Below are 72,089 nucleotides of genomic sequence, written 5' to 3'. Positions count from 1 at the left end.
GCTCAAGCTTTGCAACACTTGCTCGATCGGAGTCTGATAACTCTACTGCCTCCATACTCAGCTCCTGCTAATCCCGTCCCTGGGTACAAACATCATGCAAGATGTGCTTACCATTCAAATAGTCCTGGTCACGATACAGAAGAGTGTGGGCCTTTGAAACATAAAATTCAAGACTTGATTGAAGAAGGGATCGTTGAATTTGGGCAACCAGAGAAGCCACACAAAGTCTAAAGGATGGCTATTTAGATCATTAATTTACTCGCATTCGCAATCTCTTTCCTGTTTGTTTAAACATTCGGCTTATGTCAGACTCTATTTATTTTATCATAATCATTAATGCATTGCATACGTTTGTCTTGATCTATTTCTCTTCCTATTTCTATATTAAACTTTGTTTTTACTTGGTTTTCTTTATGATATTTAACTCTCGCTAAAGCTGTAAACCTTTTGGGGGAGGATGACGAAAATGATACCGCAACCTCATACAGTATGCTTTTGAACAGACTATGCTGACGATGTACAGGCATTGTTTCAATTCCTAAACAGTGGAGATATAAGGATGTTAATCCCTCGTCAACCCCGTTTGAGCCTAAGAAGTAGAAGTTTTCTTTCTCATACAGATTAAAACCCTTACTCAGAACCTGGGGCAGGGTAGTTACTCAGGTAACTCGGTTATACTAGCTGATGTTTATACAAATAATGATGGGTTCCCGTGACCATTAAGTCAGGCAGTCAACATTTATCAAAAGAAAAAAGGCTATTAAGTCAAAACCTATGAAGGAGACTTATCGAAAATCAAAACATCCCGCTGACTGTAATCTCAAAATAAACAGTTCAGGCAAAAGTTAGGGATAACAAAGTCAAAAAAGAGGTCGCTAAAGAATCCTCGACAAAAGAAAAAGAATTACAAAAAAGGATGACTGCCTTTTTAAATAAACTTTCGGTGCTTCAACCATCATCAAATGTCAACATTACGACTTCAAGACCTGCTAGAACTTAAATGCAAAGTTAACTGAGCATAAGATCGAAGAACACCACGAAGATTGGGATGGGTACAAATAAACTTTGAGCCTTTATCCTTTGTTTCTTAAACCGTGAACCAAGCCACGTTACAACCCTTGAAAGTCCTAACTGAAGCATGGTTAGTTCGAAAGCGCACTGTCACAAAAGGGTATCCTGACTCCTTAAAGTTTACCAAAAATCCTGAGTTGATATCATATTTTTACAAATATCACTTTCTTATGTATTTTGTTTTACTAAAATTATTTTTAAACTCCAAGACAGACATATGCATTGCATTTTAATGAGTGTCATTATAAAACAATTTTGTCTACGTAATTTTAAATGTTTGGCATCAGGAAGAATCCGCATGGGGCATAATTACTGACTAAAAGTCCTCCCGACAAATAAATTTGCAGAGAAGTCTCGTATACATGACTCGACCAGCTAAAAGCTTGTTTACACAAGGGGCACGACATATTATTATCCCATCTACTAGGGGAAAACTAGTCATGATTCATAGAACCTCTCAGAGGTACTGAAAAAACAAAGAAGTTAGCCCATCATTATGGCATGTCACATCAGTCACAAATCTCAACAAATGCTATTTAGCTACTAGCATCAGATGATGACAATATCTGTCTCTTCTTTGAAGTTCTAAATTCAGGTGTCGAGCATACCAGGCTATTGATTCCAGGGGCAGGTATACTCTCGCAAGTGTTTTTCAACAGCAAGTACTCAAAGACAAGGGGCAATGAAGAATTGAAAATCTCTGGGAACCCTCCCCACAGAGCAGTTGTCATAATATATCCCCACATAGCATTCCTTAAGAAGTTATCTTCAAGCGATCTCTTCCTAACAGGGACTTGGTTCCCCCAACGGATTTTATACCTCCGACATTGCCGGTTTTCCGACACAATCTTCTTCTCTAGCATGGTTTATTCAAACTCGCTATTTCCATTAAAACGGTCGCTCAGAAATCGGGTCGGATATTATGCTCATTTCTCTTGTCCCCAAGATACATCAGGATCAGATCACTCAAGTCAATCTCATCCCAAGCGAAGATCAAAAATCCCCAACTGGATATAATCGAACGAAAGACAGGAATTTTCTTGTCATTATCTCCGACAGCATGCAGGGATTTATTTTCTCAATCAGCAGTTGCTATACAAGAAGCATCAATATGATCCGACTATATAGTCCATCCCTGCATCATTCATAAATACATGCATAACATACAGTACTCTCGTTTATTTCGAGAATCTCAATACCTGCATCATGATATTGCATAAAACTAATCTTTCTCTTTTCAGGTCACTTCATAATTAAAAGAACATTATCATCCAAGTACGGTGCAAATACAATCGTATCAACGATTCAATCTCGTCCAAGACGAATACTATTCTGATGCTTCACTCTGGCCTTTCTTCAAAGATAATTCAGAAACAATCAAAGAATTTCTCATCCTTTCTAGGAACCTTTCTAGGTTAGTCTTCCCTAAGACGTCTACCAGCCTTTCTAGGTAATCTTTTCTAAGATGATGTCATATCCTTTCTAGGAGCCTTTCTAGGTAATCTTTTCTAAGATGATATCATATCCTTTCTAGGAGCCTTTAGGTAATCTTTTCTAAGATGATATCATATCCGTTCTAGGAGCCTTTCTAGGTAGTCTTGTTTAAGACGTATTATATCCTTTCTAGGAGCCTTTCTAGGTAATCTTTTCCAAGATGACTCATAACCTTTCTAGGTAGTCTTGTTTAAGACGTATCACTTCCTTTCTAGGTAGTCTTGTTTAAGACATATTATATCCTTCCTAAGAGCCTTTCTAGGTTAGTCTTGTTTAAGACTTATCTCAAACTCTTTAGGTAATCCTCCTTTAATATTTACCCGACATTTTCTAAGACATCTACTACCTATTCAAGAACCTCTTCAGGTAGTCTTCTGTAAGACATTACTTCATTTTAATGAATCTCTCCTTCAATCAATGCATATGATCCCGTCGGAAAAGCATCTGCTTTAGAACAACAATTCTTCAAACATCTGATGGCATCTTCAAGCCCATCTCCGACAAAAGTCCCTACTTCAGCTAGGGCAAATTTCTTGGTATTCTAGTGTTCAATCATCTTCCACCTTCAGATACCGACTGGCATACCAACCACTCTACATCTTCAGGTTTAAGAAGATTGAACAGGGGCAGCTGTCATACCCCAAAATTTGCCCACACTGTTTAGTGACAAAAAATTTTGAAATTATTTTTAAAAATTGGATTTTATAAAATCTCGGGTTCATTTACATTGATATCCTGAATTTTATATATATTCGGTTTAAAGTCTATGTTAAAATATAATAGTTTACTCTTAAATTGCTTCTATTTTAATAAATAGAAAATGTTGGCTGGTGCTTCATACACTTTCAATTGGTTTTTTATTTCAAATAAATAACACAGCACAATTGGTAAGGATGAAAGGCTTGCAAACAAAAGGTCACGGGTTCAATTCCCGCTTGGTGCATTTCTATGTTTTTAAACTATTTTTTAATCTTTTTTTTTGCACCTGAACGCACCTGGACACATGTATGTCCAGGTTCTTAATCTTGGTCATCAAGAAAGATCCATGGGCCTTTGGGTTGGATCATTTCCTTTTTAGGATTGGTTTTGACCTAATTCCACTCTATAAATAGAGCCCTCCACATTCACAGTTTTCACTAACAATTCTCACAACTTTCTAACAACACTCACAATTTCATTCACATATTTTCTCAAAACTCTTTTAACACTTCTACGTTTTTTTATTTAACAATTTTGGCCGATGATTTCAATATGAGGCCCCCTCTTTTATTTACAATTTTTTAACCAATTTGAACCATATGATGAATATATCCTTATGGTTGTTTTTTTAATCTTATATTCATGTAAATAACTTCCTTTTAATCCTTAGTTGGTCTTGTTTATAAACCACACGTGAGTAGATTTATGGCTTAATTTTTTTCATTCATAAATAGTCCCTGTGCACATATTCTTTACTCACTCACAATAAACCTTGTTTTCTAGTGATTTTCACATAGCTGTACATATATCATATAATGGTACATTATTCCTTAAAAAAAACGCCTGGTTAATTACAAACCCAAGAGTTCCTTTTATTTGTTTCGGGTGTCTAACTTTTTCTTTATATTAGTCATTCAAACTATTCACCTTCATACAATAAACAACACCATGAACCACCAACATCTAGTAATTATCATGATTACTAAACAACTTGTAAATATAAAACAATAAAATAAAATTTAGCAACATTTAAAAACTAACAGAAAGAACAAGAACATCAACACAACTTGTAACTGCTAAACAATTTCTATCGCTATACCAAATCCTGTTTTTGTTTGTTATTTATTTACAGGAAAGTCAAAGGAAAGACAACCTTCGACGAACAACCACTCTCAGCCGTGACCTCCATCACCAATCAACTTCGACCTGCGATAACCAGATTCAACCATCACTCTAAACCATGTTAAATCTAACAATTTTTTTTTCTTTTCACTTTCATGGATCTTAATAACTTGTATGAATTTGTGTTGCAGGATGAAAAGGATAACAGGCACATCGCAATCGGGAACGTTCTCCTATCACGTAAAGCTGAAACGAAGCCCGGGAGCACACCATGGTCAATTCACTCCAACAACCGCACTATGTCCGCCGTCGGTGCCTACTTTGACCGGCCCTCATCACCTCCACCGTTGTTCATCTCTCCAATCGATCTTCCAATGGAAACCCCTGCCACGACCGCCGCCGCCACAAGCACCACAAGCCCATACGAAATCGGACCTTCCTCCGACGAACACAACCATGCAACGGCTCCGCCTGCCGCTCGTGACGCAGCTCCACAACAAGAATCTCACCATCGGTTCCGGATCCATGGTCTCCGCAAAAATTGCTTCCGTCAGCTTATTATGGGTAATCCTCTTTGTCTTTTTGAATTCATGAGTTTGTTTGCTGGTCCAATTTTGGTTTGGTGTCATGGTTATGGAAAGGAAGACTCAAAATTGAAAATAAAGGTATGGTTCTTTAACCCTTTCTCTGTAACTATGTAACCCTCATATTGTACTGAGAGAGAAAGAACCGTAGGTCCCAATGTGTGGGTGTATGTTAATTACTTTCATTTGTTTTTGTTTTGTTATTATGAAATCTTATGCCACGTGTTGCGATCCGATTGGCTTCACGCAAGAGTTGAAAAGTCATAAACATGAAGAAGAAGAGTGTACCGCCCCTTATGGTTTCTAATGTGGTGTTTATTTGTTTCTATTTATTTATTATTTGCATTGTTAGTTTTAATTTACTCATTAGAGCATAAAAAAATACATATATAAAAAAATACTAAAAAGAAATTTAATATAATTAATTAATTAGGTTTTATTTTTTCGTATTAAAAAACACAAAAAGATGTCATTCATTTCTTAATCTCTTTTTTTTTTAGAATTAATATGCTTAGCGTTCTATTTTCTTAATTAATTTTAATTAACAATTGTTAGTATTTTATTTTTATTTTTTTTATCACGCGTGACTAACACTTTCTTAATTTCTTTTTACGAGGTACAATTTGAGCAATCGAACTATTATTTATTCTATTTTCGTATTTCTACCAATTTTTGTATCTACTTATGGGATGTAATAGTAGCTTAGGATCTTTGTTTTACCGCGTTTTACTTTCCCGCACTTCCCCATTTTTAATTATGTACTCCCCATCCCGAAGCCATGTAATAGCGTAAGATTTATCTTTCTGCTTTTTACTTTCCGCACCATATAACTGTGATATACTGCTTAGATGTATGGCTAATAGGATTGTATGGTAAGAATAAAATTAACCGTTAGATCACTAACTAAAAAGATAAAATACTCTGAAACAACTCACGTGATTGCTCACACACTCACTCCTAGGGTACGCCCCTCTTGGTTGCCTTCGATTATAAGGTCGTGTCCCTCGAATGTAGAGGTACCAATTAGCAAGGTCCCTCAATTAAAAATCATTGTAAAGATCATAAGTCCCTCGATGACCCGCGATGTTGCCTCGGTAATATGATCTAGTCTCTCGAATGGTTGCCTACGAATACATGATCTAGTCCCTCGATGACCCTCAAATTGTTGCCTTCGAATATTGCTAAAGGTACCTCTACCTGTTGCCTTCAAACGACCTCGATGACCCGCACGTCCAATATAACAAGGACTACCTACTCCTATATAGTATGGATAGTCCTGGGAACTTTAAAATTTACAGAAAAAGACTAGTTAAATAGGGTAGTGCTCTTAAACTGCCTAGCTCAATAAAAATATCTTTTCAATATCATTTCAAAAAAACTAAGGCTACGCATTTACGCTAAAGTCCTTATGCTCCTTTCAAAACAAAGAAACAAACAAACATGAGCTAAGCAAATTAAGAGCCCGTAGATAACTACGGATGAAAAGGGTGCTTACACCTTCCCTTTTCATAACTTACCCCCCGAGCCCGTTTTCTTTCAAAAAGGTCTTTTTCTGTACTTTTTACCTTTCCTAACGTTGGACAAAATAAAAGTCGGTGGCGACTCATGCTCACCGCAACATTGTTGCCTTTTAAAAAGTAAAAGTCAGTTCACCGAGTTACAGGGTACTTCGCCCTTTCATCTTCTCTTGACTCAAAGATAGAAGTCTTCAGATTCTCAAACAGAATATGGGAGATGTTGATCTCAGTCTTTTTGCCAATGCAGAAAAGAGTATACTTGTGATCCGGACTGATGTAGGAGGAGGAGAGCATCCTCTTTCTATGGTGAAGGGAACCCAGAATAATCTCAGCCCATACTTTATAAAACGGCCTTAAGGTGCCTGTGTTATTAGAGTCAATTCCAAAAGTCTGAGAGATTTGATGTTCAACTTTAGACCAATCAACTGATGCATGTCGAAAACCAGACCAACCTTCTTCATCATTCAGATTGTATAGCTTCCTGATGAGCTTTTCAGAGATAACCACTTCATGCCCTAGCACGAATGAAATGATGGCAGTTGGGGTAACCGTTGCATGTACCCAGAAATCCTTCACAAGTTCAGGATAAATTGGACCAACCAATCTATCAAGATACTTAGACCATCCTTGCTCAAAGATTCTTGCATCACATTTAAAGCCATTTGCTTTTAAGTTGTTGATGTCCACAGCAGATTCACATAGAACTTCCAGTTCTTTTGTGGGTATTAAGCATGTTTTCAATGGAGCATACTCATATTTGCGTAGAAGGATCTAGGTCGGCGTCTTTTCAACTACACGCTTTGTACTAACCGTACATACACGTGTTCACCATTAGCTAATAGATGACAGCTGTAATTTTCTTGAATAGACTGTACGCCTTCTGATTCTGATCACTGCTTCTGATTGTCATTCTTTATAGGATCATCTTTCTTCCCAAGAATCACATCTTCTGAATGAGCTGATGCAAGTCTAGGTGATCTTCTGACTGTTGGCTATTCAGAAATCCTGAGATTCTCTAAAGATGCAGCAACTTGATCTTCTGATCCATTGCTTCTGAGACTGCCAGCTTCTGCAGCTTTGCTTCTTGGTTCTTCAACTTCTGAGATATCAATATCAAAATCTGCAAAATTCTCAAACTGCTTTGGTTTTTCAAGACCAAGCTTATCATCAAACCTGATATTGATTGATTCTTCTACAATCAATGTTTCAGTATTGTATACTCTGTAGCCTTTAGAGCGTTCAGAATATCCAAGAAGGAAACACTTTTGTGCTTTAGAATCAAACTTACCAAGATGATCTTTAGTATTCAGAATAAAACATACACATCCAAAAGGATGGAAATATGAAATGTTGGGCTTTCTGTTCTTCCACAATTCATAAGGAGTCTTATTTAGAATAGGTCTGATAGAGATTCTATTCTGAATATAGCATGCAGTGTTAATTGCTTCTGCCCAGAAATGCTTAGCCATATTGGTTTCATTGATCATGGTTCTGGCCATTTCTTGTAGAGTCCTATTCTTTTGCTCTACAACTCCATTTTGCTGTGGAGTTCTGGGGCAAGAGAAATCATGGGCAATACCATTTTCTTTGAAGAACTCCTCAAAGAGTCTGTTCTCAAATTCGCCACCATGATCACTTCTGACCTTTATGATTTTACACTCCTTCTCAGATTGGATCTGAGTGCAGAATTCAAAGAACACTGAATGAGACTCATCCTTGTGTTTCAAGAACTTTACCCATGTCCAGCGGCTATAATCATCAACGATGACTAATCCATATTTCTTCCCTCTGACAGATGCTGTTTTGACTGGGCCAAACAGATCAATGTGCAAGAGTTCTAACGGCCTTGAGGTAGAAACAACATTCTTAGACTTGAATGCAGGTCTGGAGAACTTGCCCTTCTGACATGCTTCACAAAGAGCATCTGATTTGTATTTCAGATTTGGGAGTCCTCTGACCAGATTTAGTTTGTTAATCTGAGAAATCTTTCTCAAACTAGCATGTCCTAATCTTCTGTGCCAGATCCATTGCTCTTCAGAAACAGACATAAGACAAGTCACCTTCTGCTTCTCAAGATCAGAAAGATCAATCTTATAAATGTTGTTCTTCCTCTTGCCTGTAAATAGGATTGAGCCATCCTTCTGACTTACAGCCTTGCAAGACTTTTGATTGAAGATTATATCATAACCATTGTCACTTAATTGACTTATGGACAATAAGTTATGCGTTAATCCTTCTACAAGAAGTACATTAGTTATGGAAGGAGAGTTACCAAGACTTATGGTTCCAGAGCCAATGATTTTGCCCTTCTGATCTCCTCCAAACTTGACTTCTCCACCTGGTTCAAGCACCAGGTCTTGGAATGTAGACCTTCTTCCCGTCATGTGTCGCGAGCACCCAGAGTCCAGGTACCATGACATTTTGCTTTATGTCCTCTTTGCCGCCAAGGATATCTGCAACAGAAATTATCTTCTCCTTAGGTACCCACAATTTCTTGGGTCCTTTCTTGTTAGTTCTCCTCAAGTTCTGATTGAACTTGGGTTTAGCAAAATATTTAGCAGGAGGAACAGTATGATACTTCTTATTCTGAGTTCCATGATATTTCTTAGGTTGTGTCACATGCTTCTTGGTGTGTGTTATGTGAAAACTTTGTGCATGTGATGTGTGCTTAATATCATGGGAGTGGCCAAATTTAAATTGGTTATACAAAGGCTTGTATGATATTTTCATATCATCCACAGATTCAAGCTTGTATGGGATTTCACCCTTATAACCAATGCCAACTCTCTTGTTCCCAGACACAGCATATATTATAGAAGCTAGCTGACTTCTGCCAATACTTCTAGATAAGAACTTCCTGAAACTTAAATCATATTCTTTCAGAATATGATTCAGACTGGGAGTGGATTTTTCTGAATCAGAAGAAGATCCAACATTATTGGATAATTTTAAAACTTTTTCTTTTAATTCAGAATTTTCCAACTCAAGCTTCTTAGTTTCAAATTCAAATTGCTTTTTCAGCTTTTTGTATTTGATGCTAAGATGAGCTTTTAATTCAAGAAGCTCTGTTAGACTGGAAACTAACTCTTCTCTAGATAGTTCAGAAAATACCTCTTCAGAATCTAATTCTGATGTAGATTCTGATCCATCATCTTCTGTCGCCATCAGCGCAAAGTTTGCCTGCTCTCCTTCAGAGTCTGATCCTGAATCTGATTCAGAATCATCCCATGTTGCCATAAGACCTTTCTTCTTATGAAAATTCTTCTTGGTATTCTCCTTCTGAAGTTTTGGACACTCGTTCTTGTAATGTCCAGGCTCATTGCACTCATAGCAGACAGCCTTCTTCTTGTCAGATCTTCCGTCACCAGAAGATTCTCCATGTTCAAATCTCTTTGAACTTCTGAAGCCTCTGAACTTCCTTTGCTTGCTCTTCCAGAGTTGGTTCACCCTTCTGGAGATCATGGACAGTTCATCTTCTTCTTCAGATTCTGATTCTTCAGGATCTTCTTCTCTAGCCTGAAAAACGTTAGTGCATTTTTTAATATTAGATTTTAATGCAATAGACTTACCTTTCTTCTGAGGTTCATTAGCGTCAAGTTCAATCTCATGACTCCTCAGGGCACTGATCAGCTCTTCCAAAGAAACTTCATTCAGATTCTTCGCAATCTTGAATGCAGTCACCATTGGGCCCCATCTTCTGGGCAAACTTCCGATGATCTTCTTTACATGATCAGCCTTGGTGTAGCCTTTATCCAGAACTCTCAATCCAGCAGTTAGAGTTTGAAATCTTGAGAACATCTTCTCAATATCTTCATCATCCTCCATCTTGAAGGCTTCATATTTCTGGATTAGAGCAAGAGCTTTAGTCTCCTTGACTTGAGCATTTCCTTGATGAGTCATCTTCAAGGACTCATATATGTCATGGGCCGTTTCCCTGTTAGATATCTTCTCATACTCAGCATGAGAGATAGCATTCAGCAAAACAGTCCTGCATTTGTGATGATTCTTGAAATCTTTCTTTTGATCATCATTCATTTCGCTTCTCGTGAGCCTTACACCAGTAGCTTTAACAGGATGTTTGTAACCATCCAACAGAAGATCCCATAGATCAGCATCTAGACCAAGAAAGTAACTTTCCAGTTTATCTTTCCAGTATTCAAAGTTTTCACCATCAAATACTGGTGGTCTAGTATAACCATTGTTACCATTGTATTGCTCAGCAGAGCCAGATGTAGATGCAGCTGGATTTGTTGGAATTTCACCAGCCATCTTTTACTGAAGCGTTTTTCTCTTCCTGAATCTTTTCTAAACACGGTTAAGTGCTTGCACCTTAGAACCGGCGCTCTGATGCCAATTAAAGGATAAAAAAACACTTAGAAAGGGGGGGTTTGAATAAGTGTAGTCTAAAAACTTGAACGATAAAAACAATATGCACAGTTATTTTTATCCTGGTTCGTTGTTAACTAAACTACTCCAGTCCACCCCCACGGAGTGATTTACCTCACCTGAGGATTTAATCCACTAATCGCAACATATTACAATGGTTTTCCACTTAGTCCGCGACTAAGTCTTCTAGAGTATCCTGATCACAACCTGATCACTCCAGGAACAACTGCTTAGACACAAGCTAAGACTTTCTTAGAGTATCCTGACCACCACGTGATCACTCTAATTACAACTGCTTAGACACAAGCTAAGACTTCCTAGAGTATCTTGATCAACACTTGATCACTCTAGTTACTTACAAATTAATGTAATCAATTCTAAGAGTATTACAAATGCTTCTGAAAAGCTATAATCACAACACTGATATTTCTCTTAACGTTTAAGCTTAATCTCACTAATATATTACAACAGCAATGTAGTGAGCTTTGATGAAGATGAAGTTTCTGAGCTTTTAATTTGAACAGCGTTTCAGCAAGTTAATATTCACAGAATTTGGTTCAGAGTTGTTGTTCACCTTGCTTCTCATCAGAACTTCATTTAAATAGGCGTTTGAGAAGATGACCGTTGGGCGCATTTAATGCTTTGCGTATTCCGTACAGCATTGCATTTAATGTTTCACGCTTTTGTCAACTACCTCGAGCCTTGTTCACGCTGTGTCTACTGACGTTGCCTTTAATAGCTTCCAACGTTCCTTTTGTCAGTCAGCGTAGCCTGCCACTTGTACTTTCTTCTGATCTGATGTTTGTGAATAAAATATTTGAATATCATCAGAGTCAAACAGCTTGGTGCAAAGCATCTTCTTGTCTTCTGACCTTGAAGTGCTTCTGAGCGTGATACCATGAGAACTTCAGTGCTTCTGCTTCTGATCTCAAGTTCTTCCGATGCTTTCATAGACCCATGTTCTGATTCTGCCTTGACCATCTTCTGATGTCTTGCCAGACCATGTTCTGATGTTGCATGCTGAACCTTCTGAGACAAAGCTTCTGAGCGCTGATTTGTGCATACTCTTTATATATTTCCTGAAAGGGAAATTGCAATGTATTAGAGTACCACATTATCTCACACAAAATTCATATCCTTGTTATCATCAAAACTAAGAATATTGATTAGAACAAATCTTGTTCTAACAAAAACCTTTGGTCTTCCAACCTGAATCCTAAGTCCTTAGGAACCTAAATTGAAACCAAGCTTTTGTATAATCAAGATTATGTGGTAATTATAGGGTATCCCTAGTCCTAGGTGATATCTACTATAATCAAATTATGCACAAACCCTAACAACTACAGTCCTGTATTTGTTAGCCATGGATTAATCCTTATTTGACCGATAAAGAAAACATGAAGAACATAGCATAATTTAACTGAATAATATAAACCAATGTATTGACGAAATCACAAATTCATCGTTATTACAAAACCAAATCAGGACCACCCCCTAGCATTGGGGGGTTTAGCCTCTCATAATATTCAAGAAATACAAAATAAAGAATTTAGACATTACAAAGATAATTGGGAACTTTGATCTTCAATGGTGTCCACCATTGAATCTCTCTGTCTCCGAAACCCTTGAAGAAGCTATCTTCCCTCTCTGTGATTTTCTATCGTATGATCCCCCGTCAAAAAGGTCCCTCTGGCGATTTTAGAAATTAACTTAAATAGTCTAGGTCAATTACAGCCAAGTCAAATGCCAAAAATGCCCTTCCGGATGAGTGTACTTGAAAATTCCAAAAAATAGAAATTCTGTCTGCGCAACCTGCACGGGCCGTGCAGGTCTGCACGGGCCGTGCAACTCCCAGACTTTGCCAATAAAATCTTCAAGCTTCAGACCTTCTTGCACGGGCCGTGCCAAGCTGCACGGGCGCCCGTGCAAACTCTCTGGTTTTTGTATGGGAGATGACATTTTATTCTGCACAGGCCGTGCAGATCTGCACAGGCCGTGCAGCCTTCAGAACTCCACTTTTCTTCCTTATTTCCCGATTTATTCATATGATCCTGAAAACATTAAAACCTACAACCAAAGCATAAAATGACGAATAATGAAATAAAACACTAACTAACATAACTTAAAAATACTTAAAAACAATGGTAAATATATGTGTGAAAACCACTGATCAAACTCCCCCAAACTTAAACCGTTGTTAGACCTCAAGCGACAATTACAAGAGTTAATGGCCTTCAGAGCATACTGGTGTTCATACGTGAGATATCCGTTTGTATTACTCAAGAGACAGTTGGTTCGGCATTCACATGACGTGACGTGTTCCTGTTACAACATTAAACCTCAAGCTCCCCTTTCGGATACCTCTCCAACTATGCTTTGCACTTAAGTCTCTTTCCGATTTTCCTCCTCTTTCATTCAGACAATCCTATTAAGGCACTGCATTTCTTAGAATAATCATCACCTGCATGAGACGAATCAAGGCTTCTTATTTTCTTTTCCTGGCACCAAACTAGCAGTATTTGCTACTTTTAATTTCCGATGAAATTTTCAAACTTTGCAGTTATATATTGTCCTTTTGGATGACGTTCGGGGATCAATCTCCTTTGGGCTGAATAACCGGGTGAGGGTTACCCAACTTAGCGAGCCGATTGCCTTTTACCGCCTTTTCATCATTTGGTGCCAACTTTATATCTTTATTTTATTTTATTTTTTCAACCCGTCATCATGCAAGTGAATCTGAATTATGCCAGACTGTATCAATAAACTACTCAAGGAGTACTTCTCAGGAGACAAGTACTATGGTGCAAATCTACACGTTAGACTCGTATTTCTTTTAGGGAACCAAGGGTGTTTATACAAACATCTTCTTGTCACATTATTCCGAACTTCCTGTCCTTAAACAATCCTCCCTTCATCTCTATATACTATTCCCGATCGCTCTTTAGGATCAACACTTCTTCAACAAAAATTTAAAATTTCGGTCAAAATTTGGGCAGCAGAATTCACTTCATGGTTTCACATCATACCCATAACATAAAAATATAAAATGCAAAGAGAAGAGCCTCCCCCAAACTTGAACTAAACATTGGCCTCAATGTTTCAGAACGAGCCTGAGAGAGGTGACTCACAGAGGGTATCGTACTCCAATAATCACTTCCGAGATTTCACCAGAGACGTCCTCTTTTATTTCCTGAAAATAACATAAACAAACAGAGAAATTAATTATTAAAACAGTGGGTTGCCTCCCACGAAGCGCTTCGTTTAACGTCGCTTGGCTCGACGGTCCATTACCCTTTATTATGGAGGGTATTTCCTTTTCCAAACCTTGTTGCTTGTCACTTCTGCAACCACGAACTCATGAAGATGAAAAGCATGGATAACTTTTCTCTTCAATTTGCTTCCCACATTCTTCTTGACTTCCTTAGCTTTCTTAGGACTTTTGCTAGCTACATAAGTTGTTTCCACCCGAGAGGCTATGCTTGAAACGTCTTCTTGGAGCTGTTTAGGCTTTTTGTATTTTTCCTCACCTTCTGTCATACCACCAGAAGTTTGATCATTTACAACCGCCCTATGTTTCTTAACTCCTAACATCTTCAAGGTTACTTCTTCATCAAAAGATCTCAGTGTTAGTGTCCCTTTTTCAATGTCGAGGTTGCAGCGGCCTGTCGACAAAAATGGTCTCCCAAGAAGGATAGGAGTTTATTCATCTTCCGGAATGTCCATGATGTGGAAGTCAACAGGGAATACAAACTTATCAATTTCCACTAGTACATCTTCAGCTACCCCATATGATTTCTTAACGGTGTGGTCGGCGAACCTTAATTGTGTCTTACTTTCACTAATCTTTTCCAATTCAAGCTTTTTGAAAATGGACAACGTCATTAGACTCACAGTAGAACCAGAATCGAGGAGTACCTTTTTAAATGTTATATTCTTGATAGTGCATGGTATCGCCACCGCTCCAGGATCTTTCCTCTTTATTGGGATCTTTCTTGCTGACGAGACTATTCCACACTTCTCAGTTTCAATTTTTGATTCTCCTCCCAGTGATCTCTTTTTCGCCAACACCTCCTTCATAAATTTCTTATACAAGGGCATGTGCTCAAGTGCTTCAAAGAATGGTAGATTTACCTCTAGCTTTTTGAACAATTTAGTAAACTTCTCAAAGTCTTTCTCTTTTGAATTCTTCTTTGTCACTCTGGAAGGGAAGGGTAGTTTGATCACCGGTTCAGCATCTTTCTTATTATTTTTTTCTTCAACTGGTTTAACCGGTGGTATCACAACTTCTGGCTCTTTCGGATTCTCTCTTATTTCCAGATCCACCTCTATTACCATAGGGTCATCTATTTCCTCTTTTTCTTTTTCCGATTCTAAAACCTTTTTACTCCTTGTTGTAACAGCATTAATCTTCTCTTGATCTTTCGGATTTTTCACAGTTGCGCTTGGAAAGTTACCTTGTGCCTGTAGAGTGAGATGTTGTGCTATTTGACCCACTTGAACTTCTAAATATTTGATCGACGCTGTGGTGTTCCTATGGTTGTTTCTGGTTTCTTCTTGAAACAGAGAGCATTGTCCAGCCAATCTCTCAACAGCTACCTCCCACTCCGCCTTTTGAGGACTTTGTTGTTGATCTTTCCAAGCAAAGTTGGGATGATTCTTCCACCCTGGATTATAGGTGTTAGAATATGGGTTGTTTTGCCTCAAGAATTTGATTTCTTCAATTTGCTTGGGGGTAGCAACACAGTATACAGTTTGGTGAGGACCTTGGCAAATTTCACAACTTACAGGTTGAGCTTGTTGAACTTGAGCCACCTGTTGTGTACCTATGTTCATAGCCTTCAGTCTCTTTTCAACCTCTGCAGCTATAGCATCTTCAACCCGGATTTTTGAAGTTTCCAATTTAAGGTCAATGATTCCTTCCGGTTTGCTAGCACACCTGTCATACAACTCCAAATGCTCATTTGCAGCTATTGCTTCAATGATTTTGATGATGCCGGAGGCTGTTGTGAAATTTGTTGAGCCTCCAGCTGCTGTATCAATCAACTGCTTTGTTTTCATTCTGAGCCCATTGACAAATACTTGCATTTGTTCAGTCTTGTCCATATTATGAGTGGGACATGCTACTAGAATTCTTTTGAATCTTTTGTAGGCATCTCCTAAGGGTTCACCCTCTTTCTGCTTGAAGTTCAAGATATCATACCTCTTCCTTATAAATACAGATGCGGGAAAATACTCATTCAAGAAAGCTTTCTCCATCTCTTCCCATGATGTGATACTACCTGCTGGAAGAGAATAGAACCACTCTCCTGCTTCCTCGGCTAATGTGAACGGGAACATTCTCAGCTTCTTTGCCTCTTCTGTATGCCCTTCAATTTTTAGAGTTGTACTCATGGTCAGAAATCTCTGTAGGTGCTCGTTTGCATCTTCATTAACCTTTCGGGTGAAATGTTTTTGTTCCAGCTGATTTATTGTACTCGGATGCAATTGAAAATTTGCCGCATTTACCGGTTGGTTGACAATTGTTAGTCTACCACCCGGTGTGTTCGTAGCACCATAGTCCCCGAGAAGCCTCTCAGGTGGAGGTGGATTCTCGCCCATAACTTCTTCTACACTTTCAGAATCTGAACCAGAATGAACTGAAGTAATCTCTTCTTCAGATTCCAGTTTTTCTTGACGAGCTTGTCTGCGCCTTGCGTGCAAAGTTCTTTTGATTTCTGCGTCAAAAAGAAATTCAGCTGAGGCCTTACCTCGCATAAACAGATTAGACAATTATTAGGGAAAAAAATAATAATAAATAAAATAAAAAAAATGCAGAAAATAAAATTTTAGTCGCAGAGCAACAAAATTTCAATTGAACTTAAGTTAAAAATCTGTATTTTGGCAGTCCCCGGCAACGGCGCCAAAAACTTGATCGGAAAAATAGCAAGTGTACTATTTTTGCCTCTGTAGTAATAATAGGGGAAATTCCCCGAATGTCGATCTCAAGGACTGCGTAGGAAATACAGATTCGTAAAATATGATTCAATTAAACAAAAATTAATGTTTTGGTTTTGGGGGTTTAAATCCTTGCAAAGAAAAAATAATGAGAAAATAAATTGATTTTTGTTATCAAATATATGAGATGCTAGGGTGAATGGTTGATTTGGCATGCAACACTCAGAATTAAGATCTCTTCAACAAGTTCATAACATTCAGTTACCACATCCTTATGGTGTTTCCTCCTAAGTCCTTAGTGAGAAAACCTTTGGTCTTCCAACCTGAATCCTAAGTCCTTAGGAACCTACATTGAAACCAAGCTTTTGTATAATCAAGATTATGTGGTAATTATAGGGTATCCCTAGTCCTAGGTGATATCTACTATAATCAAATTATGCACAAACCCTAACAACTACAGTCCTGTATTTGTTAGCCATGGATTAATCCTTATTTGACCGATAAAGAAAACATGAAGAACATAGCATAATTTAACTGAATAATATAAACCAATGTATTGACGAAATCACAAATTCATCGTTATTACAAAACCAAATCAGGACCACCCCCTAGCATTGGGGGGTTTAGCCTCTCATAATATTCAAGAAATACAAAATAAAGAATTTAGACATTACAAAGATAATTGGGAACTTTGATCTTCAATGGTGTCCACCGTTGAATCTCTCTGTCTCCGAAACCCTTGATGAAGCTATCTTCCCTCTCTGTGATTTTCTATCGTATGATCCCCCGTCAAAAAGGTCCCTCTGGCGATTTTAGAAATTAACTTAAATAGTCTAGGTCAATTACAGCCAAGTCAAATGCCAAAAATGCCCTTCCGGATGAGTGTACTTGAAAATTCCAAAAAATAGAAATTTTGTCCGCGCAACCTGCACGGGCCGTGCAGGTCTGCACGGGCCGTGCAACTCCCAGACTTTGCCAATAAAATCTTCAAGCTTCAGACCTTCTTGCACGGGCCGTGCCAAGCTGCACGGGCGCCCGTGCAAACTCTCTGGTTTTTGTATGGGAGATGACATTTGATTCTGCACGGGCCGTGCAGATCTGCACAGGCCGTGCAGCCTTCAGAACTCCACTTTTCTTCCTTATTTCCCGATTTATTCATATGATCCTGAAAACATTAAAACCTACAACCAAAGCATAAAATGACGAATAATGAAATAAAACACTAACTAACATAACTTAAAAATACTTAAAAACAATGGTAAATATATGTGTGAAAACCACTGATCACTTTTTCAGCTTTTAATCGTTCTATCTGGAGAACCCTATCAGCTAACTGCGCCATATCTCTCAAGTATTGAGTATCTAACAATAGTCTAAACCTCCAGCGGCCATTTCGACTAACTCATGTTCCGGGACCTGTGTAAAACATCTAGCCTTTAGTAACCTAAATCGGTTTAAATAATCATCTATCAACTCAGATGTCTTTCGTCTTACACCGGCTAACTCTTTCAAACTAATTTTAGACTGCCCCATATAAAACTTATCATGAAACAATCTTTCCAACTGGTTCCGCGAAAACAGTGATTGAGGCGGCAAAGTGGTGAACCAAGTGAAAGCATTCTTTGTTAAAGAACTGGGGAAGTATTTTATTTTTAGGTTTTCATTATTAGCAAGATCACCTACTTCCGTTTGAAATCTAGCAACGTGTTCGACTGTAGACTCACTAGTCTCGCCAGCAAACTTTGTAAATTTTGGAACTTTCCACCCTCTAGGTAACTCAGTTTATCTAATGTACTCCGACAAAAGAGACACAAAATTGGGTCTATGCAAACCCATATTTATACCATTTTGGACTAAAATTTGTTCTACTACATTTGAAATATTATTATGACCCATAAAATTATTTTGCTGAACATTTCTTAAAACTTGTTCTGCATCTTGATTTCTTTGTACTACCCAGGGTACATTCTGTTCCAAATGTTCCTCTTCATCTTGCTTCGTAGCTTGACGTTGAGTACCTTGATCAAACCCATTTCCTGGTGTTTCGACTACCCTTACGTTCGACACTTGGGACGTATTCCTAGGTTGAACCGGTGGTGTCCCAAAGAAGTATGCTATTCTAGACATTTGATTGGCTAACATTTCATAACTATGGTTTGTGTTATTTATCATGGGAGTGAATATAGTCTCAATTTTTTGAGTCAAAGCATTAACCATATCATGATTACTTTCATCCATCTGCTGTCTAATTGAAATCATGGAAGACGTATTTAACGTCGGTGGCGGTGGTGGCAAATACCCTACTCCTGGGATTCGTCCTCCTGGATTATAAGAAGTGCCTGTAGCCATCATGTTTTCAGAATAAGTGGCAGGATTAGTATGTAATCCCATCATCATTGATGTAGGCATTCCATATTGGGGAAATCCAGGTGGAGGAATTCCTCCTTGAAATAATGGAGGTCTCGTCACTTGGAATGGCGAACGTACTGGAGACGATACGTTGGCTGCCACTGTCCCAGTATTATTAGCATTTCGTGTTAGCGACATAAGCACCGTATTTTGTGGTAACGTTCCAGTTGAAACCACATCTATATTATTTCTAGGTGGATCGACATTATTTGAAGTGTTGTTGTTCGACATCTCACTCAATTGCCTACCACTTCGTAATCTCATACATACTTTCGATTCGTTTTGAAATAAATGATAATATTTAGCACAAACGTCCCACCAGGTGTGCCAATTTGTTTACCCGGAAAAATGGTAAACAATCGCTAGTTTCCTTTTTAAAAGTTACTCTTGCGGAATCAACTAGAATATTCCAGACCAAAGTGCTAATTTATGATTTGCTGTGGATTATCAACTAGAATATTCCTAAACAACTCCATTTACAAACAAAATATATTAGAGATCTCCTCTCAAGGGTAAATATGGAAGAAGCAAATGGAGTTTATTCCCCTATGTTAAGTCACAGTAAACCCAACCAATTTGGCATTGATCTTATGCAAGACCCTACACTATACATGTCTGTTGTGGGAGCCTTACACTATGTAACACTAACAAGACCAGAAATAGCTTTTTGTGTTAACAAAGTCTGCCAGTTTATGGCCAGTCCCCTTGATAGTCACTGGTGCCTAGTAATTAGGATTCTCAGATACCTAAGTGGCACATCCACACATGGTCTACTGCTATCTCCAGCAAATCCTAGTCAAGTTTTGTTTCTAAGAGCCTATAGTGATTCTGATTAGGCTAATGACCCAGATGATAGAAGATCCACATCTGGAACATGTATTTTTATAGGTCTTAACTTGATATCATGGAGCTCCAAGAAATAGTCACTGGTAGCAAGATCAAATGTTGAGGCTGAGTACAGGACCCTTGCTCACACCACTTCTGAACTTTTGTGGTTAGAATCTCTTCTCACTGAATTAAAAGTCAAATATATGTCTCCTACTCTGCTTTGTGATAATCTGAGTGCAGTTCTTCTATCCCATATTCCTATTCTGCATGCAAGAACAAAACATGTGGAGCTCGACATACACTTTGTAAGAGAAAGGGTAATGGCCAACAAACTGAAAATTCAACATGTTTCAGCTACCTTTCAGGATCTCAGAAACAAACTCAAAGTTGTGTTAGTCTCACCACTGTGATCTTATAGGGGAGTATTAGAATTATTGTAGCTTTTTGTATATGTTGACTTAGTCAACTCTCTCTTTTGTATAATAGGCTGTTAGAGTTTGTTATTAGTTGTTACAAGTAGTTATGCTGAGCTGGATTGTAACTGAACTAAGAGCCACTTATATAATATAATCAATTCACATAATATAAAACACATTGTGTAGTATAGTGCAGAGCACACACATTGTGTAGTATAGTGCAGAGCACTTTCAAGTTTAATATAGTGATCGAACTATGATGCTTCCTACTAAATTCAGTATCAATCACCACTAAACTAATTTAAATACTAACTATTAATATAGAAAAAATGATAATTTTTTATAGTGGACAAAAATAGACTGATACAAAGTAAATGCGACTCATCCTAATTGGCAATGTAACGGAAACCTACCCAAAGAAAAATATCATAGGTGTACGATGTTGGAATGGAACCAACGAGGAGTTGCTAAAGACTCAATAGATGTTAGCCGGTTAAAGTTGAAGTTTAAAGAACATGGACACCACACAACCTTCCAAAGGTTCACAAAGGGACCTTGTTTGTTGGTAATTTAGGATACAACACGAACAAGCAAATGCATTATGGAACAATTATAAAAGAAAATTCCAAAAAGAAGGATTAAAATGAAAACGATGTTGTCTATGTGGTAGTCGTTTTCCCAAGTAAAGTTTGTCTCCCAAAAGCAACTAGTCCAGATCTTGACTTTCAAATTGAACTTTAGTAAACCAGAAATTCTCTCATCAATTAACGAGAGTATTTGATTTGCATTGAGCAAGAGAAAAGAGTTTATGGGAGTTTCAAAAAGGGATATTTCGTTCTTGTGTATTTTCCAGTCTTTATTTTGTAAGGAGAATTACTCCATTCCATTGCTATTTTGAATTTTTTTAGTTTCTTGGAATTATACGGTATTCAAGAATGTCCTCAGATTGATAGTTTATTTATAGATGTTGTTATTTTCTTTTATTATGCACACAATATTATGGTATTGAGATCACACTAATATTCCCTCTCGTCCTATTTATAAAAAAAAAATCACTTTTTAGATATATTTAGTAACTAATAGATCTAAACAATATATTGGTCATATATATTGTCTTTTCAATTAATTTAAAAAGTAAAGTTTTTTTATAAATAGGACCGGATGAAGTATATTTAATGGATCCATAATATTACTAGGGGTGGCAAAAGGGCGGTCCGCCCCGTCTTAAGCCCGGTAAAAAAGAGCGGGGCATATAAGTCTGTTAAGTGGAAATGAGCATAAAAATCTAGCCCGTCCTGCCAAAGTGGTTGGTTGGTGGCCGGCGGGCTTGCCCGCCTATTTTTTTATTTTTTTGTTTTTATTTTTTATTAGATTGATAGACTTTCTTTTTACCTTTCAATTAGATTTTTCACTTATTTTTTAGAACAAATTTTTATAAAGCATCTTTTAAACAAATTTTACTTAAAAACATATTGCACATATACACAAATAAATGTATAAAATAAAACCACCAATAATTAGAATTACCATAATTAACTAAAAAAGACGGGTGAGACGAGTTAAACGAATAGGCGGGACAGATTAAACGAATAGGTGGAGCGGACTTTGGCTAAGCGAGCTTTGACGGTCGGCGGACTTTGACGGGACGGACTTTGGTGGGCGGCGGGCCGAAAATCCCAATCATGCCCGTCATTTTGTCAACCCCTAAGTATTACTGTGATAACGAGAGCTGTGAAGAATAAATAAAACTATGAGAAAGATAAAAGAAGAAGAAGAAGAAGAAGAAGAAGAAATCAGGATTAACTATAATTGTTTTAATATTCATTTTCTCAATTAGGGTTAAAAGATTACAAGTTAATAATAACAACCAATGCACTCTCAACAACATGAAAAAATCAGTCATTCATAGACTATTAAGCTAACTTAAGCAACAAGTTAACTTAAGTAACAAGCTAACTTAAATAATTTGGCTAACAAACTGGTCCAATTCGACATGCTAACAACATAACATATTTCGACAACTGCATGTTTGAACGGACATCAACTACATTATGCAAGACTTCGACTTCTGTCAAATCAACCCTTATCGATACTAGAGTTCAATCCATTTACCACAATTACATTTCTTAATTTTCCACTTCCAAATCTAACACTATTCTAGCACAAACAATAATTATTCTTATTAGACTCTGACTTTTAAACTATGTTGATTAATCAATCTATTGTCGATATCATTTCTTTTAAGATTTCAAGCTTTGCAACATACTCCCTCCGTTCCTTTTTAAGTGTCGTTTTAGAAGAATTTTTTTGTTCCTATTTAAGTGTCGTTTTATAATTTAATGTTATAATTTGTCTTTTATACCCTTATTTTCTCAATAACTCCACCTCGAATTTTTCAATTAATTATTAGAAAAAGAGAGTGTATGATTGAATTTATTTGGAGAGAGAAAAATAAATAAGGATATAATAGGAAAAGTAACTCTAATAATTCATTATCTTGGTTGAAGAGTTTTTTGCTAGAACGACATTTAAAAAGGAATGGAGGAAGTAATCTTTAAAAGAAGAGGTAGGTTTTTTTTGGAACTTCGAGTTAAGAATGAAGTGGATTAGCGAATTGAATTAATGAATCGGTCAGTATTTCAAAGGTTGATTCATTCTCAAAATTTGAACTACTCGAACAAATAAGTACGACAGCGGCTAGAATTGACTGCATGTGATATTCATTAACTATGAAGAACGGATACCGAAACATGACATTGGTACTTATACGTCAACAATTTTGTTAATTATTTCATTATAATTATATTTCTATCAATGTTTTAAGCCACTTTATGTTGTTTTCTGACTGCTACATTGCTTATTGATGCAGGGTCCTTTACAATACAAAATGGAAAATAGATCATCGCAAAAATACAAATAGGTTTTTTAGAACAATTTTATTAATTACTTTTGTTTTGGATTGCTTTTCATATATAGTGTTAATATATAGAAACTATACTGAGACATATGTGTTCTTTCTAATGATATTTCTTATTCAAATGAAAGGAAAAATTATTAAATTCATTTGAATTGTTTCGTGTTAATAAACACTTATAAATTGTGTCTTAAAAATAGTTGTTTTTTTTTAAATATAAATTATTTTACTCATATAAATATTTAGATTTTTAACTAGTATATTGTAAAATGAACAGAGCAAAATGGAACAAGATGAAATGAAATATAATGAAATAAATATGTCATTTTACAAAAGAATAGATTAATTTTGTCATTCTATACAAATTATAGAATATAAAAATAATACAAAGTGATAGAATAAAATAAAATGCATTTTATAAGGTTCCACTTTATTTCATCATTTTTTTTAATTAATCCAAACAATAAAGTATAACTTTAATCATTTCATTTAATTCAATTTCATTTCATTTTAATTTTCTCCATTCGATTTCATAAATTGAAACATAAGCTAAAATTTACTATAAATAAGATTGGGTGTGCATGTGGAATCATGTGGACTATGGGCTTCGACTAGAAGTAGATTAATTGAATAATGATCTATGGAGTATCTAGTTTTTTATTTGCGGGAGGGGGTTTTTTGTTAAATAATATGTAAAATGTCTTTTTTAATTAAAAAAAGGGTCGTGCTAACCTATGCCCTTAAGACACATGTTAAAAATTAAATTTAAAAATTTTTTCATAAAAATTGTGCATTGTTTTCACAAAAAATTTATAATTAATGTGTTTATTATATTTTCTAATACTAATTTACTATATTTAGATTTCTTAACATGTGCCCTAAGGATATATGTTAGCTTTATCCTTAAAAAAAATGTATATATTAGTTAATGTAATAAGCTACAATTTATTCTTTGGGTCTGTCTATGTGTTTCTTTGATCCAAATTTGATATGGATTATTTACAATAATCGTTGATTACATTTTAAATATTTCTCTTAAATTTTATAGATGTCTGTTAATATGTATTTTTTGAAAGTTAACTTTTAGATGCGTTTTGTATCATGTTATTCGTATGATTTTATTCAAAAGATAACTTAAGAAATTTGTTCGAAAGTTGACACACAGATACTATTACTTGTAAAAAAAATCACAAGTATATCTCTGATAAACTTTGAATATTTTGTAAAATTTACTACAAATTATAAGTTCCACAAGAAATATATCGAATTGTTTTTTAAATTATATATATATATATATATATATATATATATATATATATATATATATATATATATATATATATATATATATATATATATATATATATATATATATATATATATATAAATTGTCTTTAAACTGTCATTGGGAGAATTTTTCTCTTCATCCTCCTCCCCGGTGGGAAAGAAATCTCACACTTCAATGCTCCGAATGAATAAAATTGGATTAGTTAGTCTCAGGCCCGGCCAATGCTATAGGCAAACTAGGCAAGTGCCTAGGGCCTAAAAAAAAAAATTTTTTTTAGCTATTATGATATCCTATATTATACTCAAGTGGATTGCTAAAGCTATGCCAATATTGCATGTGACTGTTAGTTTCTTGCTAGAGTTTGAAAAGATATCATTTTCCAATAAAAGCTGCAACGTTCACATAATTAATACCTATTAATATTTTTAATTGTTCATTCTATATATAAATAAATAACAAAACCTTTAATCCATTTATTCATTTGGCTATCAACGTGTTGTTTTACAGAAAGCATATATACTTGTTTTGTCTCATCTTTCACAAAAAAAATTCTCTTTTCTTTTTTATATCTGGATTTTTAATTGATACAAGAGTACAAGACAAACATCATTCTACTGTGCTTGAGGAAGGCCTCTTTTCCTTTCCAATTTTGACTTCTCTTTGAAGAAGAAAAAGAAAAAGAAAACACCACAAAAGCATAAAATCAGGTTTTATTTATCTAACATTTTCTCATTTAGTTTTTAATTTTAGTATTTTTATTTGTTTAATTTAATTGTTTTCTATTTTATTAGTTTTGGTGAATTTCATTTATTAATTTTATTTTAGAGCAATGTCGACTCGAAAATTTGAATCTGGAAGTTCAAAATTAAGAAAAAAGAAAAGAATTGATGCTTTAATTGAAGCACAAAAAGGAGCTTTAGATAAATTTATCAAAACAAACAAAAAAAGTAAATTTGAAAACTTAGGTGATTGTTCATCAAATGAACTAATTAATCATGTAGAAACTAACAATATAGACATAGACAACCAAAATGAAAATATAGATAATTTTGTAGAAGAAGTTAACAATATAGACAATGATGAAAATGACAATAGTAATTTATTAACAGAAGAGCTTCATAGTGTTGACGCCACTAAAAATATATATGATCCAAGTCAATGGATAAATATTAGTACAAGTTTGAGAGATTTATTAGTAGAAAAAGGTCCGATTAAAGTTACCGATATTGATTTTCCTAAGGATGAATCCACAAGACACTTTTCTTCCTCATTTTATATTCAAAAGTTGTCTAATGGAAAAAACCGTGAAAGAAGATGGCTAATATATTCTCAAGATTTGAATAAAGTATTTTATTTTTGTTGTAAATTATTTAATACTCTTTCTAGTACAAGCAAATTAGCAAGTGATGGTATTTGCGATTGGAAAAACATGGGTAATACGTTGAGGAGTCATGAGATGAGTAAGGAACACATTGTAAATATGAATTCATGGATTGATTTAGATATGAGATTGTTAAAAAATAAAACAATTGAAACACATGTTCAAGATCAAATAAATAGAGATAGAGAACATTGGAGAAATGTATTGTTAAGAATAATTGCGGTTGTTAAAACTTTTGGAAAAAATAACTTAGCATTTCGCGGAACAAATGAAAAGATTTACCAAGAACATAATGGAAATTTTTTAAGTCTAATTGAAATGATTGCTGAATTTGATCATATAATGCAAGAACACATTCGCCGAATTAAAAATAATGAAATCCACAATCATTACCTTGGACATAGGATACAAAATGAGTTAATAAGTTTGATAGCAAATGAAATTAAAACAAAAATTGTTCGAAAAATTATTAATGCAAAATATTTTTCAATTATACTTGATTGTACTCCGGATATAAGTCATCAAGAGCAAATGTCTTTTGTATTACGATGTGTAGATATTTCTTCTACTTCAATACAAATAGTTGAACATTTTGTGGAATTTTTAATAGTAAATGATACAACTGGAAAAGGTATTTTTGATGCAATTGTGAATGAAATAAATACTATTGGAATTGATATTAGTAACTTAAGAGGGCAAGGTTATGATAATGGGTCTAATATGAAGGGAAAACATCAAGGTGTGCAAAAAAGATTTTTAGACATTAATCCTAGATCATTTTATACTCCGTGTGGTTGTCATAGTTTAAATTTAGTAATTTGTGATATGGCTAGTTGTTGTCCTAAAGCTACATCTTTTTTTGGAGTATTACAACGCATATATACACTATTTTCTTCTTCTACTAAAAGATGGAAAATTCTACAAGATCAAATTCCCAACCTAACACTTAAATCATTGTCACAAACACGTTGGGAAAGTCGTATTGAAAGTGTAAGAGCTTTGAGATTTCAAACTTCACAAGTAAGAGATGCTTTATTAAAATTGTCTGAAATGACCGATGAGGCTAAAATTAAAAGTGAAGCAGAATGTTTAACGACTTATGAACTTGAAAATTTCGAGTTTTTGCTAGGCATGACTATTTGGTATGAGATATTAATTGCAGTAAACTCTGTTAGTAAAAATATGCAATCAAATGATATGTGTATTGACGTTGCTATAGATCAGCTAAAAGGTCTTGTTTCATTTTTTGAAAAGTATAGGGAAAATGGATTTGAAAATGCTTTGATTTCTACAAAAGAAATTGCTATTGAAATGAATATAGAACCTAAATTTCGTGAAAAACGTATTATTCATAGAAAGAAACAATTTGATGAGATTATAGACAATGAAGTTATAAAATCACCTGAAGAATCATTTAAAACAGATTATTTCTTATATATAATAGATCAAGCAATAACTTCGTTTCAAAGTAGATTTGAACAATTTAAAATATATTATGATATTTTTGGTTTTCTATTTAGTATTAAGATATTAAAATCCATTGGCATTGAAAATTTAAAAGAAAATTGTTTTAACCTTGAAAAATCATTGAAACATAACGCCGAATCTGATATTGATGGGTTAGATTTATTTATGGAACTAAAAATTTTAAGAGAAATAATACAAGTGGAAAATGATACTCCAATTGACATACTTAATTATATAAAGAGACTTGATTCTTTTCCAAATGCATATATTGCTTATAGAATAATGTTAACAATTCCTATTACTGTTGCGTCTGCCGAAAGAAGTTTTTCAAAATTAAAGTTAACAAAATCTTACTTAAGGTCTACAATGTCTCAACAAAGATTAAATGGATTAGCTTTATTATCAATTGAAAAAGAAATGTTAAACGAAATTGATTACAAAAGTTTAATAAATGATTTTGCTTCTCAAAAAGCTAGAAAAGTAAAATTTTAAATAAAGTATGTTTTTGAAAAAAAATTATTAAATAAAATAAAAAGCCTCATTTTTTAATCTCGACTTAAGCCTCAATATGTATTGGGCCGGTCCTGGTTAGTCTCTTGAAATCCTCTTCAAAGATTGTGATGTTCCCCCACTTTCATAGCTTCAGCATATTATCATGAAAATGGTATTCCATCTAGTTGCTTAAATATCTAAATGAATTATTTAGGCTAAATATCTTATTTTTTCCCTTATCTATACCTTTGGGTTTATTTGGGTCCCTTAATATTTAAAAATACCAAGTTGATCCTTTATTTCTGTAAATTGTCTCATATACAATCATTTTGTCTATTTCCCACTAACAGTGACTATTTTTACATGTGTGAAGTGTGACATTCCAATTGGCATCTAATCATCACCTTGAAGCCTCTACTACATTCTTTTTAACTTCCAAGTACTTTGAGCATTTTCAATTTCTGGTCTTACTGCAGTAAAAGCAACTTCCCTCCTTAGTTATACCTCTGTTAGAATTCAAAAGCATTAGTAGTAGGTATGGACCTAGAAACTTCCTTGATTCCCCTTTACTAATATGCTTGTTGGACCTTTTGCTTTGCTTCTTAAAATTTCCATTATTGATCATGAGAATGGTCTTCCCTTTTAATTTTAGATTTTTCTTAACAATTCTCAATATGCCTAGCAGCTCTGGCAGAGTTTTATCCATATCATTCATTTTAAAATTTATGAGAAATAGACTGAAGCTCTTCAACAATGATTGCAGGTTAAAATCAGTCACAAGCTCTTTCTAGAGGAAAAATTTCAATATGTCAAGGTTCTCTAGATACCCAATCGACTTGAGTACTTGGAGACCTACAAGAGCTCCATTAAATAGAGTGCCTTGTAAAATGGATTTGGAAACTTCAAACCTCTCATTTCTAGCCTGCTCTTGGTAGAGAATCTTGAAGTGTTCGGTCATATATAATGTTGCCATGTTTTCATTTTGATTTTGCAATGCAAATTTCATGATAGTCAACATGAGGAAAGTGTTAGAAGTTGTAATTCGATGTTCTGTTGAAAGCTAGCATTCGACTGTGTTCAGGTAGTTAGTCGAGAATATAGTTGTTGTGTCAAAGTGTAACTTGTAGCTTTGTATTTTACATTTTGTATGTTTTGGGCTTGGGTTGATTTGTAGAGTTTTGAGCCTGGGCTTTAGTTTCCTATATAAAAGGCATAGTTTGATGTAAATAATAACTCACTCAATAAGGATTATGTTTTATCCAAATTCAGTTTATCATTTTTCTCTTTTTTTTATCGTTTTCTTTCATCTTTCTTGAAAAACCTTTTGTCCCAATAAATTGGTATCAAGGAGCTTGGATTGCGAATCAGAGAGAATCTGCAATGACAAACATAAACACACCATCAATGCAATTTCTAACAAATCAACCGCTATTCGAAGGTGAGAAATGTCGGAGGCGGGTTTCGCAGATTTCAAGATGTGGTTGCAATTGTGAATGATGAAGTACTGACATTGGAAACCAATATTGATGATGTTCAGAAAGTTGCATACAAGGATCAAAGGAATTAAGATGGAAAAGCTTTGTTCTTTATTCCCTAGTGTGTGAATCCTAACATGTTCGAGAATATAATCGAAGAGGAAAAAATTAAAAGAGTGTGGAACAAGTTGAAGAACTTGTACAAAGGAGATGAAAAATTGAAAAGGGTGAAGTTGCATAAGTTAAGAAAACAATTCGAGATGACTCAGATGAAGGGAGATGACTCAGTCTCAGAATACTTCACATGTGTGGTGTTGTTGACGAACTAGATGAAGTCGTGTGGTGAATCAATCAATGATTTGAATAAGATTTATAAAGCATTAATATCTCTGAATGTCAATTTTTATTACATTGTAGGGTCAATTGAAGAGTCAAAGAACCGAGATGAGATGAATTTAGAAGAACTTCGAGCTTCACTAGAGGCATTGGAGCGTTATACCCTCAAGCGTATCACATTTTATGAAATGCAAGGCCCAATTTTTTTCTTTAGTTTTATCTCACGTCTCATTTTTATTTCCTTCTCGTTCATTTTTTCATATTTATTCTTAATTTATTTCTTAAGGATTCTTGGTGAGTAGTACTCACAATGCCAATTCTTTTCTTTTCTATTTTTAACAGACTCGTTTGATTTGTGAGATTAAACACTTGTGTATCACTTTTACTGATAAACAAAAAAATATTTTTAAAGATATAAAATGCATTTGTGTGATTTTCCAAATATTGACACAAGTTCAAAATGACTAATGGAATGATAAAGGCGAAAAAAATAAAAAAAATTATTTGTACACCCATATAGGGTGAAAAACATTCTTAAAAATCCTAAAATATCATTCGGAGATGCATCTCCGAAGGCACCCATAACCTAATTTTAAAGATTTTGGAAATGCATCTCCGAAAACACTCATATCAACTATTTCGGAGATACATATCCGAAAACAGTCTTTTGCCACTTAAACGTTAGATTTAAAATGTCAGGTGTTTTTTCGGAGATGCTTAATCCGACGCTTCACTTGACGACGACGAAAACGTCGAGTTCACCCCATTTGAGCTCAAGAACGACGACAACTTAAAGGTTATGTGGACAACTTTTCAACGATATTCTCCGAAGGATCCAATCGAGTTGGATGCAAAATTTCAAAGATCGGGAGAAGATGTTATCAAAATGTTGTGTCGTCCTCAACTACCCGTGTATAACAATATGTAACATTAAAATTATCCATGTAATTTGGATTTTCTATGATAAATTGGTGCTTTGTTGCTATGTTTTTGTGTGTTCTATTTCAGACTATATTTCGGATGTGCATATCTGAATTCACCTTATTTTACCAAAAAAAATGTGTTTTCGGATGTGCATCTCCGAAGACACCTTTTTTTAAAAAAAAATAGGATTTCTTCGGATGTGCACATCCGAAATCACACTTTTTTGTAGAAAAATGTGACTTTGGAGATGCACATCCGAAATTTAGAAGTATTTTAGAATTTTCACAACAAGTGTCTAAGAAAGCACATGGGTGTAAAAAGAATTTCTCAAAAAATAAGTCTAGCTCAAGATTTTTTAAGGTTTAAACCCAAACTAGTAAGGTTTAAGCCCTATTATTCACTTTTTACTTATTCCTTACATAGGAGAGTCATCCATGCATATGTTGATTTTCTATAACTTCTGATGTTTCTCTATAGTTAGTTTTCATATTGTTCATACACTAATGGAGTTTTGTTTTGGTATCTAAAGTCTCTTAGAAATACCCCTTTGTATTATGATTATATCCTTTTCTAACCCCTTTGATCCTTATCACTTTATTTGTGTTACAACTTTTATTATAAGTCATTGGCCTAAATACTTGTTATTATCCTCATCTCTTTGAGTTAGATAGTCATAAGAAAAGTTCTTACTAGAAAAAAAAATTAAAGAGTGAAGACCCATTTTGGTCCCTCACAAATATTACACGGCTCAAATTAGTCCCTCACAAAAAAAATTGATTCAACTTAATCCCTTATAAAATTTAACCGGATCATATTAGTCCTTTTGCTAATATTTTTCTCAAATCGGTTTTTTTCTACTTCTAAACCGGTTCTTTTCATACTTTTAAACCGTGACTGAACTGACGCGTTGGATTTTTTTATTTTTTATTTTTTAAATACTAAATTAATTTTTATTTTTAATTTCATTTTTAAACAATTATCAATGAATAATATCAAAAAGGACAAAATTATTTCTTATAAAGTAATTTTTAAATAAATAATTTTCATGATTTCTACTAATATTAACAAATTTTATACATAATTTTTTATCTATGAGGTCTCAAATCTAAGTCCCTTCAAGTTAAATGATTTTCAATTTACAACTAGACTAATCAATTTCTATCGTTAATAAAGTGACTATCATTTACAACTAGAAAAATCAATTTCTATTGTTAGTAAAGTGACTATTATTTACAACAAGATAAATCAATTTCTATTGTTAGTAAAGTGACTATCATTTACAACTAGATAAATCATTTTCTATTGTTAATAAAGTGATTATCATTTACAACTAGACAAATCAATTTCTACGGTTAGTAAAGTGACTATCAATAACAACTAGACAAATCAATTTCTATTGTTAGTAAAGTGACTATTATTTACAACAAGACAAATCAATTTCTATTGTTAGTAAAGTGACTATCATTTACAACTAGATAAATCAATTTCTATTGTTAATAAAGTGATTATCATTTACAACTAGACAAATCAATTTCTACGGTTAGTAAAGTGACTATCAATAACAACTAGACAAATCAATTTCTATTGTTAGTAAAGTGACTATCATTTACAAATAGATAAATCAATTTCTATTTTATTAAATTGATTGTCATTTAATCTGAAGAGACTTAGGTTCGAGACCATATTGATACAAATTTTGTATTTTTTATTTTAAATTTAGAATTGTTTAAGATTAACCACATGAGTCTGAGTTCAATTCCTTATAAGAAACAATTTTTGCTTTTTTATATTATTAATTTATAATGTTTAAAAATAAAATTAAAAATAAAAATTTTAAAAATGAAAATAAAATAAAATTCAACGTGGCAATTCAGTCACAGTTTAAAACTATGAAAAAACCGGTTTGAAAAAAATATTAACAGAAGGACTTATATGATCCGGTTAAATTTTATAAGAGATTAAATTGAGTCTATTTTATTGTGAAGGACTAATTTGACTCGTGTATTATTTATGAGTGACCAAAATGAGTTTTCACTCAAAATTAAATGTTGGGGTTGCTCATGGAATAACAATATTATAAGTTTTAGGTGGTGATCTTAAGTCAATGCTAATAGAAATACTTAGAAAAGATTGTTGAAATGATATTTATGGAATGGATACCGCTGAAAATAAAAAGAATGTCAGATATCTATAATCTATGATCATCCCTTAAAGTGTATATTGTAGTAAAAAATGAGAAAAAGTCATAAGATTAATTATAAGGATGTAGTACCTAACTCTAAAGAATAAAGTCTACTTCCCCAAATTTATTCTACCATAGCCTCAAGTCATGCTTCAACCCTTAAGATCTCAAAAGTGTATGTAACAAGCATGATATACTGTTTAGAAATTGTTCTAGCCTATGGTAAAATGGAGCTTGCATGTTCATTGAGTGATACCATTGATTATCATTTGAGTGAATTTGTGAGAAAGGGAGAAAAGTTAAGTAGAACTGAGTTGGATGAACTTATTTGAAATTATCTTTCTTAAAGTTCGAGAATGGAAGTAGGACTTGGATATGATCATGGAAGTACTCTTGTAAGTAGCGTCAAACTTAGATATTATCATAAGTAAGGTAAGGTTTATATTTTTAGCGTAGAGCCTAAACTCCCAAGCTTGTTACTTGAGGATAAAAAAAAGGTTAAAGTTTGGAGTTGTGATGACAACCAACCATACATAATTTTCACTAGGTTTTACATTATTTGAAATTTCATTTTCTACTAATAACGTGTATTTTTGTAGCATTTTAATCAGAATTCAAAGCATCAATTTGATTTTAAATCACTCTATCGGGAAAAATTCTAGTGTTTTCATTATGAAAGTTACAGTGATAAAAATTTGAGCTAAACTTAGACACAAAACTGAAAGAAAATAAGAATTATATCGAAATCGACTATTTTCATTTGTTCATGAAGCCGGATATTTTGGAGACTATTAAAAATATTGCACCGCACCTAGATATTAAACACGGTGCATTATAAATTTTTTTACACGTGTCTTGTCACCAAAACCTAGGGAACGCAGTGTACCCCATGAATGGTGTGGCGCATTTGTGCAATTTTTGAACTTTATCTATTTAAAGAAAAACACTCAGAAATGTTGAGAGTTTGAATTATGATGGAAAATGTTGATTTTTAGTGTTAGGAGCATAAGTGTGAGTGGACTTGCCCATTAGATGTTTTACATGATGTCAAAATTTAGGAAAACCTTAACATTTCTTTTTATTCGACGGTATCTCCGAGTCATTATATGTACCTTTGCATTAGGGATCTTAAAATTCACCTAGAACATGTTTGGAAAAGGTATCATGCATCAAAAATAAATTACATGGCATTAAAAATCAGTTGCAAGCTTTAAAAATCAATTTTTGCTCAAAACACAAGTGTAAGTGTCAACACATGCATTATATAGGTCGATACATGTACCGCAATAATAAAGAATGTAGCTTTTATCTCTGTGTCGACTCATGCAACTTTTTAGGTCGACGCATACTGCGAAAATTACTTCTATGTGTCGACACATATGATTTTCAGGTCGACACTTGTGCAACATTTTTATGTGTCGACACATGACTTATATGTGTTGACACATGCTGTTGTTTTTCCTGAAAAATTGCATTCTTTTTTAAATTTCTGAGTTTCTCTTTTGCCTTTAACTTTGCACAACTATAAATACATCATACATGTATCATTTTAAATTTGATGAAACTATAAACACATACAAAGATTCCTCTTCATTTTCAACATTCCATCTATGCATACACACAAGCATACATATAATGATTTTTTGCTTGGGTGTCATTTAGACTAGGTTGATAACGTCCAAGGTAAGTGTACCGAGTAATTGGTTTGAGAATCTTTGGGGGTTTCATTAGAAAAAACTGTGAGAGTTTATCTTCCAAGATCAATGTGTAGATTTATGGGTTTCGACAAAAATTACACAATTGAATTCGATCGAGTGAAAGCTTTGAAGAATGAGAAATTATTACTAGGGAGTAGCGTGAGACAATGAATCAATTGATAATCTTCCGCAATTGCAACTTTGTCTAGAACATTAAGAGATCATAATTAGAGAATATGTGACCTTCCAATAAATTTTTTCTTGGGGGGTAAATATTTTGTTAAATAATCGTAATCATTAGAAAAGTAATTACATTTTCCAACATAATTACCACATGAGAATATGCGAAGAATTCAAAAGAGACCTATAATCTTTATCATTATTCAAAAGAGACCTATAATCTTTATCATTAAATTTTTTTTAAGCCTATTACTTACATGTTAGTCTCTACTTTTCTCATACACTCTGCATACCCCAACAATTGTTACCCTTCAAATCTTAAGATAAAAATCTTATATGTAACAATCATCAATTTATTTTTAATCAAAATCAATTTAATTTATTTATTTTCGTCATCTCATTATCAAAACACAATTGATAAACTCTATGACCGTCCAAATACACAATACAGCCTTGCTCTAATCTAATCAGCATGTACTTGGGCACTTACTTGCTCCAGTTACAAATAAGCAGCAAATTTCAAAACGACAAGTCAGAAATCGCTGTCTGAAACCAAACTGCAATTGACCACAGCAACAATTTCTAGTTAGAGTCAGAAAAAAAAATGAAGTGCTTACGTGAAGATGTAGATGTGAGTCACTTATGTCCATCCCAAAACTACGTGTTTACACGCTGGAACCAATATTCTTTAATAAAACAACATCACAAAAATAAAAAGAATAGAATATACGAAGATGATGCATGAAAAAGAATCTATTGCGAGACTGGATTATGAGTGAAGGTCCCACACGTTGGAATGATTCAGTCACCTGGTTGGAAAGCTCGCTATAACATGTTCTACCACGTAAAGGAATCAAGCCCATAATGGTTAGGTTTTTAGACAGCTAGACATGAATGTGTTGGTCCTAGTCAGCATTGATGTGGAAGGTTCTTATTGGTTGAAATTAAGATTAATGGTTCTAAATCAAACATCAAGATGTCATTGTCTGTCTAATTAGCGATGCCTCTCCACCGCCCTTGAAACTTTATTAACTTTTGTTGCTTAATACATCATATTTTATGGTAAATTGTCTTAAGAGTAGGAGTACATAGTATGAAAATGAGAATCATTGTTCTCAAAATTGTACTGAAAATTGAGAGAGATTTTAGTTTATCATCTGATCAAGATTTTAACAACGATCATGATTGCATCCCAGTCACATAAAAGTAATTGTAGTTTTAATGATTCAGAACTTGCAATATTGATTACGGTTGTGAATAATAGTAACTGTATCGACATTTTATCGCGGCCGTTTTTATTTTTTTATATAACTTTGTTTTTTATAACAATTAACCTTTTTTATGAATATAATCAAAAATATATTGATACTTTAGATCGATGAGCATGATCATGAAGATCCAAGATAATGTTTTTAATTTTTAATTATTTCATGGTAAACATGATGGTGTCTAGTACCAAAACAACAATAATACGTGTACGATTAGAAATAAAAACATAAATAAAGGACAAAGGCTAAATTAGTAGCGTGATTCGTGATATGATCATATCATGCGCGATTCACCACTTGTAAATAAAATTGTGATATCAACTTTTTCTTTTTTAAACATATTATCTCATTTTGATAAATGTTATATTATACAGTGTTTTAAAAACCGGGTCCGGTCGGCCGGTCAGACCGGTCGAATCGGAAATCGGTTAGAAAACCGGTCTGATTCAATAGCTGAATCGAAAATGTCATTGAACCGGTATGAACTAGTTAAAATCGGTGTAAACCGTTAAAACTAAAAAAACTGACGGTTTTTGTGAGCCGGCGGTTTAAATGCATTTCTTAATTTTTTTAATTTTAAAATAACGTCGTTTTGACTATTTTAATTTTTAATGAAAAATTAAAATAAAAAATAAAAAAAGAAAAGAAAAAATAAAAAAGTTGTTCTAGATGCGGTTGATTTTGTTACCGATAATTTTGATATTGAAGAAGAGATCATGATATTGAAACAATTTTTTTTATTGAAATTAAATTTAGTAGACAATAGAATTATTTTGTTATAAATTATTCAATTAGATTATATTTCGATTAAACTTTTGAATTTAAATTATAAACTTGTGAATTTATTTATGAATTTATTTATAGTATGATATTTTCAAAAAATTTAAGTGCAGTTATATTTTGTAGAGACTGAATCATCCGGTTCGACAAATTTTATACCTATATAATTTTGTTATAACGACCGATCTATTCAACCGAGTTATCTGGTTTAACCCAATTAGTCATGTGATTCGACCAGTGACTCGGTGGTTCAATAAATCAGTGACGCAGTATCTTTACCTATTTTATGTCCGATACGATTTTTAAAACACTGAATTGTTGCTCTGATGCATTTATATTATCTATAAATACTATATTATTAGTTTGAATATCATATTTTAGATTTAAATTCGGATCTTATAGTTGTATAGGTCAGGTCCGGATGAATAAACTTTTAAGAGAAAGAATTGAAATGAAGTCTTTTAAAAATTATCTAAGATAGGAAATTTTCAATTTACCTTTAATAATTTTAGGATAATTTTAAATTTTCAAAATTTTGAATTTTGACCAAAATAACTCTTACAGGTCCAAATATTCATTTTTTATATTCTAAATTAAATATATTAAATAAAGGAAGTTATTTAATTGAGATTTTTCAAAACTTTCATATAACTTTTTGAATTATAATGAAAATTTATTTTTCATATTCTAAAGTAAATATGCTAAATAACAATAGTTATTTCGTGAAGATTTCTGACATGGCACATCGAACGGCTGTAACAGGGCCCATGTCACGAGTGTACGACGTGGAAAGCATAGCCATGTGGGACCACGTGGATATTTCATCTTTTACGAAAAGATAGGTTCCCAATGCTATGCATGAAAAATAACACAGATCAATTCAATTCAAGGAACCAAAAGTTATCGACGCAATTAACTTCTTTTTCTTTCTTGTTTTTTCTTTCCTATTTTTTTCTCAAGTGGGTCCATTTTTTCTTTTCGATTTTGGACTGTAATAATCATCATGGGTCCCTCATTATGCACCGGCCTAGTTTCTTTCTTGCCTTTTCAATCTCTTCAATGTCCTTTCAAATTTTGCTTGCTTAAACTAAATTACAAACCAGTATTAAAAGATCTAATTACTAATACTATAGCCACTTAGCTAAAATAACTATATTCAATAACATTAGAAATATTACTATATTTAATTCTCTAAATTTGTGTACGGTTTTCACTTTTCACACTTCATCGGTGTGTTTTATTGAAAATTTTCACTTAATTTGTTTTTTGAATTTATGTTTATTTATCTATTTTTTATTATTTATGCTGCATCTGGGTGCCTAGTTGGCTAAACTTTTATAGTATGGTCCGGGAAAGGAAGAGTGGACTCTAATATAGTGTGTAGTACACATATTTTAAGGTGTTACTATAAACACAAAGAAACTTCACCATCAAACAACAAATGAGAACCCTACTCAACTACAAAGAGTTTCCCCTTCAATAAAAAGTGAAAATGGTGGGGCTGTCAAATACAATTTTGAGGTTTAAGACCAAAATATGTAAACATATTCAAATATAAATAATAAATGTTAGATACTACTCTTCTAACTTGTATATATTGCAAAATTATAAAATTTAAATCAATATATTATCGGTTTAGTCAAGACAATTAAGTTAATTGTCGAAGTAGTGAATTATTGATCAATTGATTGAAAAAATTCATATTAGAAAAAAATTGGCACACACAAATTAAATTATATAATATTATTAAAAATTTACAGTTTATATATATATATATATATATATATATATATATATATATATATATATATATATATATATATATATATATATATATATATATATATATATATATATATATATATATATATATATATATATATATATATATAATATTTTTTAAGCAAATATAATACTTCAGGCCAGTTTGTTTTAAAATTATTTTTAAAAAATATTTAAAATCATTTTTATAAATTAAAAAATTAATTTTGACATCAAATAATATCAATATACAATATTAAAATTAAAAGATAGTTAAAATCAAAAAATTTCAACAAAAAAAGATTACATTTTAAAAATAATTTCTTGAAAAAATTATTCAAAATAGCTTTAAATTTAATTGATTATTAAAAAATATATTAAAATGCTTAAAATAACATTATAAGAAAAACTATTTAAACCTATTTTTCATTTGGAGCCATTTTAAAAAAAAATGTATAACACTGTAAAAAATTATTTTTCAATATTGAAACAAATACACCCTTAATCTAATATATATTATTTTAAACTAATATATAATATTAGTTTGGTTTGAAGCTCTGATTAGAAAAATGTTGGAACCTCACACTAAACATAATGATAACATCATCGTTTAAAAAAACGAAAATGTCAAGTTGGTGCAAATAAAACCCTGAACCTAAAACATAGCAATAATGTTGAATAACCAATTATTTATGCTGCATTTGAATATCCAATAATACTAATAAATACTTCCTTTTTTTTTATTAAGACTTCATTTCAATATATACATACATGCATCAAAATTATTAATCGCATTTTTTATTTGCAGAGATAAATAAACAAAAGGAAAAAAACATTGACAACTAGACATATTGATGTCTTTTAATTGATGTCAGTGGCATGATCAATCTGGTTGAAAAAGATTCTTACAGGTGATCACTCACACACACCACACTACACATGTACATTTCTACTACTATTCATCACTTTATGCAACTATATATACCACCCTAACTTTGATCACTTCTTCATCTCACTCACTACCACTCTTAATTTCTCTTCTTATTTTTCATTCACACACCCTTCACCTTTTATTCAATTCCTCTCACCTTTCCAAATGGCCAGTGTTGAGGTAAAATAACTCAATAACATACATAGTTTCTTTTTTTCTTTTTAGCCAAGATACATAGCTACTTTGTGACATCTAATAGATCATAGTCACATACAAGGCAATATCATAGATCAAACATATACATATAATGCTAAATAATATAATATACTGCTGCTAAGCATTCTATATAGACCTTTTTATTCTTGTACCCTGAGCAAAGATCTTTGAACAATTTATTACTCAAATTTTTCTATTTGTACAAAATCTTAAGTTTGTTCTATAATTAAGCAGTCTATTTTGTGTTGTCTTCAGATCAGCAAACCTACCATTCCCCGTCGTATCTAGCAAATCTCTTCCACTTTTTTATAGTTTAAGTTCTATTAATGTCATACTAATTAACACTGTATTTTTGTAACACATTAGAGGATATATAGTTTTTTATTTATTTGATGTTTCATTTGTGTATACTAGACTACAAGATTTTGTTAAATGAAGATGGTACTTAATTGCAGGTTGCACACCAAGCACCACCAACAACAGTGCAAGAAAATGAAACAACGCCTGAGATAATCAAGACAGCGGAAACAACTCCAGAACAACCAGCCACTGAAGTTCCTGCTACAGAACAACCAGAATCCGAAGTTCCTGCCACTGAAGTACCAACAGCAGAAACAACCGAAGAACCAACAGAAACACCTGCAGCAGAACAAACTGTAGATGCTCCAGAAACCCAAGATCCACTTGAAGTTGAAAACAAGGAAGTGGTAACAGAGGAAGCAAAGGAAGAGAACTCGGAAGCACCTAAGGAAACTGAGGAATCGGCTGAAGAAGTGAAGGAAGAGGTGGAAGCAGTAGTGGAGGAGCCAGTAGCAACTACTGAAAATGAGTCAGCAGCCCCACCAGCAGCAACTGCAGAGGATGTGATTGAGAACAAACCAGTTGAATCAGTGGAAGCTCCAGCAGCAGAGGAAGTTCCAGCTGAGAATCCCGAAGCTTAAACCAATGGAAGCGGTGCGAATGGAACTGGTAAAAAAAGGAAGTTTAAATTAATGGTTCTAGTTGTTGGGATCGGGTCTACCATTTTGCATGTCATCAAGGTTGAAAAGCTTTTCTATTAATTATTTCTTTAGTTTCCTTTCCTTTATTAAAGTTTATTATTGTTATTATGGTAAGGCTTTTGGATATGGTTATTTGTATGGCACTTGGCTCCACATCTGCATATATATATACATGCTGAGTGGTGGACATGTGAAACTCTATTCCATGAGTCGTGTATTGAAGTGATAAGGGGCTATAGTTCTTAAGAAGGTTTGTCATGGTGTGTTACTGTGTTTCTCTCTAGATTTGAATAAATAATATTTATTTTATATTCTTGTCTTTGTCCCAACTATTTATCATCTTGTGTTTCTTCACAAAATCTTCTTAAGAATTTGTTCTCCATCCCGCTGAGGTTCTAAAAATCATTAGAGTTGAAACGGAAGGGAAAAAATGGGTTAATATATTAACAATACACGACTAAGTGTAAGTGGTGTAAGGTTTTTTAAAAGGAAATATATTTATAAGTTAAATATTCGATATAACATTGATTTTCTTCATTGCAACCTCAAGATTCAAAACAATTGAAGCTCGAAACGAAGAGAGAGAGATATGCTGGCAAAATAACTCACCAGACATACTTCAGATTTTTAAAGAGTGAGCCTGTCATGAGTTAATATAACTCCATAAATCTTCAGAGTGAAGAGGAATTGCATTGCTTCCTTCACATTGTAAAATATATATATTTCACGAGATGCAGTCGCCAGAATTAAAAAGAATGAGAAATTAATTGTAGGACTTATAGAAATGCTAATTCTTAATAATGTCAAGAGTTGCTCTTGGAGCATGGCTAACCCATAGCTATATACTAATATAACCAAACACCAAAACTGATTTTCTTCAATCCGGTTTCTTTGACTCTTGACCCCCTCATATAAACACTGCACAGGAGATCAAGGACAATGCCCCCCAGAATTGATTTGAGAAGCAGAACAAAAAGCCTTCTAGACTATCATTTCAAGAGGAGGGGGGAAAGGAATAATCCTATCCTAAATTTGTACAAAGGTGTGAAATGGTATTTCTAAGTGAAATCAAAAGATTCAAAACCACTTATCTATTCACCATTATGGAATACCAAAACTGCAGCTCATGTGTTCTTGAGTGATGAGTCCAAGGCGATCTTGCATGATAGTTATAGAAGAATACGGGGGAAAGCACAGCTCGTATAAACATGTGTGAGATGTGGGCAAGTGATTTTCAGGTTCGTTCGATTTGCAAATGGATAGATGGGAAGCCAAACCACGGAAACCTTCAACTGGTAAATATTTCACAGATGTCCAAAAGAACAGAAGAACCTTCTTTTGCTCCACCGACATTCTCCCAACAATCTGCCAAGTTATTTTTTGATAGAATAGAATGCTAAAACATTAAACACTGAGTAGCTTGCTTTTAGTTAAATAATAACTTGAACTATTTTTTTAGTAATAATAATGATATATAAGTCATGAGAACTTACTGTGCAGATTTATTGCATGTGAACATAAATTGAAGCCATAAAACTATAACATAAATTGCATGCTATAACATTGATATTAACAAGATTCTGCAAAGTTAAATATGGCTGCACTATGTTATGTATTAGTGTCATTTGATCCATCTATCCAACCACACTCATATGAAAAGACTTGGTTGTTATTATAAACCAGGTATCAAAAGCATGCTTTCAATGCAGCAGTTAAAAACATGTTACTATTAGGAGGCATACATGAACTGAAGGGAGACATTTATACAAAATGTAGCAAATCAAAAGTTGAACCTAACAGGGGTTAAGTGTAACACTGATGATACTTCTAGAGACTCTTATGCATATCTACTAGTGCTGGAATCTTCAGAGATTACAAGGGTTTTTTTCTAGGATTTTCTTCTCAACCGCTTGTATCGCTAGTCCAATAAATGCTGGAATTAATTGTTGCCGTGTTAGCGGGAGAAATGGCTCATGCTAAGGGTTGGTGTAATTTGCTTGAATGTGATTCTATGATGGTGTTTCATGTTTTTTCTAATATTAAAATTGTGCCTTAAATGTTTCCAAATCGTTAGTCAAACTGTCTCTACTTAATCACAGTTTTCGTTTCAAAGTGTCTCATGTCTTTAGAGAAAAGATTGGTTGTGTTGATGGTCTTGCTAATGCAGGTTTCAGTAGTAAAGTTTGTTTGGTGGAGTTCTTAACCTACTTGTATTAGGGATGACTTTACTAGAAATAGATGTGGTCTTCCAAACTTCAGATTTTATTAGAGTTTTTATTATGTGTGCACAACACTCTTTTCCTTCGCCGTGTTTTATCCCACCATGTTTTCTTGATAAGGTTTTTAATGAGGCCCTTGTCTGTTTTATCTGTATCATTGGATTTTGTAGTCTGTCTAAAATTTTCTTTTTCCTATGTTTTTGACAATATGTTCCTTTTAGGCGCTGCAAAGTGATGCTTCTGCACCTCTTTGATTTTTTTTTTTTAATAGACACAATTGGTCATGGAAATGGAGAAACTTAACAAGTTCAAGATTAGAGGAGAGGGAAACAGGGAAAGTCTTAGAGAGCATCATGTAGCAGATATATGTTGCCTAATAAAGTCTGCCTATAAAAATTCATATAGGGGGAAATTGGTTTAGTTTGTTCTTCAATATGAAAATAATTGTAATAAATTTACACTCGCCATTTGAAAAATAAGGAAATGTGGAAAATAAAATAAAAAGAAGTGAAGATAAAGAAAGGTAAAGACAATGTAATTCCATAAGATCAGCTCTACATACCTCCCAAAACCAAGATATTTGTCGATCGATCTCTTTATAGCCATCATACTCAGTATGTGCCTTCCAATCTTCAACAGAAATGGCATTTTCACTACCATACAACATCCGATCAAGATCTTCAAGGTCTAAATATCGAAAGAATTCTAGCCTTTTGCCATACATAATATCATCAAACCCCGTAGCAAAATGTGATACCTGCTCAGATATGGATGTTACAAAACGATTCTGTATAAGAAGATCAACATACATCTCCCTATTCTTACTATCCACAACAATGCTTTCGCCGCCAGGGCAAAGCTCTATCACCCTCCTGTGTCCTAATTCCTCCACCTCTATAGAAAATGTCAGTCCTAATTCATCTGTATCAATATAATCAGCATTCATCTCCAATATTTTCTTGTAGCTACGATATATCATAGGATCTGCATCCCGGATATCTTCTAAAGTAATATAGTTTCCAGCCAATTGCTTGAAAAACACACGATCAAAAACAATGCCCACGTGCACCTTACTCTTCAAAGCTAATGCAATCATACGTCCAGAGAAGCTGAAGTACTTCAGGTGCAGAGGATCTACCTTAGATGCTGCAGACAAGCAGAAGAATTTTATCCTAAATATTATTGCACATAAGCTCTTCAATAATATCTATTGATTAAATATATACAGAAAAAGACTAATACTAGTGTTATACAATGTCTCCCGATCCAAACCTAACCAATGGGAACTCAAGTTTTATGGCAAAATGCTAATGATAAGTGTTGTGAATAATGTACTTTTTATATATTTTTACTATGATTAGTAGTATTTTGTATTTAGACCGTTAGTCAAGCTGATTAGGTTACAATACTTTATATAAGAAAAATTAGTGCTTGTATATTATTCATACCGAAATATATAATATATTCAGTTTTACAGTTAAGACAATTAGTATTTACACAATCCAGAGTTGATTGGTGGACTGACCAGTCACCACCAGTCCACTTAATACTCCTTTTTTTACCTTTTTTATCTCACTACAGTGGGCTCATTACTCAGACTCATTGGATTTAAAATAGTCTATTTAAACAGTATAGTACATACGCAACTTAAAAATATTCAGACATAATTTCTGCGGTAATCTATCAATTCCTAACAACCTTATGTTGCAAGGTTGTCAAGTTTGATCAAATCTGGACAGCTCCCTGTTTTGGTTTAGTTGAATCACCTATGGCAGCCCAGATATGAAGTTCTATTTAGGGAGAAGAAAGAGGTTTCAAAGGGAGAAGTCCCTTGTAAAACGGAAAGTTATTAAAGCACCTCTACTACCGAGAGGAACCATTGCTACTGATAGAGAAATAAATGACCTAACCTCAACTAAATTATTGGGGTGTTTACTCTACCACTAAGTTTACTGCCTTTCAGCTGAAGTCTGGCATTTTGTAACTTATAGAGTAGGTTGTGTTTAACCTTTGAACAAACATTTTGTTCAGTAGGGACCTAACTTATTGAGTAATTATTTTACAGAAGAGTCTTATGCCTTTGAGCACTGCATCAACATTCTATTATCCTAAGAAATATCATTGTCAAAAGAAAACGAGAACAATGTAATTGTCACCAACATTAGGAAAACGAGAACATTGTAACTGTCACCAGCATTAAGAAAACGAGAACAATGTAATTACCATCAAAAGTACTCCGAATGCATGGCAAGCAGAAGAGAAAAATTATGGGAAACTCACCAGCATTGGGAAAAAATCTCCTTTGATCATCTGGACATGCCAAATAAAGAGTATTTCTTGGATTAAATATTTCCTGACACACCAAAACAAACCACTCCCTCAGTACACCCCGTCCTCTAGCATCCTCATTCTTGAATTCCATAATTAGATCACCCTCCAGAGAATCAGGCTTAGCTCTTGATATGTACTCGAAAGATTCAGCCAAAACCTGAGACCTGTCGATAAGCATCTCAAATTCTAATACTTGATCGTTTAAGTTAGGGAATAGCATCATCGCCAAATGCCTCCTAGATTCAAAATTGGTCACACCGATGTTCTCGAGAACCCATCGATGACCATCAGTTATCTCCGCATACCAAACAATAAGATAAGATAGCATATTTTTTCGACGCAACAAAACTCCCCAAAACATCTCTTCTGCACCACTATAGAGCTTAGAGATGTGATACAATTCCGTCAAGATGAAAAGATAATGAGACCGCCCACAATGAGTAGCATCCCTATCCTCTTCTCCTTGTTCCTTGTTAGCCAAGCAATTCTCCATGAATTGAAGACACTCGTCCATTTTGCTCAATAACTGAAAAAATACAATACGAAGCTGATCAACTACTCCTGCAAGCGAGGGATCTTCCGCATAATGAACTCCACAATTCTTGAATTCGCCTTCTTGCTCGGCCATTCCCTCCCTCAAAGGTGTTGAGAAATTCACAAAACCCCGAACATCAGAGCATGAAATCTCCCCGGAGTTCACACAACTCATACTTGAATCCAAATACTTCAACAACCCATCTGCAACCTCGCGAACACAGTAAGAAACACCTTGAAGCAAAACCCCCCGCTTCGAATTCCTAAAGAGAACACCAACATGCGCCAACAAAGTCGCAAAACCATTCCGGCAATAAACATACAAAAGATTATCAGACTTACATCCTACCCCTCTAAGCATTTCACAAAACTCCAACACAACTTCAATGTACAAACCCTGCAACGTTCTGCACTTAACTTCTAAACTTTTTTGCACAAATCCCCTAATAGACAAATCAGCAATAGTCTTATTAGAAGCCCAAGGGGACATTAAGAGATTCACCAACAATGCAGGAATTTTCATAAACATAAAAACACCAAAATATTCAGGATTATCCATGTACTTCTTGAAGTGATTTTCAATAAGAACGTAAGTATCACATACCACTTCATTTCTACAAAGACAGCGAATCAACGAGACAATTCCTTGTGTGGCTCTCCACACAACAGGACACGCTATACTCTTCAAACGTCCAACCAATTGAAGATTCGAATCGTTTTCGACGCCGCATTCACCAAGATTCTGTTCTACCCGAAGCTCTTTCCCTTTATATATTAATCTTAGATAAACAACGGGAACTTTGATCTTGAGCGAAATCTGCACAAGAAGCGTTTCCACTGTATCCTCTCTTGAAGCGCGAATCACTAACGTGTCACACTTCCACATCATGCGGACGAAGAATTGTAACCGCCACGACCTCGTTTTACGTTTCTTGTTCTTCTTTGAGGAGGAAGGTATAGAGACGTTGACTAAGCGTGGCGGGTGGCGGTCGGCGGTGGCGTCGGCGATGAACTGTTTGTGGAAAGCAATGACGGTGAGGGTTTGGAAAGGTGATGACATTGACGTTAGCCCTCACCGCCGTGACGGAAGAGAAGACGAGGAGTGAGAAGGAAGCTAAGTTACCGGTGACGGTTACAGTGAGTGAGTGATGAAATGAAAGTTGTTGAGTTGTTGTTATATTAGTATATGTTGTGTGTAGTCTTGTACAAGTCTAATTGGGCAGTGATAATAATGCAGTTTGAGTTTCCATGTGAAAAAGTACTAATACTGTAATAAAGATTTCATTTTTTTCAAATTTCATAATTATGTTTCAATTTTAGATGTAATGGACAATTTGATGATTCGATGATTTACAGCGGCGCGAGGTACACCTGCATGGTTAGCATTTCATTGCTTAAGTAAATTCAAGATTCAAGAATAGTGTAGTGAAAAGTGGAGATTAGAGAATGTATCTTGTTTTCAGTGTGAACTGACTTATATACATTGAGTCAAGTGAAGTGGATTAGAGATGAATTGGCCTCATCCATTTGGGTCTTTTTCGTCGGTCTGAATAGTTGCCCTCGAGACTTTATCGAGCACTGAGAGGGTCGGGGAAGTCTTAAGTGATGTTGGTCGGCCTCCAGGATGTCGTCTGATGGGAATTGGAACTGAAACGCTTGGAATCATTTGAGATAGGAGTGGAGAACAAGTGCATTAAACGCACTTCCATCTTTGAAAAGTTTCATTGTCTTTTTCTAACATGTGTGATGATGCAACAAGTTTGGATATAGTGCGACTTACAGAGCACTCGAGTGTACTTGAGTTTGCATGTATTTTCAAGGAGAAATCCAATCGTTAATCTTGTAACTCCTCTTCTTTGCTTATCTGGATTGTCCACCTATCTTTCCCTATAAATGAGAGAAGTTGAGTGCCTCGGAAAACTTTTCACAATCCTTGGCATTCAAGTTTGGAACACCTTCGTCTTCTTCATTCCGGAGAGCATTCACCGATTATTATTTGTTCCTTGATCAGAGTTTCTGCATTCATTATTTGCTCTTTGCTTTATCAATTTCGCATCCAGATACCCTTTTCAACTCAAGCTTTCTTTTCTTTCAACATTTTCTATTTTCTAGTCAAGATGAGTGATAGTATTGTTAACCTAGTGAGCAATTTTCAGAGCGAAAATTCTTATATTGTCGAAGGGTATCCCCATATTTTCATCTCCCTCATTTTGCTCATGATCTCATGTAAGTCTTCTTAAGACGACTACCACGACCAAGGACGTATTAGCTTCCACCCGAATGATCACTAGTTCGACCCCTTCATCCAGGATTAAGGCGATTTTCTGAGGCGCTTCTTGATGGTGAAATCCCTTACGCCAAAGGCTCATCTTACCTTCAGCTACTCACCTTTTGAAGCTTCCTGCTTCTGCAAGGGCATGTTTCTGAAGTATTGGTCTTTATTCCATTTATGTCGGAATGTCCTTTCCTACCATACTAAACCAAAGCTTCTTTCCCCTGAGGAGGCAGTTATGAAGGAAGACTTGCATTCATGGTTTCAAGGGCTTGGTTACGAAGAAGGATTTAGGCCTGACGAGGTGTCCTCTTCCAATGTGAGGAAGAAGCGGATCGACACTAATGACATCTTGAGTGCGGTCATTCGGGATGAGAAAAGAGCAATTTTGGCGAGGACATAATCCTTTAGTTTCTTTTTTACACGCATGATTGCATTTTGTAAATAGCATGTATAAGTTTCAGATGTTCAATGAACTAGCTGGTGTTTAAGGCATTCAGGTTGTGGTGTCTTCCCCAACGGTCGCTGCTTCTTACCCGACTATCATTCCGACCTCGGCCATCGAAACCATAATTGTTGTCCTAGGGGTCGGCCAATTTGTTACTGTCGCGACCACTTTAACACTGGAGGAAGGGCTCCTGTCCCAAATCTTAACAAAGAGAGACTGGGACGAAGACTAAGATTCCTCCCGAGAATAATGTACACCTAAACGAACTCGTCTTTCTGAGGACGATGTTTTGGAGGAGATGATCCCCTTCATGCAAATGATTGCTCTTTTTCTCTCTGCTTGCCCTCACTCTTGAAGAGTTTGGTGCGCTTGTGTCAACGGAGAACATGTCTTACGTCCAAAATCTATTTAAAGTGAAGAACATGGAATTCGTCTCTAAGATTACCCGCATCATGTGCCAAGTCTTATATTTAATTATTTACCAAAAATTAAATGTTATATTTTAATATTTCTTTCAAATGAACTATCAAAATAAATGTCTTTGTTTTTCTTAAAATAAACATGTTTAAAAAAAATTAGATAATTCATTTGAAACTAAATTAAAAGTTTAAATATTATACAGTACATATTACAAATTTCTCTTTTAAATGAGATCAATGTGATCTTTTTATTTTTGTATTGTTATTAAATAAAATAAATTTTAAATTATTATCATGTTAGTTGATTTTTGAGGTCGTGAGAATCCTTTATCAAACACCACGGTGAATAAAATTTATCTATAAATTTGTTGGATGGATCACCTGAACAAGTGAACAGGTGATGTCAACTTTGTGTCGCTGAGGTCTTAAGAATCTTTTATCGAATATTATGGTGAATGACAATATTTATATATGAATTTACTAGATGGATAACCTGATCAATATACTAGTGATATTCTATCCTACTTCTAACTATGTTGCTAATTTAGATGTGAATGAAAGATATATATGTATGGAGTTTGTGTCATTGTTCATGTACTTGAGACATCCTCTCCTTCTTTTAACTATGTTGCACATTTAGATGTGAATGGAAGATATATGCAAGAGATACTATAATACCTGAGTTAGACATTGTGTAATTTTGTTAGAACAACTGGATGAATTCATTATGTTTTTTTTTCTTTTAAAAAAAAGGGCAGAAACCCATGATATAAAAAGAGAACATAAGTACAAAAATAAGGAGGGCAGCACAGCTAGGGGTGGCAAAACGGGCCGTGGCCCGCGCGCCGATCCACGCACCCGCCAAAAATGGCGGGTTGGGTTGGAATTTTAGGCACGCCTCTCGCCAAACCCCGCCGCCCGCCATAGCACGCCCCGCCAATGCCCGCCGCCGGCCAAAGGCCGCCCCTCTTCCCAAATTTCCTATTTTTTAGTTGATTTTAGTAATTCCAATTCTTGATGTAAATATATGTAATATTTTTTAAGTAAAATTTGTTAAAAAATTGCTTTTATTGTTTTAAAAAATAAGTGAAAATTTTAATTAAAAGGTTAAAAAAACTAATTAATCTAATAAAAAATATATATATAAATAAAAATAGGCGGACAAGCCCGCTGCCCGCCAACCCGCGATCTTGGCGGGGCGGGCATGATTTTTATGTCCATTTCACTTGGCGGGCATGCCCACCCCGCTCGTTTTTTGGCGGGCTTAAGGCGGGGTGGACGGCGGACGGCCCGTTTTGCCACCCCTTAACACAGCACCTCACCTCAAACCTATCTAATTCTATAGTAAGGTAAACCTATCAAATTCTTGTTAAAATACATTAAAGCCTAAATTTGCTAATATGTTAGCACAATGAGTACCTTCCGAATTGATTATGTGATCATACATCATATATGAAATCTTTATATATATATATATATATATATATATATATATATATATATATATATATATATATATATATATATATATATATATATATATATATATATATATATATATATATATATATATATATATAAAAAAAAGGAAGATAAATATTATAAATAAATTTTATTAGTTTATTATAAATATTTGGTAATTTATTTGAATAAATGATCAAGTATTTATAAATTTCACTTTTTTTAAAATATAAATTTTCATCTTTATTATAAAATAAATTTTCATTTTTTGTAATTTATTGAATATTAGTGTGATTGAACTATATATAGTTTAATATATCAAATTTTCAATAAATTAAAAAATTAAAATTAATTATTATAATATACATTTTTTATTCTTTATTATACATAAATTTTGACTTTTAAATTTATTAAATAACTAATGTATGTGACATATATATATATATATATATATATATATATATATATATATATATATATATATATATATATATATATATATATATATATATATATATATATATATATATATATATATATATATATATATATATATATATATATATATATATGCAGACATATATTAATTATTTAATAAATTTAAAAGTCAAAATTTACTATAATAAAAAATGAAAGAGAATAAATTATACTAGTCATGTGTTCTTCGGCTGTGTTTCTACTAGTCAAAGTTGGCGGGCAACAGGTTTGTCATCTATTATAGAATCCGTTTACATACCTTCCGCGATGCTAAGTCACTTATTTTTTATGTTTGTAATCGCGAGGATCGTAGGGATGCGGGTAAATTTGCAGTTTGTCTTGAGACGCTTTGGAGAAGTAGAAATAATGTGGTGTGGCAAGATACTCGTGAAGATCCTATACAGATTGGTCTACAAGCCTATCACAATTGGTATGATTGGTCTTTAGCTAGAGATAAGCAAAATTCTCCCGTTGCTACTAGTAGTTCAAAGGTTTGGGTTCCGCCTACGGTCAACCAAGTAAAGTGCAATGTTAGCGCAGCATTCAATAAGGTTTGCGGTACTACTAATAGAGGTTGGTGCTTTAGGGATCACATGGGAGATTTATCACAGGTGGAGTGGCTTGGGATGTGAGTTTTCTTTCCCTCATTGAATCTGAAGCCACCGCTTTGAAAGAAGTGATCCAAAATGCCATCTCTTTTTATTTATCTCATGTTACCTTTGAAAGAGATTGTCAAATTGTCACTAAGGCTATTCACACTAAACATGTAGGTAACTCTGAATTTAGCCGTATTATTAAGAATATTCAGAATTTGTTGCTTCTTTTTCTGAACTTTTAGGTAAAGTTCATTAAGCGCAAAGCGAATTTGGTTGCCCACACTTTAGCAAAGGCGGCCAATTCTTGGTCTATGCGTAGTTTCTTTAATATGGTACCTCTTTGTATTGATCATTGTTTAAGGAATGAAAGTCGTTAAGTTTGTTTCGGTCAAAAAACTCAAAAAGTTGGGTAAGCTTACCTCATTTGTAAAATGCTTTGAAAACAATAAATATTTGTAATATTTTAATAAATAATTAAATGTGTTAAATTATATGGAATCATGTAATTGGTTGGAGGTACATTACCCAATTTTTTGTGATGGATAGAGAAGTTGTCCCAAAAAAAATTCCATGCAGCATTCATTACCAAATTTAATGTAGTGAAATCTAAAATACTACTCCCTCTACTCTTTAATATAAAAAAATATTACGTTTTAAAACATATCTTTAAATATATATAAACTTAAAAAATATTTTCTTATATTAATACTCACTTTATTAATAAATAGTTTGGTTATTCATCCATGTTTTATATGTGGATCGAAATATAATCAGGTCTTTCTATAAAAGCCTAAAATAAAATCAATAATTTTAATTAATTTTAGAATTTATTAATTATTTTTTAGATTTAAATTTAATAAAATCTAACAATTAATAACTAGATTTGAGACATCAATATTAACATAAATTAAGTGAATTGCTTTTATTTTATGTTTGTAATTTATGAAAATAACTTAGGTCTATTGTTTTATTACCTTATTATAATAACTGCCCATGATAGTTTATTAAGAGCAGATTTTTTTTAAAACTAAAACAACAATGATTAAAGATAAAAACAAATTTAAGAATTATTTGGACGAAGCATTTTAATGAAGGAACGTAATTTCTTGAGAAAATTGAAAATGAATTGATCAAAATTTATTGTTCGGATGAAAAATATAGAGAATTATTAAAATGATAAAAATTTATGATATATTTTACTCAATTTAAATTTAAAGAATTTCAAATGACACCAAAAATTAAAGAATTTAAAATTGCTCCTTCACTCTATATAATGCAAATGTTAAATTATTTATTATTATTTTTTTCAAAATTTGCAAGACAGTACTCATATTTTATGAAAATTTCAAATTCATCCATACAAATTTTAAAAATTGCAAATAAATCCTCAATAATTTTCAAAATTTATAAATTAATTCCTTCAAATTTGTAAAAATTGCAAATTGGTCTATATTATTCTTTTTTTAAATTTCGCTCAAAAATTTTAAAATTTATAAAACGATCCCAAAAATTTAACAAAGAATCATTTTAACATTTCATCCAAACAAATTAATTTAAAAATAATAAATTTCAATAGAATCATTTTAAGATATTTATTTTAAGCAATTAACATATTTTGTTTGTTTATAAGTAAAAATTGCTCTATTTTATATTCTTGTTAATCCTGTCATACTTTAAAAAAAAAATCAAAAGCTATTACAACTTGTCCTTTTCATTTAAATAAATCTTTTTAAAAGTCTGATTAATTTATAAACATTAAATCGATATAATTAAAATCACAGTTTAGTTTTAAAAAAGTGATACATGTCTTAAATATGTTAGAAATGGACTATAAATATAACTTAAAAGTATATGAAAACAAGTTTTCATGTTGAAGCTTCTAATTCTAGCGTCTTTGATAAACATAAGAACAACCGGTCAGGTCAAACATAAGAACAACCGGTCAGTGGTGGAGTCAAAAATTTTACGGAGTTTGGACAAAAATTTTATACCTTATTTTTATTAATTTTATATTCTATTTCTACTAATTTTGCCCTTGATTCTGTCTAAAAATTACTAATTTTATCTCTGATGTTGTCTAAAAATCAACTATTAAATGACGAAAGGAGAAGTTGAGCCCGGACACGTGTCCGGACTCGTTGAACTGTAGCTCCCCCATGTGAACAACTAAATAAATTTAGTACGTTGCATTCCACTTGAAACCACCGTTGACTAAATTCTCCCCTTCATGCAAAACACGAAAATTATGATAAAAATATGAATAACTATAAAAATATCCTTGAAATTCAGTTTTAAAAGTAATAGCCGATTTTTGAAAAATAACCGAGATTAACCCAAGCAAGAGTTTTCACAAGCAAACAAAGTAAATATACACTTCGTATAAGATTCCAAATGTAAAAGTTTCATTATAGTTGACAGTAAAACCAGATTAACTCGCATATATACAGAATCACATAGTACTATAAAGTTTTTCAATACTTTGTACACCATAACAACATATAAGCCACTTTACTACACTTTGTTACACCCAAACAACATACACCCAAACGACATTCGGGCCATTTTTATTTGTATTGTGTATAGCAGGTGCCGCAAGATCGGAAATTAAAGGAAACAAGTCATGTACATTTAGTATCCTTTTTTCTTCATCTTCAACATTCTATTCTGACTTTGAGATGTTTGTACCATTTTCGTAGGCTTTTTTGCACCGGAGACCATGCCTTCACAGTTCTACCGGAAATGGACCCCCTATGTGAGATCTTTACATGAGAGAAGGAAGTATAATCTCACACAATTCAAGAAAGATTAAAATGGTGCAGCTCCATTATCAACCCTTCCCGCAAACCAAAGTGATTAATTCCATCGCCAGAAACAACTGGAGCTTCAGGTTTAAGCTACACATCATTGGCTCTTCCATCACTCCCTTACAGTGTCAATTTAAATCCTTGAGACAAGAAGTCATCCCTGAAAAAAAAAAATCTCTTATAGAATAGTAATAAAAAAAATCAAATCTTTGAAAGAAACTATACATAAACTTCAAGTAATTTCAACAACAACCAAACTCTAACCCACTAAGTGAGGTCGACCGCATGAATCAACTTTCACTATGTGTATGTTTGGAAATAAATCTACCCACCGCTACCGCACGTTTCAATGTATTTTAACGTGAAATTTATAAGCTATAAATGGTAGCTTCTGATAGACGTGCGTTTGTAAAGCATCCACCGCACAAACATAGGCTATAATGTTATATCCAAGACTATACTTCTATTCAAATCATTAATCTCAAGATCTTTCTTAAAATTTCAAGTAATTTCATGGAGAGAAAATTTCTAAACAACAACATTCTTCTCCTTACATAACAAGATTCATTTTTAACCCAATTCACAGAAAAGCAATCCTGCAAATCCTTTTGATTCTTTTTTTTTCCTAAAGAGAAGAGTGTGGACTTCAGCTAGTCACAAGGTCAACTCTTACAGACAAACATAGTAGCATTTGTTTCTTTTGAAATCCAGCATACACAATTGTCAAATACATATACATCAAAAAAGGTAGAAACTTCAAACCATTGTACTATAACATGTATATATACAAATTATACAATGGGGGATTCAGTTTGACAATAATCTAAAGTTCAACTACAGGTATGAGATATCATATCATATACAACTTATACTACATAGCAACAATTCAGATAAACAACAAGTACCTTCTATTGCTTATACTTTCGCATCTCAACTTATGCTGAATCTCCTTCCTATAATTATCCATAGGCAAGGAAGGTGGCACAAGGCTCTCAACACAAATCATGCCTTCATTCAAACTAGGAATCCCTTGAACATCAACAACTTGTCCAGTCTTAAAATCATACCAAACTAGCTTCTTCCGTTCAACTTCCAATAAAACCCTATTTCGATCCTCCGAATAACCCAAAGGCCTCAACGATTTCAACGGCAAAATAAAACACGGTTCAATCAAAGTAAACAGCTTACACCAACTATCTCCAGATCCATATTTTCTCATCACCCACACATCAACTTTACTAGCTTGATAATTCACAATCATACAAAGACACCCTCCCAAAACCGCAACATCAATTTCAAAACTTTCACTGTCATCAACTTCCGGAAGAGGAACCTCTTCGAAAACCTCGAGTGTAAGATTAAACCCAACGATTAAATCCGGCTGAAACGGTTCAAGCTTCCGAGTCACAATCCAATGGAGAGAATTCTCAACCAAAACTCCCATGGTTCTCGCACAGCAAAGAGCATAATTCATACTCGGAAGCGCCTTCCACGAATTCGTCTTCGAGCTGAAAAGCCTCACCTGCGAATCGAAAGTTCGTTGTTGCAGATCAACGTAATAAGAGATTCTCACCAGCTTATAATCAGAACCAAACGGATCGTAACCGAATCCGTGTACTCTAGCGGCGAAGAGAGAGGTGTCTGATTCAGAACGGGGAGAGATAGGTAGATAAGGGATGATCCGGTGTTTACGTATGTTAGGGTTCCAGAAAGCGATGTCGTCGGCGATGTTGGAGATGCAGAGGATACCGTTGCAGGATCCGAAGAGAGTGATGCGGTTGCTGTAACACATGAGGGGGTGGTTGAGAGGAGTTAAGGTGGTGAGCGTGGGGAAGTTGAGTTGGTAGAGATCGGAGTTGTGGCGGAGGATGAGGGTGGAGTTGGAGGAGTTGTGGAGGTGGAGGTTGATGAAGTTGTGGCTGTCGATGAGGGAGCGGAGGGATTTAGAGGATAATCGGAAGCGGAGGAGGGGGAGGACGGGGAGTAAGGAGAGGATGTCGGTGAAGAGGTCGGAGGGGATGTTCGCCATTGTTGGGAGAGGGGTTGTTTTTTTTTGGATGGAAATGAAGTGGAATGGATAGGTTAGGTTTGGTTAGGTGGAATGGGGAGAAAGTAATGATGTTGATGGGGGGAGATTGTGTGGCCTAGTGTTTAGGAAAAGGTGGAGGTGGGAAGGTGAGAGGAAATTGCTTGAATTGTTGACTATGCTTTCTTTTCTTCTTTTATACGGCAAAATGGTAATTGATGATGAATGTGGGATGTGTGTGGTTGGAGGAAATGGAAGGCCAGCAATTGCGCAATAGACTTTTTTTTTTTTTAAGTGACAAGTCCTCTTCTCGTGAGCCTTTTTTTTTATGACTTGAGAGAGATGTTTACTTGGGTAAGTGAATGAAGAACCATTGATAAGTTAATGAAGAACCAACGACGACAACCGATTAAAGTCAAAGTTGAAGAGTAATTTTATGATAGGAATCCTAATAAATCGAATCTAATTAAAATCTAAATGGATAGGAATCCTAATAAATGGAATCTAATTAAAATCTAAATTGTACACTTATAATTAAGAAAATTATTATTATATTATTTTGAAAAAATCTATCTTGTCAAACTTAAATGATAAATTATTGGTGATGTGTAATTTGTCGGAGATAAAATATAATATCAATTTTACATTGAAAGATATAAGTGTTATTATTCTACTTTTCTTTTCATTTTTTCCTAGTTTGATGTTATAACTTGATTAGTAATTAATATTATCATATTAGTTCACAAATATTAACTAAGTTAGATTCAAATATCTGATTTTTCTCAACACGTTATCAATAGGGTCGTTTTTATCATAAGTTTGTACTACACTGGATATATATATTATATACTTACCTCTTTAATTTTATTACTATTTTGCCTAAATTATCTCTAGGGTTCTTTAAGTTATTTAATTGTAACAACTTGGTCCTTTATCTTATTTTAGCTACAACTAGGTCCTTTAAGTTACATAATGTCTTCAGCGTTGCCCTTCCTCACAGATATCGTTAAAAAAAGATGATGTATCACTTAAGTTGCTGAGGTGTCCACTACTATGTGCTAACAATGTATATCTTTTATTATTAGAATAGTTTAAACGTTTTAATCAATCCTAAAATAGATTATCACACGCCAATTCCAAATCAGTGGGGAACATTGAGGCAGAAGGTACTTAGAGACGACGACGACACTGAAGGTTACGATAGGGCAACGCTGAGGTACGTTTCACATTTTCTAAAGTAATTGTGGTATTCATTATATGTGTGTCTATTGTTGATAGTAGCAACATTACGGTTTGATGCTTATTAGGTTGTTGGGTCTGTATGTTGCTATTGTTATTAGGTCAAAATGGATATGGATGCATTTTACGTTGATTTCCATCATGGGGGTCTTTTCGGTTGGTGATAAGTATGAAGAAGGGGAAGTGTCAAACTGGAAGTGTGATGGTGATAAATGGAGTTACTTTGAGATTTTGGGGTTATTAACGAGATGAAGTATCGAGGGGTTTTTGAAATTTGATGCGACTTTGCTGGAACAATAAAGGCACTAGAAGATGACTTTGGTGCTATAGAAGCATTGAACTGATCCAAGACTAATGAAAAAATTGATATATACATTGTTCACCCAATTCCAACCTGATATAGAAGTTACCCTACCTGAACCCCAACCTGAAGTAGACTCAAATGAACCAACTAAAGTCCAACCTGATGTAGTGTCAAGTGAACCAACTGAGGCCCAACCTGAAGTAGAGGTAACTAAACCAACTGAGGCCCAACCTAAAATGGTGTCAACTGAACCAACTGAAGCTTAACCTGAAGTGGTGTCTAGTGAACCAAATGAGGCCCAACACAAAATATTTTCAAATGATGCAAATGAACCAATCGAGGCCCAACCTGAAATAGTTTAAAATGAACTAACCGAGACTCAACCTGCAGGTATTATTGAGCAACAACATGATGGTGATGACTGTGAAGGAGTCAGGTTTTATGACTCAAATGATGAGATTTTAAATTATGGATTTGGTTAATTGCTGGCCAAAATGATCAACCTCTTGATGAACTCCTGCCAAATGAAACATCTAAAAAAAGAGGAATAATGGAAGACCAAAGAAAAAAAGGGTGGGAATGGAACTCCAAAAAAGGCATCAGGTAGATCCAAGTCACAGAAGGGAAAAAAGGGATGACCAAATAAAAAAAGGTGGATAAAGGAAGTTCAACTGCAGTTGGTGTTGAAACATCAAGTGAGGAAGATGTTCTGACTTTGGATTTAGACAAAGGAGTAGAGGTAGGAAGGTATGTCGTGGTTTGTCAGATTCTGACTATCAAACTGAAGAGCTAATAAGCGAGGATGACATGAGTAGTGATTATTTAGATGAGGGTGGGAAGGCAAAACATTCATCATTTGTTATGCCTAAGAAGTTTAATGACTATAAGTGGGTATTAGTAAGCTTGTTTTCAAAAAATGAGGAGTTCAAGGAAGCTATTGCAAGTTATGTTGTTCACAATGACATGGATTTAAGATTTATGAAGAATGACAGGACTAGGTGATATGAGTAATGACAAGGCAACATATCCCCAAGCATGGGAAAGGGAAATGAGGGAGATGAGAATGTTTAATGAGGAGGCATACAAACATTTGTTGAAGATTCCTCGTAGATACGAGTAAGTCACAGTTCAAATATAGTACAAAAGTGATGTGTTGGTTTACAATATCTTTGAAACTTTTAATAGTGTTATTATTTGACCAAGACAAAAGTCAATGGTAACAATGTTAGAGGAGATCATAGGGTGCCTCATAGACAAATGGGCCACTAATAGAGCCAAGATTGAAGAGTATAGTGACTCTGTACTTCCAATAATTAAGAAAGTGCTTGAAAGAAGGCAAGAAATCTCAAGATTATTTATAGCAAGGTTATTCAACATTATGATGTTCATCAAAGTAATTCTGAAACACTATTCTCATGTAATTATTATGTTTGTTAGGTTATCAGGCAGCATGATTTATGAAGTGAGGCATACAAGTGTGACTGGGGAGAAATTTACAGTTGATCTCAAGAAGTATGAGTGCTCTTGCAAGAGTTGGATGCTTACTAGGATTTCATGCTACCATGCAATTTCTTGCATCCAAAGTAGATCTGAAGACCCAGTTGAGTACATTTCTTCTTGGTATAGGAAGGAGAATTACCAGGCTTGCTATCAACCATTGATATATCCAGCAAATGGGGAAAACTTGTGGGAATTAACACTATATCCTGACATTCTTCCACCCCCATCCAGAAGGGCACCTGGGTGGCAAAAAAAAGAAACAAAGATGCTGATAAAAAAAAGGAAGGATACAACAACGGTTCTAGAAATGCATTGCCAAATAAATGCTCAGCATGTGGTCTTTCTGGACATAACAAATCATCATGTTCTTCTTCACCAAGACAGTCCAAAACTGCCACCACTGCCCAATCTCAAAGTGCCACAACTGTTCTCACCCAAACTCCCACAAGTGTCCAATCCCAAACTTCCACAACTGTTCAATATCAACCAAGTCAGAGAGTTTAAACTAGACAATACCAAAATTCCACCATCCAAAGCCAACCAACCCAGGGCGTTTAGACAAGGCAATCAACAATGAGTCAATTTGAAGGAGTACAAACATGACATTCAATCACAGTTGCTCAGCTACTTGCCATGAGGAAGGCTAGACAGGGACCAACAACAACATTTCATCCACCAACAAGTCAGAGACCAAATATGCCTTATAAGAGAAAATTCAAATAGGATGTAACCAATGTAGTATGTTTTTTGGATCCTTTATAATGTAATGTTTATGATCTTTTCTAATGTATTTTGGGATCTTTTCTAATGTATTTTAGGATATGTGATAACATTCTTTTGTTTTATGTTATAAAAATGCATTAAATGCTATAACATTTTATTAGATTGTGTAAAAATTATGTTATGACTCTGTAATTTGCTAACATGTTTATGATGTTTTTTGTTTCAAAATAATGTAACAAAACATATCAGTAATGTTTTAAATTGTAACAAACAAATCCTTCAAGCTTTTAAATTGTAACAAACATGTTCTACTTATTTTTAAAATGTAACAACCATGTCCTTCATTATTTAATAATTGTACATAGTAGTAACTTGCAGTATCAAGACTGAAATACATACGCAACACAAATTAAGCAGATCTGATTAATTTCCAATTGTCATCAAATATTACATCAACAGGCCAAAAGTTATGTGTTACAACCATAACATCAACATTAACTAAGATCACCACTTTTTAAACAACATACAAATCAACTCTACAACAATCAAAACTAAATAGATTATAACATAAAATAGCATCTTCAACATCTTCAATATGTTCTTCACCATATCCTTATTGTAGTTGCCAGCCCTTCTAAGCATCTGGATTTCTACATCCTTCTCGTCACATTTGGAATATTTTGAAAATGCAGTGTGTTCTATCTTTGGTTTGCCTTCATCACTGTATTGATTTTCGTACCAGAGAAAAAAGTTGCAACTAGGATTATCATCTTCACTATGTTAACAAAATCATTAACTCTAAACCCAGCTCAGACACAGAAAAATGAAATATCATAGCCAAACTATTTACAACATATGTACCTTAAAGTATCTGCATCCCCAAAATAGATTCCCCAAGTTTCTTCCTTTCTTCTTAACTGATCTTATCGCTGCTTTGGATCCACACAAACATATCAGTTCGATTTCAGATTGGGATACACTCAAAATTAACGAGACTGAGTTCTCAGCTCTGTTAGAACAAGATTTGGTTATGCAATAATACGTAGTTTTGACGATAACAACTAGTATGGTTGTATGAACAATTTGGCATTCTAATGCTTGTTATTTTGAGTATTTAACAAACAGGTTCTAAATCTGATGAAAGGCGCTGCCAAACCATCAGAAGAAACCAAGTACCGCTTCTGCGCTACACAAGCTCTGATGAACAGTAGCAAACCACTTCAAAAGGCTCTGAAGTTGTGACTCTGATACACTATCAAGGAAACCATGTTATGAAAATCTGGAGACAGAAGTTTTGAGGAATAGTTCAGATGCTGAAGACTTATGTTTTTGAAGATGAAGTGTGCTGAAGACTTTGAAGACGAAGTTCTGATGACCCAAGGCTTATTTTCCTTCTTCTAACTCATGCTCATCAGAAGCTTCTGAAGTCCAAGAAGAAAAGAAGATAATGTTAACGTGGTACATGGTACATAGTACAACCTAATGTTTCGCTCCACTACCATGAAAGGACGGACGCGTCGCACGATCTTGTCACCCACGTTGTTTCAAGCTGCTAGCTTTCTGGAAATTCCAGAAATGCCCTCCAACGAATATATTATTTTATTGGCTATAAATAGACTTGAAGACCAAAGGAAAAGTCTGCTAATTCACGTTCTTACAACACTATTCATAAGCTTTCCCTAGTCTATTGGTCTTGAAATACTGTTTACTATCAGCTTGTGTAGAAACAAATCTATTGTAAATAATTTTTTTTCAAACTGTTGTTTAATTGTTCCTTAAGGGACCAGTTGGTCAGAATCCTTGAGAAGTCTAAGATTAGTGTGTCTTAAAGTATGTACGTGAGTCATTTGCAGTTAGCTTGTGCATTGTAATAATCTTGAGATTATTGGATTAAGACCTTGTTTGATAAGGTAAAATCACCTTGGCAGGTGGACTAGATTAACTTGATAATTTTCAAGTGAACTAGTATAAACATACCTTGTTCTTTCCTTCCTGCATATTTATCTTTATTATCAATAATGAAGTTTTAAAGGGGATTTTCTTATAGAAGCATTTAAAAAAAACCAATCCAAACCCCTTTCTTGTGCTTTTCACACATTCAGTTGACATTAGAGCTCCATTTCTAAGTGATATAAGTTTAAATTTTATCAAGCACTTAACAGTGTTCAATACTGATCCAGACTGTGTGATAAACAATGGCTACCGACTCTCACAAAACTGTTGTTATTGATAATAAGGATAGAGATCAATATAGTGCAAAACCTCTCATGTTTGATGGAGAAAAGTTTTACTATTGAAAGGACATAATTGAAACTTACTTTATGGCTTTTGATTTTGATCTATAGGATCTGGTAGTTGATTGCTACTATTATCCAATAGATGATAAAGGTATCAAAATTGCAAGAAGTGCAATGACAGATTCTTAGAAAAAGACTTACAAGAATCACTTCAAAGCTAGATCTATTCTACTAGCTACTATTTCCCACACTTAGTATGAGAAGATCACATATAAAGAGATAGTAAAGTCTATTTTTTATTCTCTTAAGATGACTCATGAAGGCAATGCTCATCTTAATGACATAAAATTTAGTTTTAAAAACGTTCAATTTAAATATTTAAATAGAAAATTTACACACTTACAATAATTCACAAAATTTATTTATCTTTTGAAAAAAAAAAACACATTTCTTTTTTATTTATAAAATGTGGATATGGAAAACATGCTCTTATTTGAAGATTTTACAAAATCATTTACAATCGACCAAAAATTTGACATAAGAGAAATTTTATTTTTATGGGCTTTGAAACATAATGTTGTGATTATTATAAGATCAAATACTCATTTGAAAAGTAGAATGAATGATAAAAAATAGAATTTAAACTACAAAAAAAGTACGCAAATTGTGACATCTAAATCGTGAAATTAGTTTGGTGAGAAACCACTACAAAGTCAAATTCAAGAATAGTTTTTTTCTATGTACAATAGGATTTAGTTCAAGGTATTTTCAAGAAAATATCAAGGGGTGTTATTTAGGATTGAGGTGGAATGTAGCCCAAAATTGAAAGCAATATTAAAATAATTGAATTCTATACACCTATTTTTGTCTCTATACCCCCTCTTCCCAAATATGATGATTTCAAAATTGGTAACATTTTTATCCAAAAATTCACTTTCTTTCAGAAACATACCCCCCTCCCTCGTCACCTCAAAATTTTGGTAAAAAGTAAAAGTTGAAAAATTCCCCAAAATTTTACTTTAATAAATATTTCAGTTTAAATATTTCTTTCAAACTAACAACTATCTAGCTTGAATATTCAAAATATAAGTTGTTGCAACTTCCGGTTCACAACGTTCTCAAAAATTTTAAAAATAAATGAAATATTATTTTGAAAATTCAAAATCAAAATTTTAAATTTTAAAATTTCTTGTTTATATATTCATATAAAAAGTTTACCGGTGTATTATAGTTTTTGAGATTTTTTTTTATAAAAAATCTCACCATTTTCATAGAAAATGTATATATGGAAAACATTGATTTGACAAAATCATTTACAATCGATCAAAATTTGACATAAGAAAAATTTTATTGATATAAACTTGAAAGATTTAAATTTAAGACATAATGTTGATAATTATTACAAGATAAAATGTTAAGATGATAAAGAAAAAAAAAAGAGTTTACACTAAAAAAAATTAGTGAATTGTGACTGTTAAAATATGAACATCAATATAGTCAGTGACTCATATTTTAACTAAATCGAACATTGATCAGAGTTTTAAAATATTGTTTGAAATTATTCTACAAACCCAAATTTAAAGATTAAATAGTTTACTCTATGTACAATATGTTTCCGTCCAAGGTATTTTCAAAAAAATATAAAATGGAGTTATTTAGAAGAACCTATCGGACACATGCATAACCAATAATTTAACCATAACACTCTTAAATCATAAAAATTAAATTTCACAATCAAAATTATATATATATATATATATATATATATATATATATATATATATATATATATATATATATATATATATATATGAGGAGGGATATTCTTACTCCAAGAGTAAGTTATCAAGACTTACTCCTCATCATGACCATTGATTCTTTTCAATCTAATGGTTAAAATTAATAAGTATTATTTTTCTCTCTCCACATTTAATTACTTATTAATTTTAACCATTAGATTGAAAAGAATCAATGGTCATAATGAGGAGTAAGTCTTGATAACTTACTCTTGGAGTAAGAATATCCCTCCTATATATATATATATATATATATATATATATATATATATATATATATATATATATATATATATATATATATATATATATATATATATATATATATATATATATACTTCAAGAGTAAGTGTAGAAAACTTACTCCAAATCTTAATCATTGATTTTTATTAATCTAACGGTTTTAATTGATTATTTAATCTAATTATTTTTAGAAATATTTTTCTTTAATTAAAGCCGTTAGATTAATGAAAATTAATGGTTAAGATTTGGAGTAAGTCTTCAACACTTATTCTTAGAGTAAATATATCCCTCCTCATATATATATATATATATATATATATATATATATATATATATATATATATATATATATATATATATATATATATATATATATATATATATATATATATATATATATATATATATATATATATATATATATATATATATATATATATATATATATATGAGGAGGGTTCAAATTACACCCGAATAGTTACACCACGAGTTACACTCGTTCAATAACTACATCTCGAATTAATATTTTTTAATTTTAACCGTTGGATTGAAACATAATATCATATAGATCATACCTATAAAGTTTGAGCTTAATCTATAATGATTTACTATGTCATTGAATCACATCAAAATTAACGTTATATGAAAGCTCATTTTGACGTTAATCTTTGGATATCTTGATGATATAGTAAATCATTATAGATTAAGCTCAAACTTTATATGTATGATCTATATGCTATTATGTTTCAATCGAACGGTTGAATTTAAAAAATATTTATTCGAGATGTGGTTATTGAACGAGTGTAACTCGTGGTGTAACTCTTCGGGTGTAATTTGATCCCTCCTCTATATATATATATATATATATATATATATATATATATATATATATATATATATATATATAGGGGACGACTCAAGTGAATAGAAAGAGAAACTAATCCAGTCCATTAAAATCAACAAAATCAAAATTTAATGGTCGTGATTCATTGTTCTCATTTCTCATAATAACCAAGTGTTCTCACTTGAGTCGTCCCCATATATATATATATATATATATATATATATATATATATATATACAATTACTAATAAATTGACCAAAGTTATCAATTTGTCCCTTGCACAATTTACATTTACAAAAGAAAAAGGGCATTTTCGTAATCAACTAAATACAACACAAAGTTTTCACCTTTTTTCAACAAGTGTTACATTTCCATTGGTCCAATTTGATTTAGTACACTTTTCTTCCATAACACTTTCACTTTTTCCCAATACGTTTTAGATCTGTAGATTTGTGTAGATTTGTTTTGTGAACCCTAAACTACTCTCTCTAACTCTTTCTCTGCTCATCTTCATCCCATTGCAGATTCGTAGCAAGTCCCTGCCGGAGATTTCAGATCGGTGCACCACCCTTTTTCCGCGCCATCCTTATTCCGTCGAGGGCAAGGTTGTTTGCTTCAGTTGTTTACACACATGTGTTTGCTTCTGTTGTTGTTTATATAGAGAAAAAAACCCATTTTCAACTTTTTACCTTTTCGTTTTCGTAGTTCATATTTCATGTTCTGAAAATTATTTGTATTTCATTTTTCATTTGCCTTTTTTTACCCTTTTGATTTACATTTTTGGTTATGTGTTTGCCGCGGTTGTTGTTTATACTGTGAAACAGCACAGGGAAAACTTTTGGAAATTTGCTATCAGCGTCGTCGATATATGGATTGTTAAGGAGGCAATGGACAGTAACATCTCGAAGCTATTATTTAAGATGCGAAGATTTTTTATTATTCACATGCTTTTTGTCTATTGTTTTCATGTTTATACATATAGTAATTACTAATTTTATCAACAGGGTAACCAAATCCATGTCGTTAGCGTGTATGGAAGCAAACTTTACAAGAGCATCATGTAAAGCCTATGCTAAAAGATCTCCTATTGAAAGTCTGTAACAATAGCCTCAAACTTTTTATCAATTCTAGCACTGTTATCACTGCCATGGACATACCAAAAATTCCACATCACAACTTCAATTTCAAGCCATTTGGAGATTTCTTAAACGAGGATTTTGAAGTCGATCGCTTATATGGTAATTTTTATTGCCCCTTTTACACCAAGTTTTGAGGACCCAAGTTTTTAGAAGAAATTTATAGATAGATATAAAATGTCCAACTTAGTTTAGAATATATTAAAACGTCTTCTCTTTTTAGTAAATGATTTCATTTATATAATGTTTTATCTTTCTTAAGTATAATTTTGATGGTAATAACAGGTCATTTACATATAGGGGCATCAAAGTATTTCAAGATATTACAATATATTGTAGAAATTGTCTGGTTTGAGCGTCGCCCCATCCATATATGAGGTAGGTTTTATATGTGTTTTTGTATAAAAGGAAAAAAACGACAACTCTCCATATATGAGGTAGGTTTCATCTGTGTTTTTTGGCTGAATCCGTTTTTGTGTAGTGCAGGGCAATTGTATGGGCATGTGTGGTATTTGGTTGCAAGGAAATCGATTTGGGAATGGATGGCCTATTCTTAACCGTTTTGGGAACTTGGGAGAGAACATTAATAAGGAAGAAGTGAGGGACCTTTTCACTGGGTATGTGCATCTTATCCTTTCACACAGGCTCTACTGTTAAGTCTATGTAGTATTTTCTATATTGTCTCATGTATGTGATTAATCTGTTGAACTTGGCTTTCTAATGCAGACAATCTGGTTTTAAGCAAATGAATATTTTAAGGCATGAGAGGCATACCGTCTGCTTCATTGAGTTTAAAGTCTGTAAACTTTTGTTCACATTTGTGTTTTTTATTGTCTGAAAAATCATTTTTTGCATTATGTTTCTGTAAACTTTAATACTTGTCTTGTGTTTGCATTCAAACTTTCCTCAGTTTGGTATTCAATAACGTATTGCAGGATGTGAAGCTCTATTTTCTTGATTATTTTTCAACTCATGTTCATTCCATAACTAACCCAGCATCTAGGCGTTTTATGACGACGGAATACATGGGAAGTTTTTGCTTAAATGCTTCGCACTTATTCCTATTCACCATGTATGTTTGCTTTGGTCTTTTAATGTAACCATCACTACAAAAAAAAGCCTCAGTAGTGACGTGAATATCACGCCACTAACCAAAAAATCACATCACAAACCAATATTTGCGAAGTGAAAATTCACGTCGCAGGATGCAAGGTGGCAACTTTTAGTGACGTGATTTTCACTTCACTATTTAGTGAAGTGAAAATCACGTCACAAAATTTGGGTCAGAGATTAATGCATTTTCAGTCAGAGCAGGCGTAGCAGCGTTTGGGTCAGAAAAGCAACTTTAGTTGCGACGTGATTTACATGTCACTACTTAGTGACATGGCAATCACGTCACTAAATTTGCCCAGGAGTCAACTGGAATACGCATTTAATGTCTAATGTTGCGACGTGATTTTCATGTCACTACTTAGTGACATGGAAATCACGTCACTAATTTTTTTTTTTGAAAAAACCAAATATATATATATATATATATATATATATATATATATAATTAAATTAATAAACTAAATATATTAAAATTTATAAATTAATTCAATAAACTAAATATAAATCTAATATTAAAATTAAGAAAGTAAAATTATAAATCTAATATTACTAAATAATGTAATTATAATTTAATTAATAGTTTACACAAATTCAAAATTAAAAGTTATAACAACAAAATAAAAACTAAACTAAATCAACAATCAATCCGGGTCGGGAAACTCATCCTCATTTAGATTTTTCTGATCAGTCGGCGCAGAACTCCCCATATTTTGGTTTCCACCAAAGGATTGCATAAATTGTCGCATTTGTGCCTCCATATCCGATTGTCTTTTCGCCATGACCTCCATTTCCCGCTGATGCTCACTCCGCATTGCCCTCATTTGGGCCTCCATTTGGGCTTTCAGTGCCGCTTCACGTTCCGCCGCCTCACGCCTCACCTCATTTATCGCCAATTGTCTTACAGTGTCTCTCTGTTCATCTGTTAAAGTTACAGGACGTGAACCTCCTTCCCCGTCGAGAACTCTTTGATATAGATCCAACTACGATAATACAAATAATATTCCATACTGCACATATATCCAATCATTCTCTTTTTAGTAACAATAATTAAACATGTACTTATATCAACTATAAGTAAATAATTTTCTACAATAGAAGTAGATAAACAATATATACATTCTACCAATATATACATTCTAACAATATTCTAACAATATTATATACATTCTAACAATATATACATTCTAACAATAATACATATTATATATAATATTTTCGTTTTTATAAAATCTATAATTATAACATTCTAAAAATTATACATACTATACATAATATTACATTCTAAAAAATTAAAAATTATACATATTATACATTCTAAAAATTATAACATACTATAAATTATACATAATCCATACATATTATATAATCTATAACTATAACATTCTAAAAATTATACATACTATACATAATCTATAATTATACATATTATACATACTATACATATTATATAATCACATAAAAATTAACATTCTATAAATAATATACATTCTATATTTTAATCTATATATATACATACTATAAATAATATACATTCTATAAATTAATCTATATATATACATACTATAAATAATATACATTCTAATTATTATAACATTATAATAATTAACATTCTAAAAATTATATATCAAATTAACATTCTAAAAATTATATATACATACTACAAAAATCTCATAAAAAAAATCTCACAAATTAATCTATAACATATATATATATATATATATCAATAATCACATAAAAAAATCTCAAAAATTATATAAATAAAATTGAAAAAAAAAATACCTCAATGAAGTTGAACAATATTGAGTGAGCTCCTCCTTATCCTTGAATCAAAATCAACAATGCTTCACCTACAAATATATATTAAAATCAGATTTTTACAACAACAAAAAAAAAAATTGACAAGAACAAGTGAGGTTTGAATGTTTACCTGGAAATGGGGGGTTGTGATGATGAATTTGAGAATGAAAATGGTGGATTGAGGAGGGAGGATGGTTGATTATGGAGGATAGGAAGAGGGTTTGGGGGAAGAAGGAGAAGAGGAGAAGAGGAAAAGAAAGAAAGAAAGAGGAGAAAAGAGGTTCTGGGAAGAGGAGTTCCAACGAATTGGTATAATGCCTTTAGCGACGTGATTTTCACGTGTCTACGTTGCAAAGTGAAAATCACGTCGCAACTTCTACACAGTAATAAATGTGTCAGTCAACTGCACACATGACTGTACATAAATGCTGGCGTGTTTAACAAAAAAAAGTTGCGACGTGAAATACACGCCGCAACAAAAAAAAATGAAAATTTGAAATTCCCCCCTTTGAATTTCCCCCCTTTGTCAGACTACTTTATCTGCTTTTAATTTTTTTTATTTTATTTAAAGGTTGCGACGTGTTTTTCATTTCGCAACTTTTTTTTAAATATTATTTAAAGACACCCCATGTGCCAACGTTGGTTTTAGTTTTTTAATATAAAAAACTTTTAGTGACGTGATTATCACGTCGCAACTCACTTTTTTGAGCCACGTGATAATCACGTCGCAACATTTGGTGGCTATATCACACTTTTCTTGTAGTGCATGGGTGTCTTTCGTTTGGTTTTTTAATGGGTTTTCTTGAAATTTGTAATTGTTTTCGTACATTTCCCGATCATATAATCTGATATGGATACAACTTCCAAAAGCAAGTATCAATAAATTCAGGGCTCAAGCTTTATATTTGTTTACTGATGATTCTTGCTACCATATCGTATCTCTCAATTTGCATTTATAAAACACTGATCCTTTGTATTTAATTTGGTATAAATTTTGTTGTGATTTCTCCCTTCTGTTGTAAGCAAGGAATTTTTTTGTACTTTTCTTGACTTCTTAGCAGATATTCCAAAAATCTACTTAGGAAAAGAAAAGATGGGAAGCCTACTGCTGTTCCTGGTTCCAACGGAGCCCCAGTAGCAATGACTTATCAGTAGCTTGAAGGGGGTGTACTATGTTCTTTATGCTCCAACCAATCTCTTATCAAGCCTTTACTCATCACTAAGTTATTTTAAGTTGGATTTCTCTGAATGTACACAGGAAAAGCCCATTAATCTTATTTCATTTTTTATAGGGTTAATACCTATTTTCACCCCTGTCATATGGGGTTGGTTTGAAAAACCCCCCTGCCAAAAAAAAAGTTGCAAGAATTCCCCTAACATTTGAAGATTCTCTCGTTTTAAACCTTGTAAAAAATTGTTTTTAAAACCAACCTTGCCATTTGAAGATTCAGTCATTTTAAACCCTATAATCTTGTAGATTATGTCTTTTAAAACCCTCTGAAATATGACGGGAAAGGTTGGTTTTACTAAAAAATAATAATTTACAGGTTTCAAAATGATAGAGTCCTTCAAGTGACAAGGTTGATTTTAAAAACAAAAATTTTACATGGTTTAAAACGAGATAATCTTCAAATGTTAGGGGAATTCTTGCAACTTTTTTTTTGGCAGGGGGATTTTTCAAACCAACCTCATATGGCAGGGGTGAAAATAAGTATTAACCCTTTTTTATATCGCTTTGATCCTATTTTGGTATGTTATGATTATTATAGAATTTGGATATAATCATTGGAACTAAAGAAAATAAGGTTCATTGTTTCTTTTTCTCTTTTGTTTGTGCTGTGAATCATTGTGAAATTTGGATAAGTGTTTTTTGGTTGAACTCAGTATTTCATAAATTAGAGTATTATTCTTGTCCTCTTCTAGCATATAATGAGCTTTTTCTCAAGCATGTGCAGTTTATACGTTTATATATTATTTACATCAACCATAGAGTGTTATGCTATATGCTTTTTGAGCTTTGAGTGTGTTTGTTGTTTATGTGTACAAGTTTCGCTGCAAATAAACAATGAAGCGTATGTTATACTTTTTGGTTTTTGTTTTGGACTACACTAAAAGAAAAAAATCGAGCACTTCCTTTTATTTAATGTTTTTTTTTTACTTCTAAAATATGTACCTTAAACAAATGCTCTTTAGACCAAAAATATGTTATGTTTATTTGGTTGTTATTTAGAACAAAAAATATGTACCTTCAAAACAACTTTTGACTGGAAATGCTGTTAATGTGGAATCATGATGTTAAATTCAACTTTTAAATTTGATCCAATTTTTAAATTTTTAAGTTCCTAAAATTTAATATATATGACTTCTAACTATAGAATGTGATGTTTGAAAATATATAAATACTTAAATACTTATTCAACAGTTACATGAATCCATACTGTACTATTAAACATTCTCTATATAAATGGAGTTCTCTATATAAATGGAGTGGATAAAAATCATATAACCTACTTCATATTGTTGAATTTGTTTATACACAAGACTAAAACATTGAATTTATTTATAAGTTAATAACAAACTAGGTTTTATTTAAATTATTTTAAACGATTGATTAAACCATTATCGGTGAAAAACTTATTCAATTTTGATAATCTATAAAGCAAACACATGTTGAGTTTTTAGGTGTCAACTAACAATGTCATTTATTTACAATTATAATATAGTTGTCATTTTTTGCATTTCAAATAATCTAGAAACTCTAAAAAAGACATAAATATTTGAAATAACATTGATATTTGGCTCTTCGTTAAAAGTATT

At 33.1% G+C, this 72,089-nt stretch overlaps 4 protein-coding genes and 1 long non-coding RNA gene across 5 annotated transcripts; 3 read left to right on the top strand and 2 right to left on the bottom strand.

Annotated features, from left to right (window-relative positions):
* Positions 1–25,491: 25,491 nt before the first annotated feature.
* On the top strand, positions 25,492–28,002 carry LOC131637678 (uncharacterized). Its single transcript, XM_058908279.1, has one exon. It carries the CDS (start codon positions 25,492–25,494, stop codon positions 28,000–28,002), a length of 2,511 nt encoding a protein of 836 aa, XP_058764262.1.
* An 11,556-nt stretch (positions 28,003–39,558) lies between these two features.
* LOC131637680 (uncharacterized) lies at positions 39,559–41,062 on the top strand. Its single transcript, XM_058908281.1, has 2 exons — positions 39,559–39,716; positions 40,208–41,062. Exons 1-2 carry the CDS (start codon positions 39,702–39,704, stop codon positions 40,691–40,693), a joined length of 501 nt encoding a protein of 166 aa, XP_058764264.1. The 5' UTR covers positions 39,559–39,701; the 3' UTR covers positions 40,694–41,062.
* On the bottom strand, positions 40,836–47,025 carry LOC131637679 (E3 ubiquitin-protein ligase UPL5-like). Its single transcript, XM_058908280.1, has 3 exons — positions 45,253–47,025; positions 43,535–44,118; positions 40,836–42,118 (listed from the first exon to the last, which is right to left on the bottom strand). Exons 1-3 carry the CDS (start codon positions 46,895–46,897, stop codon positions 41,855–41,857), a joined length of 2,493 nt encoding a protein of 830 aa, XP_058764263.1. The 5' UTR covers positions 46,898–47,025; the 3' UTR covers positions 40,836–41,854.
* A 6,865-nt stretch (positions 47,026–53,890) lies between these two features.
* LOC131637675 (F-box protein CPR1-like) lies at positions 53,891–56,588 on the bottom strand. The gene is made up of 2 exons (XM_058908277.1): positions 55,220–56,588; positions 53,891–54,474 (listed from the first exon to the last, which is right to left on the bottom strand). Exons 1-2 carry the CDS (start codon positions 56,341–56,343, stop codon positions 54,435–54,437), a joined length of 1,164 nt encoding a protein of 387 aa, XP_058764260.1. The 5' UTR covers positions 56,344–56,588; the 3' UTR covers positions 53,891–54,434.
* Positions 56,589–65,695: 9,107 nt separating this feature from the next.
* Positions 65,696–66,496, top strand: LOC131637677 (uncharacterized). The gene is made up of 3 exons (XR_009294387.1): positions 65,696–65,831; positions 66,051–66,120; positions 66,231–66,496. It is a non-coding gene; the product is annotated as an uncharacterized LOC131637677 (long non-coding RNA).
* The last annotated feature ends 5,593 nt before the right edge of the window (positions 66,497–72,089 follow it).

This window comes from Vicia villosa, unplaced genomic scaffold, assembly GCF_029867415.1.
Source record: "Vicia villosa cultivar HV-30 ecotype Madison, WI unplaced genomic scaffold, Vvil1.0 ctg.002072F_1_1, whole genome shotgun sequence".
Taxonomy (NCBI): Eukaryota; Viridiplantae; Streptophyta; class Magnoliopsida; order Fabales; family Fabaceae; genus Vicia; species Vicia villosa.
Note: the sequence above shows the minus strand (reverse complement) of the source record. Positions and strands in the feature narration are given on the sequence as shown.

Excerpts from the sequence above, each read along its gene's own strand:
- LOC131637678 (XM_058908279.1), top strand. The coding sequence starts at position 25,492 with ATGTCGACTCGAAAATTTGAATCTGGAAGTTCAAAATTAAGAAAAAAG.
- LOC131637679 (XM_058908280.1), bottom strand. The coding sequence starts at position 46,897 with ATGTCATCACCTTTCCAAACCCTCACCGTCATTGCTTTCCACAAACAG. Across the intron at positions 44,119-45,252 it reads GAGATTTTTTCCCAATGCTG|CATCTAAGGTAGATCCTCTG; the intron begins GTGAGTTTCCCA and ends GCTTGTCTGCAG. Across the intron at positions 42,119-43,534 it reads AAATATCTTGGTTTTGGGAG|ATTGTTGGGAGAATGTCGGT; the intron begins GTATGTAGAGCT and ends ATAACTTGGCAG.
- LOC131637675 (XM_058908277.1), bottom strand. The coding sequence starts at position 56,343 with ATGGCGAACATCCCCTCCGACCTCTTCACCGACATCCTCTCCTTACTC. Across the intron at positions 54,475-55,219 it reads GAAAGTATAAGCAATAGAAG|GGATGACTTCTTGTCTCAAG; the intron begins GTACTTGTTGTT and ends TTTTTTTTTCAG.